The 72,089-nt window shown below is 40.1% G+C and overlaps 1 protein-coding gene and 1 pseudogene across 1 annotated transcript; one reads left to right on the top strand and one right to left on the bottom strand.

The window, feature by feature from the left end:
- Positions 1 to 4,464: 4,464 nt before the first annotated feature.
- Positions 4,465 to 5,023, bottom strand: LOC138080366 (mitochondrial carrier homolog 2-like; annotated as a pseudogene).
- Positions 5,024 to 17,896: 12,873 nt separating this feature from the next.
- Positions 17,897 to 54,455, top strand: CAV1 (caveolin 1). Its single transcript, XM_068972596.1, has 3 exons — positions 17,897 to 18,000; positions 19,434 to 19,598; positions 52,294 to 54,455. Exons 1-3 carry the CDS (start codon positions 17,971 to 17,973, stop codon positions 52,633 to 52,635), a joined length of 537 nt encoding a protein of 178 aa, XP_068828697.1. The 5' UTR covers positions 17,897 to 17,970; the 3' UTR covers positions 52,636 to 54,455.
- Positions 54,456 to 72,089: the final 17,634 nt, after the last annotated feature.

Raw genomic sequence — 72,089 nt, 5'->3', positions numbered from 1 at the left:
TGCTGGTTAGGTCTTTGAGAACCAAAATGTGACTTCATTATTGTTTTCCAGATTCTAAAATGGTGCCAAGCACTTAACAAGCTCAATCAATATTTTCTGAATGAATGGCTACATGAAAATATAATTGAAGAAAATTTGGGATGACTGCTGAGCTGGAGTGAAAATCATATGTTGACATTATAATGTTCTTCATTTGAGTGAGGAGTTTGAAAAGTACTGATCCTAATAAGATGTTCCTTCTCACCATTTTTCTCACTTATAAGTTATTAAGTTAGAAAAATTAAAATATATGTAAAGTGCATCAAGTATATTTCATCCTTCAGGGTAATGCCTGTCTACTCTCAATTCTCTTTTCTGAAATTTATTTTCACATCTTCTGGGGTAGGAAATGCTAGTATTAATACATAGAAACTGGTTAGGAACTATTCTCTTTGGCATTTTAGAAAGTTGCTAATTCTTTTACTACCCTATTTCCCATTTTGAAATCTATAATACTAAAATATTACTTTTATAGAATTTTGCATTTTAGAAAACACAGTCTCGTACACTGTCTCATTTGAATCCAGGACAAATTAAATAGCATAGTGGAGAAATCACATAAATAATAGCTTGGTTTCTGTAGCTTGCAATCTTATCATTTTTGAATGTTTACTTAAGATAACAAGAGTTTAAAGAATTTTTACATGGTTACATATTACTTTAAGATAAAAAATAGGTAGTGCTGTGATGAAAAATTTAGACTACTACTGCAACTTATCATATATCAGAATTTGGTATATTTCCTTCACTCAAGGTATATATGTATACAGAGAGGACAAGAGAAGGATTTGAAGCAGGATGGAGCAAAGGATAAGGATATACTAAATATTCAGGTTATACTTCTTAGGAATAAAAATAGTCTGGGCTTCCATATCTAATCTTCCCAATTTCTCCTCCCTGTTAACCCCCAAATAGCCAAATGAGCAAAAGAATGCACCCTGTTGTATTTTTAAATCATTTTTGTACCCGCTCTTCAGCTTCTTTCTTCAAACTATATCTGAACTGCTACCTCTGAACTTTACACCGTGATACTTGTTTAAACGAAAGGTAGCTGTGGGTGAGGTAACATTTCAGTCTATTAGTAGACACCCATTACTTCAATGTGAATGGATGATCTGAAAAAAAGAATGCTGAAAACTATGTAAGGGACCTGAGCAGGAGGGCCTTGAGTGGGGTGACACTTGAGAGCATCCAACACTGATTAAAAGACACGCCACCGAAGAGAAAATCAAGACAGAGAAGGGAAAACAGGAGGTTCCAATGACACAATCTTCACCCTTCACAGATTTGTTTCTGGAAACCTCTGTTCAAACCCCTAGTCAATGGAACTGGGTCAAAGAAAACTGAACTGAGTGGAAGGAGCTGAAGTCAGCTAAGACCATAAAGGAAAGTTACTTCTTAAATGAAAAGGGCCCTGTAGGGGGCATGAGGGCTCTCCTAGAACCCTGTGCCCTAAAGACAATGGCAAAAGTTAAAATGAAAACTGTACTACAACTTGTGACCATCTGTCTTGCTTCCACCTCACCTCTCTGTGCTTTTGACTGTTGCCATGTATCTGTGGCAAAGACCAGGCAGCAGTCAGAGAAATCAGAGGACACCACTTCAACATTTATCCAAAAATAGGACAGACACCTATCCGCCTGCACTTGGACGTGTTTGTCGTTTGGCTTGGCTGCGCAGCTGGAGAAGTTGTTTTGCCATTATAGGAAAAGGTAGGGGTGGAGAATGAAGAGAGAAAGGAAGAGACATGACTCATAGTGGGAAAGAGCACGTAACCAAGGGCAAATATTTCTCCCAGACATAAATGGACCAGGAAGAGATAGGAGCCATAGGTCATCTTTGGAGCATTCTTTTCTCTCCCTGCCTCTGAGTAACTTGTCATCAAGCACCTGCCAGTAACAAAAGGGGAGAAAAGGGCAGGAGGCAGGACCTGCGTCTAACTGAATCGCATATAAGTTCCAGCCAAGGGCTGGCTCAGCTAACTGGGACAGTGAAACAAGGAGACATTCGGAAAGCTGCAGGGATAAACACCATTTCCCAGGGAGGCAGGTGGCAAGGATAACATGTTTCTTTTACGGAGAAGGAAACTGGTTGGAATCCTTCATACATTACAACAGTGAGAGAAGTCTGATTTCTGGTACAAATAATAGTTCCATTTGTTGAGCATTTATTACCTGCTGGAAGTTATTTGGGGCTTCCCAGTGGCTTGCAGACTACAGTCCATGGGATCACAGAGTTGGACACAACTGAGCGACTTACACTTTCTCAGATGGCTCAATGGTAATGAATCCCCCTGCCAATGCAGGAGATGGAAGAGATGTGGGTTCAGTCCCTGGGTCAGAAAGATCCCCTGGGAGAGAGCATGGCAATCTCCTCCAGTATTCTTGCTTGGAGAATTTCATGGAAGTGACTGAGTATTCATTCATGGGCATTTATTTAATTTGCACAATAACTCTATAATATGAGTCTATTATCATTTTTCAGATGAGAAAACTGACGCACTTAAGTTGAACAGTTTTCCCTAGATCACACGGAAGTCAAAATTTAAACCAAGAGAATCTGACAATGGAGTTCAGTCAACTTAATCACTGATTAAGATTACACACATATTTCCTCACAAAGTCAATATCAAAATAGGCAGCAATATGGAAAATGAAACGTCATGGAATACATAAAAGTCACTGGAATATATAAGAAAAAGAAGCATAAGATACAAGCAAACCTTCCTCTCCAGTTTAGATATGACCTTGTTGAGGCAGTCACAGGAATAGCACACATTATTTAGGGGTTGGTAATATAAACTAAATTAAAATCACCTCAGAGCATCTAGCATAGTTGATCAATTTCATGGGATCCTCTGCATGAAGGGGCCATGAAGAGGACAGAAGGGGTGAGGGAGGGCCATGATCAAAGCATTGGAAATAAAACACCAAAAAACTTTTTTCATCATGTAGAAAAAACAAGTGAGAAATTAACTGAATTATTTACATATATTTTATTTAGACAAGAGGAAGATCCTATGATGATCATTCAAATTTGAAAACAGACCCCTGGAAAAGAGACAGAGTTGTTGGCATTATTAAGTCTAAAGGTGATTAAAGAGCCACCTAAAAGATGAGAAATATTGTACAAAAATTCCTTTATTAAACTATCTTTTTTCTGAGAGAAAGTCTAAGTGAAGTCATCCTAGGTGATAATTTCATTGGAGTAGACCCACACAAAAAGAATTGTGATCCTAAATATATTCAACAAGGGGAAATGGCAAAAAGAAGATCTTAAAATATTTTTCCTGAAAGAACTTAGGGAATGATGAGACAGATGAGATGCAGGCAGTCTCTATCATGCATGATGAACTAGGGATTCACATAAAAATTTCCATAATTTCATGATTCTTAGAGTTGAAGAAATATTCAGAATCGGAAAGGGAAAGTCCTCCCAGTCTTAAAATCTTCTATGAAGTTGGTCCAGCATGACACACTTCTAGTGCAGGATGGGTTTGGGCTACCTTGAAGCCTTCCCTAAGAAACTGCTCTGCCTTCTTGTAAAGTTAAAGATTGGTTTGCCTCACCTCTTGTCACAGTCAATACCTCTTGGGTCAAGCTAACGGGAGAACTTTGGCTTCCCAGGTGGTGCTAGCGGTAAAGAACCCATCTGCCAATGCAAGATTTGATAAGAGACCCAGGTTTGATCCCTGGATTGGGAAGACCCCCAGGAGGAGTGCATGGCAACCCACTCCAATATTCTGCCTGGATAATCCCATGGACAGGGGAGCCTGGTGAGCTACAGTCCATAGAGTCACAAAGAGTCGGACACGACTAAGCAACTTAGCACAAAATGAGAGAACTTAAAACAGTTCAACTCTTTTAGTAGCAAAAACCATAAACAAACAAGCAGAAAAAAAAATAAAATAAAATCAACCAACAACAACAAAAACCCTCAACTTGGCTGTTTATAATTCTTGATTTCACATTCCAAGATTTCAGTTTATAGAAATGGAAAGAACTGCCAGTTCCCTGCAAGCAACTTGGCAAATGTAGCCTGTTGGGTTCCCCCTTAAATGATGTTTCCTTCAATTTGCTTACAAATATTTCTCTAACAGTATGTCACTTCCTTTTCAGAGTTGGGATTCCCTGTTAAGTCATCCAGGATGCCTTTCTATTGCTCTTTCCATTATGATGTACAGGCTCTTCTATGTACGTATTCTTGAAGGTTTTTCTTCATTCATGGTTCTTATTCAGGAGAGGACTGTTTTTTTTTTTTTGGCTTCTTAGTTTATTTACTGCCATAATGTCTGCCATTTTTATTCATTTTCTCAAGATTGACTGATTATTAAAAAATATGCCACACTTTATAGAAATCAACACTCTCTCCCATATTTCTGTGCATCTGGGACTACAGAAATGTCACTGTCCTTGCCCCACATCTTCAAATTACCATTCTTGGATCACAACAATAAGTCTTCCCAAAGGAAAAGACAGGTTATTTCTTGGCTAATATATCCCCTTTTTTGTAGCATGCACCAGCCATATAAATAAGAAGTATATATTAGGGGGTAAGGACGACATCCATGAGCAAGTCCACAGCTGTTGACAGTCATAAGACTAGAGACAAGCATAAAGGAATATGTAAATATACTGGCAAAAAATCATGTGACAACTAGGAACCAACTCTTCATTTCATTCATGGTGGAAACTCCACTGTCCAACGCATGGACACTGGTTAGTAGACCAGTGAGTACAGAGCCACAAAGAGATGATGTCACCTAGGAGGTGAGGAACGAGATCTGCAAAAATCCTAGGATGCCCTCTTCCTGGTAGACAATTATGAGTAGACCAGTGAGTACAGAGCCACAAAGAGATGATGTCACCTAGGAGGTGAGGAACGAGATCTGCAAAAATCCTAGGATGCCCTCTTCCTGGTAGACAATTACTATGGAGTCACAAAACCCATAATACCTGGATTCTCTCCCAATGAATTGTACCATAGATCTCAGAGTAATCATGTGAAAGGGATGTGTGATGAGAGCAAAGAGCACAACGCACTCTCTCAAGTTGTCTCCTTGATAACTCTGTCAAAGGAAGATGAAACTTCTTTCTCTATGTTTCCAGATCCTGACTCCTCAACCTTGTTACACTTCTGGTAATTCTGTATAACTTTATCATGGACCACAGTTCCAAGGATTTCTGAAGAGTCTTGGAGTTAAGCCTGTGAACAACCTATGCTTCCCATAGATGTTCACAATGTGCTGAGCATAACAAAACAGACCAGGAAGCTGACACACTTGCTGCCCCAAAATATCTGTCCTATTGCTGGAGTTAGAGGCTCATATCCCACCTCGTTGAGCAGCTTCATATACATAAGCAGCTGGAACGGAAAGGTGAAATCGGAACCGATTAGCATGTGACTGGCTAAGTCCAACAATATGGCACCTGCTGACAGACAGACAGCCGCCGAGCAACAGAGCCCGCCTGATATCACGTGCCAAGGCCACCAGCTTCACTGGCCCAATCTCATACACACCCACATACTCACCAACGTGTGTCTCGCTGCCCAACTTCTGCCTTTTAAAACACATTGAGAAAATCAGCATTTTCAAGTTTCCCCTAGATTACTGCTTTTCAAAGTTTAATGTGCACATGAATACCTGGATATCTTGTTAAAAAGCAGATTCTGTCTCAGTAAATCTGGAAATTGGACCTGAGATTCAGATTTGTACCTGAATGCTGCAGGTCCTTCTGAGTAGCAAGATCCTAGTCACTAACTTGAGTAAGACATGGAGAGAGGTGAAAATAAAGTAGCTCTCAGTCAGAGTAAAGAATAATTGAAAGAGAGATTATTTGGCCCTCTGAAAAGATTCTACAGTCTGTCCCATACCTATAACCCCCCATACTATTGCAGGGAGGAAGCCAATTCTGACTCCATGTTGGAAAATGTTTGATTTGTTTTTCATTGCTTTTGTTATTATGAAAGTCACTCAGTCATGTCCAACTCTTTGTGACCCCTTTGGAATTCTCCAGGCCAGAATACTGGAGTGGGTAGCCTTTCCCTTCTCCAGAGGATCTTCCCAACCCAGGGATTGAACCCAGGTCTCTCGCACTGCAGGCAGATTCTTTACCAGCTGAGCCACAAGGAAAGCCCAAGAATACTGGAGTGGGTAACTTATCCCTTCTCTAGTGGATCTTCCCGACCCAGGAATCAAACTGGGGTCTCCTGCATTGCAGGGGGATTCTTTACCAACTGAGCTATCAGGGAAGCCCTGGAAAAAACATTCTCCAGGCCAGAATACTGGAATGGGTAGCCTTTCCCTTCTCCAGGGGATCTTCCCAACCCAGGAATCAAACCCAGGTCTCCCACATTGCAGGGGATTCTTTACCTGCTGAGTCACAAGGGACTTGATTATAATCATACTTAATAGCTTGCCTCAGAGGACCCTGCCCCTCTGCTTGACTATAAGCAAAAATGCCTTTGTTCAGTTCAGATAAATAATTTGTCCCTGCTGCTACTAAGTCGCATCAGTCGTGTCTGACTCTGTGAGACCCCATCGACGGCAGCCCACCAAGCTCCCCCATCCCTAGGATTCTCCAGGCAAGAACACTGGAGTGGGTTGCCATTTCCTCCTCCAATTCATGAAAGTGGAAAGTGAAAGTGAAGTCGCTCAGTCATGTCCAACTCTTAGCGACCCCCTGGACTGCAGCCTACCAGGCTCCTCTGTCCATGGGATTTTCCAGGCAAGAGTACTGGAGTGGGTCGCCAGTGCCTTCTGGCACTTATAATTTGTCCCTACCCACCTGCAAATAGAAGGGGTTAACACACCCTTTCCAAAGGCTGACCACTGCTTTGGGGATGTTTTGCAAGACTGAAGACCCTTGCACTCTACTTTCCCACTGCCTCTCCCCCTCTAGTCTACATTTTGACTTTAGTTCCTCATTGATTTTCCTCTAACTCTACAAAAGAATCTGGCATCCAGACTCCTACAAGATGGTTATTTTGAGGCGCTAGCCTGCCATCTTCTTGGTCTGCCAGCTCCCCAATTAAAGTCTCTTCCTTGCCTCAACACCTCATCTCTCAGATTCATTGGCCTGTCCTGTGGCAAGGAGAGTGAGCTCGCACTCGGTAACAATACCAGCTTCAAAACACATTCACATTCTCTCTGAAGTAAGGTAAATTAATCGACAGAAAAGTCAGCAGTGCAGAATTAAACCCATCCCCAGTATGTACAAAAGCTGATGTTACAGTCCCAAATTTTCTCTGGAATTGGTTAAAAAAAAAGAAAAAGAAAAAACCTCAATATGTAAGTAAAAGGAAGTTCTCTATGAAGACCAGACCACTTAATAAATGGTCGATATGAACTGATATGCACTTTTTAAGAGTGAAATATTTTAGGATTAAGCATCATTGCCTCACAGGGAGTGGCTGTAGACATAAATTTCCCCCAGGTAAAAGCAACTCCTGGTAAATAGTTTATTTACTAGGGAAAGGGCCAAAAGGAAAGAGAGTTTCCTTTGTTAAATAATGGAGCTCTGACTAAGCCAGATGGATTGGTTACAAAACAAAGGGCTTTTGTAAAGGACTCCTCCCAAATATTTACATTAACTTAAGAAAAAAACAGAAGGTCTACTGTGTATATCTCCTTATAAATTAATGGTAATATTTAGGCACTACTATCATTTTATTCTTTATCATTTCATTATAACCTAAATAAAAAATTAAATTATTTGTTAAAATAAAATATTCTCATATGCTGTTTAAGTATACCATATATAGGATAAGTATACTAGTATACTATGAAATGCCAAATATCTCAGGTATATATGACATTATATTAAATCATACTATATTACATTTTGTTGTCTTATTAGGTTTCCTGAGAGTTGGTCACACACTGAATAAGATTTATGGAGTTTCCATCTTTCTAAAGGGTGATCAGAATTTTGTTTCACTTGATTAGGAGGAAATGTAGTCATTGTCCACATATCTAAATATTCTACTTCTCTCAACTAGATATAATATAGTAATCTGGCTCACACCTTGACCAAAATTTTTCCGAAAAATTGCTATGCTTAAGCCTGCTATTAAACAATCCCAATCTTGGATTAGCTAGGATTGCTATTATCATTAATTTTATATTGATATAAATCTACCTAGATTTAAAAAAAATGAGCCAAGTACTTTTTACATTTCTTCTCACACTTTCTAACCGTATTACTCCTTAATTATGTCAGTGTTTGCACTAAGACTTTTCCTCTCTTCAATGAAAGCTAGAAGGATGATTTTAGTAGGGCTATTATAATCCAATTATTAAACAGTCAAGGTAGGTAGATTCCTCAATTTCATAGCAGTTAGTTTGATTCCTTACATGGCATCATGATGAAATGATGAGCTGAACCGGCATTTTAAATGGATTTTAAGCATTAAAAAAAAAGAGAACTCAATGTGATTTGTGTTTGCTTACATTTAGTATTGTTAGGTAGTTAGAATAGGGAAAAGGAGTCCAAAATGGTGGTGGCTAAAAGACAAAGAAAGGTAAAAACCTGGGACAATGGAACAAAAGAAAATCTGAGGACTGGAGTGAGAACCTTAGGTGAAACAAACACACCACTTCCTGGCTAGCCCAATTTGCATAGGGCAGGCTCAGCAGGGAGGAAATAAAACGTATAAAAAGAGGAAGCCAAGACAGATTGAGGCCTCTCCTTTGGGGTCAGCCAGCCCTCACTTCTCCCGGTTGTACTATCCAAGGCTATGGTTTTCCCAGTAGTCATGTATGGATGTGAGAGTTGGACTATAAAGAAAGCTGAGTGCTGAAGAATTGATGCTTAACTGTGGTGTTAGAGAAGACTCTTGAGAGTCCCTTGGACTGCAAGGAGATCCAACCAGACCATCCTAAAGGAAAGCAGTCCTGAATATTCACTGGAAGGACTGATGCTGAAGTTGAAACTCCAATAGTTTGGCCACCTGACAGGAAGAACTAACTGACTCATTTGAAAAGACCCTGATGCTGGGAAAGATTGAAGACAGGAGGAAAAAGGGATGACAGAGGATGAGATAGTTGGATGGCATCACAGACTCGATGGACATGAGTTTGAGTAAACTCCGGGAGTTGGTAATGGACAGGGAGGCCTGGCATGCTGCAGTCCATGGGGTCGCAAAGAGTGGGACACAACTGAGCGACTGAACTGAACTGAACTTGTTTTCTGAATAAAAGTCTGAGCTGTAACTGAGCTGTAACACTGGTCCACTGTTTCAAATCTTTGTTGCAGCAAGATAGAACCAAGGAAATTACACACTCTCCTGACAGTATTTGCTCAATGTTTAAATTTACCTATATGCTGACAAATCAGATTGTAGTATGATTTTGCTTTTAATGTAATTTATGGGGAAAAAATTCAAGGAAAAATTGACTGATAAAAGAAAAAACAAACCTTTAAATTTTGAATACCTACTCTTAGAGACAAAATTTTGCTGCTTTTTCAAAGAAAAATCATGTTTCATCATATTGAGTTCTAAGGCCAGAGGAAAAATAATGACAATGACAAAAAGATGGTCTAATTTTTTTAAGGTAAGGTAGACTCTTAGCTGCCTTGAAAATCATATTCTGCTTTAAGGCAAGAGAATGTGCCTTGTGACCTGCTGGGCCCCTCGATCTGAGGCCCTCTGTCAAGCATCATATTGTGAAATGAAAATATCTCTGGCCATATTAATAAATAAGAAATGTCACAGCCATCAGTAATTTCTGGCTTCCAAATGTGAGTGACGGTTCCCAAAACTTCGATCCAGGGATACTGTAACCCCCCATGCTGACTGCTGAGTTGCTGAGGGAATGCAAGAAGCAAGGTGAACAAGGATTGGCCCCAGATAGCTGAGGAGTATATGAAAGGAATGAATTCAGTGAGCCCAGAGCCTTTCATCTACCCATATACATAAGCTAAGTTCCTTAACTTGATACCTGATCTCTTTGATGTTCAGACTGCCTGCTCCCTCTGCTGCAAACTTGTATATAACCTGACTTCCCCTCCTGCCTCCTTGGAGCAGTTTTCTCAGAGCTACTGAAATGCCGTCTCCTGGGCTTGGAGTCCTAAACATTCCCACCAAATAATATAACTCTACTTCCAGGTTGTGACTATATTTTTCAGTCAACAATATTTAAGAATCTTCACATAGAAAATCTTCATTTAAGATGAAGAGATTTTGTTATTGTTGTTACAAATGGTGTAATAGATTTTTTAAATAATACATAAAGCTTTCTGAGAATGAAATAAAAGAAGCAAAGTGTATATAGAATTGATGCTTTTGAACTGTGGTGTTAGAAAAGACTCTTGAGAGTCCCTTGGACTGCAAGGAGATTCAACCAGTCCATCCTAAAGGAGATCAGTCCTGCGTGTTCATTGGAAGGACTGATGTTGAAGCTGAAACTCCAATACTTTGGGCCCCTTCTGTGAAGAGCTGACTCATTGGAAAAGACCCTGATGCTGGGAAAGATTGAAGGCAGGAGAAGAAGGGGACGACAGAGGATGAGATGGTTGGATGGCATCACCGACTCGATGGACATGAGTTTGAGCAAGCTCCAGGAGTTGGTGATGGACAGGGAAGCCTGGCATGCTGCCGTCCATGGGGTCGCAAGGAGTCAAACATGACTGAGTGACTGAACTGAACTGAACTGAGAAGGTATATCTCAGAAATTCTATTAAGACTTGAAAAACTGAAAGCCAAAATCCAGTCTCTAACACACAGTTGATGTAGATTTGGGCTCCTCACAACTTGCTGCATTCACACCCTTGCCCTGGCCTCATTTTGGGATTTATTTGCCAGTCCCTTGACTTTGGGTGACTTGCCATGGCCAACAGAACAGGATAGAAGCGTCAGCATGTCATCTCCAAGTTTAGACTTCTCGAAGTCTTGCATATTTTATCTGACTCTTGTGCCTCTGTTACTTCTTGAGCCAGAGAAGAAGCTGCCCTGACTAACTTGCTGGTCCAAGGAGGCTGAGAGGCATACAGAGCAGAGCCAGCACAGACCTGCAGTGGGAAGCAGAGGTGCCCCAGCCACCCGAACCTAGACCAGCTGGGACCCAGCCAAACCAACCCATAAATCTGTGAAAATAAATGGTTTTTCCTCCACTGAGCTTTTATATAAATTATATATTTGGAATTTAAGGATTTGCTATAATTCAAAAAGACCAGATAGATTCTCAATTCAGTTCAGTGGCTCAGTTGTGTTTGACTCCTTGTGACCCCATGGACTGCAGCATGCCAGGCTTCCCTGCTCATCACCAACTCTTGGAGCTTGCTCAATGTCATGTCTATCGAGTCTGTGATATCATCCAACGATCTCATCCTCTGTCATCCCCTTCTACTTTCACTCTTTCCCAGCATCAGGGTCTTTTCAAATGAGTCAGTTAGTTCTTCCCATCAGGTGGCCAAACTATCGGAGTTTCAACTTCAGCATCAGTCCTTCCAATGAATATTCAGGACTGATTTCCTTTAGGATGGTCTGGTTGGATCTCCTTGCAGTCCAAGGGACTCTCAAGAGTCTTCTCTAACACCACAGTTCAAAAGCATCAATTCTTCAGTGCTCAGCTTTCTTTATAGTCCAACTCTTTCATCCATACATGACTACTGGAAAACCATAGCTTTGACTAGACAGATCTAAATAAATCTTAGATGTTACTAACAATATCTCTCCAGGATTATTTTTTCTTCCAGTTTTATTGAGATATAGTTGATATACAGCACTATATAAATTTAAGGTATATAGCATAATGATTTGACTTATATAGATCATGAAATGATTATCCCAAAGTTTGAAAGTAAAAGTCACTCAGTTGTGCTGGACTCTTTGCAACCCCATGGACTATACGGTCTATGGAATTATCCGCCTTTCCCTTCTCCAGAGGATCTTCCCAACCCAGGGAATGAACCCAGGTCTCCCGAATTATAGGTACAGTCTTTACCAGCTGAGCTACAAGGGAAGCCCATCCCAAAGTTTAGTAAACATTGATCGTTTAATATAGATACAAAATTAAAGAAATGGGGGGGGTGAAAAATTTTTCTTCCTGATGAGAGCTCTTAGGATTTATTCTTTCAACAATTTTCATATATAACATATAGCAATATAAATTATATTTATCACATTGTACATCAGATTTATATTACTCTTATAACTAGGGATTTATACCTCCTGACTACTCACATCTAAATCCCAAGGGAAGGAGGAAAGCTAGTGAATGATGACACTTTTGATACATTTGTTCTTTTCTGGATGCCCACGGAGCCTTCCCCTACTCCACTACCCACCATACCTAGGAAAAGATTATTACAACAGAAAAGCGGAGATGAAGAGAGAAGGTTTCTCTTGATTCCAAAAGCCTTGGTCTTGGGGGAATTTAGGGCATGAAAAAGAACTGTTGAATGATATATGAGCAAGACTTCCTGGTCAAGGGAGAATAAGTTAGGAAAATAAGCAAAGTAATTTTTGACACACGTGCATCTCTAGCATTGACCCAGATGAAGGAGGGTCTAAAAGCAGAGGTACGTGTGCCACCTGCTTGAGTAGGGCCCTCTGAGTACTTCCTTCCCAGTAGTTCCCCTGCACAGTGGCAGGGCATTTATTCTGTTCTCCACATTCACCATATGAGGCTCCATGATGCTGTATCAGACCTGCCCACTCAGATTTATCAGACTTGCACAGAGCCCCAAGAAAAGGAAAGAAATATCAAAAGTGTCTTTAGCCCTAAGGGTCATATTGAATGAGCATGAAGGACATTGTAGCAGCATCTCCAACAAACCAGTGACTGAGGACTGACAAAATGATGTACCATCAGCAGATCCAAGATGTAAAACTAAGGAAGAGACTCTCCTCCACACACCCACCCTGATAGTCCTTGGCAATAATCCCCTGGAATTTATATGCAATACAATCTTAACAAAATGGAAGAAACTAGGAACTGATTGAGATGTTTCTGCCACCTGAAGGAATGGGGGTTTGTAAGAGAAATTAAGTTCAGTTATTTAAAAAAGAAAAAGTTTTATCTCACAAAGGACTTCAATAATCTATGTTTTCTACTTTTAAAAATCTGAATCAAACCAGACAAAACAAAATTATTTCATCAAGCTGATGGTAGGTATTCATTATACTATTTGGTAGATCTTAGATGGTTGAACTATTTTACAAAAGAAATATTGCAAAAGAAAATATATTTATTCCAATCCTGAATCTATGGACTGAAATTTGCCTCCTGAACCCTAGCATCTGTTATGATTTAGGCAATATCCTCAGTGCTTTTAAGTGCATCACCTCATTGAATGTTCATGGCACCCCTCTTGGGTAGATGCCAATTATATTTTTCATTTTACAAATAAAGAAAGGAAAGCTAATTTAAAGAAACAGTATAAAAAGAATATTTTCTTGGCCATCTTGATCAGGTTTTTAAGATGTAAAAATAGTTGTCTTTTTTTTTTTAAGAAAATAAATAGAAAAAAATCATTTAAGAGAGTCAAAATGAAAAGACTCAAACAGGAAGATTCCAGTAAGGCCTTCAAACCAGCACAGGAACAGGAAGGGATTGGGTAATGAAGCAAAAACTTCTCTAGAAAGTGATTTTTTTCCATGTTTAAAATGAAAGGTATAGAAGTTACAGCAGGTAAGGGAAGAAGGCCTCAATGGGCTCTGGTGTATGAGGGTGAACAGGGAACGGTATGAGAGGTAGTGGTGGTGAAAACAGGGTAAATACTCAATGGAAATACAGGCTGTAAAAATACTGGCATTTATGTACTTGTGTATAAATAGCCACTGCTCTAAAATGTACTCCCTCCCCTGTTGTCCTTCTCCCAAGGGCCCCAACTCCTAGTGAGCCAGCAGCTAGCCAGCAGGACACTAAGGCACAGCTCCAGAGCTGGGACCAGGCCTGGAATGACTCCTTGGTGGCTCTGCATACTGGTTATTAAATTGTTTTTATATCATACCTAGTGATAATCCTTATTATAATCCAAGCTATGTTATTTTTGAATTCATCAACAAAGGCACATTTGGGCAGTCTCAACTTTCTGTGTGTTAAGAAATCTTAGAAAGATGACTGCATTTTCAAACCTTCTTATCACTATAAGTGGTCAAACTTTAGACTCCTAATCCTGGAGTAGGAATCAGAAGAAGCCAGCTGAGAATATGAAGAGGACCCAGGCAGGTAAGGATGGGAAGAGGAAGCTGAGCTAAGGGGTTTAGGAGGCCAAGAGAAGGGGGTGAGAGAACATAAAAGGCAATGAACTTCACAGTCTTGCCATGAGCAGGCCCTCACTGCACTACTTAAGAATCCCATACGCCATAAGCTGTTAACAGGTACCATAGTTATTTACCAACTTTAAAATGTTTCATTGCCCCACAAAACTCCTTAAGATCATTTTCTTGTCTTTAAACTTCAGCTTTTCCATTTCAAAGATGGCTGGTTTGATGATCTATCCTTTAGCTCTCTATACAGTAACATTGAATGCATGAGCTGACCTTTAAGACAGCTTCTTATTAAAAAAAAAGGTGGGAGGGGGCAAATGAGTCTCCATTTACCCTTTTTTTCTTTCCCTAGTCAATGATTTAGAGAAGTCATTAACCTGCTTCTAAGCCTGAAGTTATCTGTGTGGGTAACAAAGAAAAAATATTTTTTAAACATGATTATTCATTTCAATCTTGTACTCTGCTAACAATGTCATACTTCATCTTTTCTTTATATCTCATAAAGTTGGATGCAGCCTAGTATCTAAGTCAGCTATTATAACCAGAATATGATCTGTTTCTCTTTGGTGCCAGCTTCTTGTTGGGGCAGGTTATTGAAGAATTTGTGGTTTTTCCTCTCATTAGGAATTCATTTTGGCCTTGACAACATTTCACTGATCATTATGATTCTATGTGCTATGCTGACTTTGGGGTGGAATCCCCAGGAAGGCTGCTTTCCCTTCTTTAAGTTCTAGTTAAGCATTCACTCAGGCCTCCCCACAAAGTCCATTCCTTGCTGGAATGCAGGACATGCTGTCTCCCTGTTCCTGTTGACTTTTTTTCACGGTCAAGATTACTCATCGCAGCTGAAGACTGGGTAACAATAGATGGGAAACAGCTTCCACATTTTTCCATAGAACAAAACTCAACTGCTTTCCAGCCAACATTTATGAAGGAGTGTTTTAGAGAAGCCAGTTCTGACCCTGCTGCAGAGAAGAAGCCAATTCTGACTCCATTTTGGAAACTGTTTGACTTGCTTTTCATTGCTTTTGTTATTATAATCATACATAACGGCTTGCTTCAAAGGACGCTGCCCCTCTGCCTGAAACTAAAGTGCCTTTGTTAAATTCATAGATGATCTGACCCTGCCCACTTGTGAACAGAAGAGATTAACACACCCCTTCCAAAGGCTGGCCATTCTCTGGAGTTGTTTTGCAAGACTGAAGACCCGTGAACTTTACTTCCGCACTGCCTCTCTCTCTTTTCTGCCTTTTGATTTTAGTTCCTCTTTACTTCTTTTTCTCTGACTCTGTAAAAGAACCTGGCATCCAGACCCCGGTAAGATGGTTATTTTGAGGCACTAGCCTGCCATCTTCTCTGTTAGTCGGCTCCCTGAATAAAGTCCCTTCCTTGTCTTAACCCCTGGTTTCTCAGATTTATTGGCCTACCGTGTAGGGAGCAGAATGAACTTAGACTTGGTAACAGGAAGAATTAGAGGAACGGTAATCTTTCAGCAATTATTAGAGGTAGACTAGGCACTACACAGGGTTTCCTGGGTAGCTCAGCTGGTAAAGAATCCACTTGCAATGCAGGTGACCTCTGTTCAATTCCTGGGTCAGGAAGTTCCCCTGGAGAAGGGATAGGTCACCTACTCCAGTATTCTTGTGCTTCCCTGGTGGCTCAGATGGATGTGAGAGACCTAGGTTCCATCCCTGGGTTGGGAAGATCCCCTGGAGGAGGGCATGGCAAACCACTCCAATATTCTTACCTGGAGAATCCCATGGACAGAGGAGCCTGGTGGGCTATAGCCTATGGGGTTGCAAAGAGTTGGGCACAACTGAGTGGCTAAACACACACACAGGCACTACACAACACACTGATCCTGACACAGACACACCCCTCCCCTTTGCTAGACTATCTTGTTTGTTAACATGTTCTTGCCCGGAGAATCCCAGGGACAGGGGAGCCTGGTGGGCTGCCATCTATGGGGTCACACAGAGTCGGACACAACTGAAGTGACTTAGCAGCAGCAGCAGCAGCAGCAGCAATCTGTTTAAAGCATTTAGAACCAAAATTAAAAACCCAACTTTGGGAAGATCTTTAGTATTGTAATAATGACTAGTCAGCATAATTAGTCATGCCAACATCTGTGACACTTCTCCTCCCTTATAGTTGAAATTTATCTTTTCTTAAAAAATTATATTGCCTTTCTGCCATCAACAATAACAAAAGCCTGTGCTTTGCCATTCCCTTTATGTGTTTATGTTTTCTCTCCACCTCCATAATCAACTCTAGAAGTTCCATCCTCTATTTCTCCTTCTCCTCCTTTTGTACTCATATTCCCTTTTCTAGACTGCCATGTATCCTGTGCCATTTCTGGTATAGTCCTAACTTTTTCAAGTCATAATCTGACTTTTGACAGCATGTGGAACATAATGTAAAATGTCCTTTCCATTTTTGGAGAGTGAATTTCCTAACAATAATAAGTGAACTTGTCTTAAAGTAAAATGACTGATTATTGCTCAATTCATCTTGTGCTGATTTATAATAAGGTAAAGAGAGAAGCTCCCGATTTAGGAAGTTTCTTAGATAAGATATTTTAACTTCTAAAAACTTTTTTAAATTATTAATCAATTACTTAAAAAAAAGAAAAAAAACAAGCCTCCTTTAACTCACAGTCAAGTACTTTAAAAAATGTCTGGAAAACTTGAAACTCCAATTAAATATTTGTACAACTGTAAATATTTTATGTATTTTGTAAACATGGCATAACTGGTTGGCACAGATTTCCTTTGTTCCAGAAAATAAAATTATAGAAAAGTTAAACATTTTTATTTCTTATTTCAAAGCATTTGGGAGACGTTTCAGAAGTAGTTGCTGCTGCTGCTGCTGCTGCTAAGTCGCTTCAGTCGTGTCCGACTCTGTGCGACCCCATAGACTGCAGCCCACCAGGCTTCCCCGTCCCTGGGATTCTCCAGGCAAGAACACAGTGGCGGTTGGTAAACGTTAAATTCTGCAGGCCTGTTTTTCCAAGTTTCCATTCACACAGACTAAATGTAAACCAGTGTCACCAAAAGCACACCACACACGCACCCACACGGATTCCTTCCTTGTGTTTAGATATGAAATACACCTAAAGATTCTGGGTCACTTTTCATCCCTTCCTGATAGTTGTATCTTAGGCAGCGATGGAACTTGGGCGATGGGAAGAAACGGCTTAAAACAAGGCAGAATTCTTTCTGAAGCTCGGTTGCCCATACTGGGCATCTCCGTACACGGTCTTCGTCTCCCTCCTCCCGTCCCCACCCCTGCTGGGATGATGCACTGCGAAAACATTAGCTCTCCCCAGTACGCCTCTCAGTGGCTTATAGCTGAGAAAATGTTGCCCCAGGTTTAAAATATCTGCCCAAGGAGCCCAGCGCGAGTGAAACGCTTTCTCGCTGCTCTTGACTCCCTGCGGGCTCTCCCCGCCCTCTGCTGCCATAACCTTGGGGATGTGCCTAGACCCGGCTCAGCGCACATCCCGGCCAACCGCGAGCAGAACAAACCCTTGGCGGAGAGCCAGGAGGCTCCCTCCCAGCCACCGCCCCCCCTCCCCCCCATCCCGCCGCCTCACCCTCAGCGCCTTTTTTTTTTTTTTTTTCTCCCATACAATACAAGATCTTCCTTCCTCAGTTCCCTTAAATCACAGCCCAGGGAAATCTACCCAGAGCCTTCAACCAGCCACGAGCCAGAATGTCTGGGGGCAAATACGTAGACTCAGAGGTACGCCTGGGTGGGTGCGCTCCGGAACGCGGCGCGCCAGGAGAGCTGCTTCTGCTATCTCCCACTCTAAATATTCTGACTGCTTTGCTTGCCCCAGCCCTCTCTCGACGTTGGAGCACTCCTGGACTCTGGCATTGCTGAGGAATGGGCCTTGGGCGGGAGGTGAAGAGGAGGCAGGAATGCTTCATGTTTTCCTATTAGGAAGGGGACCAAGGGAGCCTAGGGGCCTAGGTCGCGGAAAGAGGGGGTCGTCGGGGTCCTGAAATTGGGTTGGTCGTTCTGAGGGCGCGTTTCTGAATGGCTTAGGGGTTCTGCCTTATTGAGAGACCCCCATGGTCCGGCCCCTGTCTGCTGGAAAGTGGAGAGCTAGAGTGCAGGGTGGGAACTCATTCACTTGCAGTCTTGGGGACAGTCCCCACGACTCCCCACCAGGCGCCTCAACCAGCTGGCCGGGGAGGCGGCGCGCGTCATGTTTGCACTTTCCAAAGCTCTTGGGCCGCCTCTAAAACTCTTCCTGCATCTCGGCGCCTGGCAGGGGTGCTTGAATAAAGCACCCTCCTCCTAACTACCATCCCCCCACCCCCCACCTTCCTACCACCTCCCGGCGCTCAGGCTCTGCCTGGGTGTGGAAACCTAGTTTTCCCAAACGCAGCCGCCGCCGTTCAGCAACCGGCCAGGGGTCTGGGAGTGACCTAAGGGTGGGTCTGAGGAGTTGTGCAGGTGGAATATCTTTCTAGACAGTATAGGGGATCTGACACTTAGCTCGATCCAAAGATAGGGGATGCTGGCTTGTGTGCATCGGGGGGTGGGGGGTGTACGGGGAACTGTTCAGGGACAGAAACGGCAGAGGGAGGGTGGAGGACGCGGGCAGGTGCAAAGGATACTTGGCCAGAAAGGAACGAAAATGGGAACACTGCGTGGATCCGGGGTGGGGGTTCATCGTGGATCTTAAGGATGAAGTTAGAAGGAATTGTGGAGAAAAGGGAAATAGGGACCAGGGACTGGAGCAGGTGAAGAGCTGGGAGAGGGTGGCCTGGCGGAGAGAGGGGCTGGATAAAAGTCGGAAGTCGGATCCCCTCCCCTCTGGGGGTCTCCGCGGGATTCAGCCTGTTGGGAGTGAGTCGGGCTGGGGCCGGGCGGACCGCGCTGCGGGGTTTGCCCTGACCCCTGGCGGTGGCGGGCGAGGGAGGCAGGAGCTCCCAGCCTGGTACCGAGGGGTGTGGTGTCCTCTCCCCGATCCTCTTAAAAAGCTTGCGGCGCCAAGGAGTTTACTGTGCGCGGAGCCACCGCTTCGAAATCGGTTAGTTCGATTTTGAGCCTCGAGGTTTGCCTCGCTGCCAAGGCTAACTTTTCTGATTGCGGATTTTTCTTTTTGAAATCTCCTTCCCACCGCCGGTGCCACCCTCTCCCTCCGGGCCGTCCGCCCTCTGCAGGGACATCTCTACACTGTTCCCATCCGGGAACAGGGCAACATCTACAAGCCCAACAACAAGGCCATGGCAGAGGAGATGAACGAGAAGCAAGTGTACGACGCGCACACCAAGGAGATAGACCTGGTCAACCGCGACCCCAAACATCTCAACGACGACGTGGTCAAGGTAAGGTGAGGTGGCCAACAAGGAAGGGATGTGCCCCGAGGAGACGCTGACAGGGCAGGGACAGCTCTGTCTGGCTAGTAGCCTGTGTTTCTTTCCCTGACTTTGCCACACACTCACCATTTTCTGGGGCTTGATGTGCGGAACCGCGGTCGTCAGAAATGTCACATCTCCCCTACCTGCTCCTGCCAGTTAGTTCAGCTGGAATTTAGCTAACTTGAGTTTTGTAGGAGTTCATATAACTGCACCCTTCTCCTGGCGTATGAACCTCCAGATCTCAGTAACAGTCAGCCCCGCACCCCTTGAGAGCGGGAGGTATTTGCTCTGCAGGTCATCCTCTCTCCAACTTCAGGTTGAAAGTCTAAGTGAAGCGTGGTGCTCCACTGCATATAGAATTAATAAGCAGTGAGATGGTTTTGTAAGGTATTATGCCAAAGGTAGCAACCAGAGTACTAACCGGGCAGGTTCCCCCAGTTAAAATTAAGATAACCTGAAATAATTTTCTTAAAAATATGGATGGAAATGCTCCTGACTAAAGATGAAATATGTGTGTGTGCATATATATGCAGAATAGAATTGAATATTTAATATTTATAAGAAGGGTATTGGAAAAAACATGGTGTTTGTTGTACACAGCTAAGCATATTTACACAACCAAAAATAATATGTGCCTATAGATTTCTCCTATAGACCTCTAGATAGTTGTGGAGTGTTGCTTCTTGAGCTTATGGGACATTCAGGTTGGAGTTCCTTTTTATATTTCCAGGATGTGCCTGGTGAGATTAAAAACAGATTAATTGAATGGGTATTGGCTAAATTTAGATCTGACTGGGTGGTCAGTTTTTAATTATCATTGTGTTATTCAACTTTGACCCTTTTAGTAAATTTTATCAGAGGAATTTGTTGCTTGAACCCGTCTTGATTGGGAAATCATAGTCCTGAGCCATCCTTGGCAGGGTGTTTTCTTTTAGGAAAAGGGAAGGTCAAGGGAATTCCTAGCCCTTGACCAGATTAAAGTATGAAGACCCTTGAGGCAGCCAATGGGGTGGATGAGCAGTTTCCACCTACCCAGCATCCTTTCCAGGATGGGAGGAGCCATAGTTCAGAGACTGTTCACATTTATGAATAATATATTTCAAAAAGGGGAACAATTTAATCTGTAACTGGAAGGAAAATGGAACAGTCAGAATTGAGTCTCTTGGCTTGCTGGTGGAGGAAAAAGGAAAATTGGAGCTTTAGCAGATTTTTCTACTAGCCAGATTATGGAATACTTAAAAGCAGCAGCAACAACAAAAGTAGCTTATAAACTGGAAATTAGAATTGCTAAAAACTATTTATTAAAAACATTACCTTAAAGGACCAAAGGGCATTTTTGCTTGTTTCCCTTCTCACGTAGCTTTGAACAAGAAAGAAAAGTGTCAGGAAAAGAGGCAGATTTCAGAAAGGCCTAGCTTCATCTCAGCCTCCCTGTTGTTCCCCTGCAGTGGAGAGGGATTCCTGGAGCAAGAGAACCTCCCAGGATGAGTCAGAGAGGCCAGTAGTGTGGATGTGGGTCTCTACACATAGCATGACTAAGTTGAGAAAGAAAGGCCCCACTGGGAAAAGAGACTGCAACACAGATGGAAAAAAGGCATAACAGGCTTAGTCGAAATAGCAGTTTACAAAATAGCATTTCAAAGAGCAAGTGTGGGGATCTTCATATTAAAGAAATTAAAAGGAGGAGATAGAGCAAGCTTCTGATGACTTAGAGAAAGCAAATCCCACCCACTTGCTCATAGAACTCTGAGCAAAACAAGACAATCAGGCAGAAAAATCAACCTTGAGAAGAATTTCGAAGGCCTCTTGCTTAAAGAGGCCTTTCGAGAATGCCTTGCAAAGAAAGACCCAAAGAGTACCATCTGCCAGTAGGGCTGGGAAAGGAAGCCTATGCCCAGTGGAGACGCCTATCTTATATTTTTTTTCGAGTCCAATCATAAGTGTAAGGATAGAAACAGTGACCATCCTCTCTGTGTTACCATGACAGTAAATAATAAATCTCTGCAAATTTTACTTTTGACAATATATATTTCTTAAAATAATAAAGGCACTCAAAGCTTCACTCTTAATGCCTAGTAACTTAAAATTTCATAAAGAAATGGTGGTCAAATGAATGTACTGTTAGAGCTACCCAGTCAGGTAACAAAAAGTGTATTCTAAAAGCAAGCAGCTCTGTAAAAGCTGCCAATTCTGTCCAATACTATAGTCACTAGCCACTTGTGGCTATTTTGATTTAAATTACAAGTAATTACATTAAATGCAATTTAAAATACAGTTCTTCAGTCACACCAGCTACCTCTGGGGTTCTCAACACTTAAGGTTAGTAGCTACCATATTGGCTAGCACAGATATAGAATATCTCCACCTTCATGGAAATTACTACTGGACAGCACCACACTTTTCTTCTCTTTATATTAAAAATGTCCCCATACCAACGTTAGAAACTTATAGATGGAGAAGAAATAAAACATAGATATAAGTGTAAGGAGCAGCCCAGTGTGTCTCCACAGTATCTTTTAGTCTCATAAAACAGCTATTAAGGTGGAGAAGAAAACTCAAAAGCTAGAGAGAGGTGCCATGAATTTATATTCATGAAGGTGGAGTATTATTACCTATTCCACTGGTGATAATGACATGTTAGACTACAATTTAGTTCTAATAAAACTGGTTTATTCTTTCACTAAAGGTTTGTTGTAAGATGTCTGTATAGGCATTTATCCAAAAAAAGTCAGTGATAGATTATTTTAAAAATTTCCTCTAATTAAAACGGTCATAACCTCCAGACCCTCCATTCTCCATCTGCGATTTCTGTCTTCATTCATATGTTTACTGTGTACTATTTTGATTTTCTAATAAAGAAAATGGCTTCAGATTTATTACTCTGGTATCACAATAGCCATTGATCAATTTATTAAATTCCTAACATTTGTTAGAATAGACACTGTGCTACGTTCTACAAGCGTAATTCCTAAAATAAGCCCTAGCAATCACAAAGATTAGAGTTAATGCAGATGAGATGCATATAGACTAAAAATACACACACACACACATATACACTATCACAACAGTAAGTCACTGTCAAATGTTAACTAATTGGTCCTTTTTTTTTTTTTTTACTTTGACTGCCAGGAAACATATAACTAGATTTTAAGTTTCATTAATCCATGTTACTTATTCTCTCACATATGGTTTTGAATTTTCACTTTTTCAACTGGCATGTTGTTTTATGTGCCCTCTATTGTAATGCTTCTCATCATCATTTTGGAAAGAGACCAAATATATACTATAATAAGAGCTTCCCAGGTGGTTCAGTGGTAAAGAACCTGCCTGTCAATGCAGGAGACATAGAGATTTGGGTTCAATTCCTGGGTCGGGAAGATCCCCTGGAGGAGGGTGTGGCAACCCACTCCAATCTGTGGAGTGGCAGGATCCTGGCAGGCTATAGTCCACGGGGTCGCAAAGAGTCGGACACAACTGAAGCAATTTAGCATGCACTCAGATACTATAATAAATTAAAAGAAAATAGTATTGAGCATTGCATTAAAAAAAGTTTATTTAAAAGTGAATCATATCAATTATCTTGATCTTAGTAATAATTCTGCAATATGGATATATATCAAGTCATCATGTTGTATACTTTAAATGTTATATTTGTCCATTATTCCTCAGTAAAGTTTTTTTTTTTAAGTTTTTTAAAAAGTGAATAAAACTGATATTGTTAGGGAGACCCTACTTGGATAGGGCAATAAGATGAGAGAAGAAGGATATATTATAGAAAGTTTAATGGAGAAGGGCATGAAGGAGATACAATCTGAGTTGGGTAATAATGGACAGATGGAGTTCAAATAGGTGAGAAAATTATAGGAGAACATTCTTAATGAAAAAGCATGGAGATGGGAATGTCCCACACAGGACATAAAGTTTAGTAGCTAAACTAGGAGGTATAGTAGCCCATTTTTGACTGACATTAGAGTTCATGCGGCATAGTCACAGATCATAAAGATGAAAACACTGAGTGTGGCCAGATGATACAGCCCTAAGTCCAGTATTCCCAATAAGTTTGAACTGTATTATGTCAGCAGTGGGGAGCCAAGAAAACTTCAAGCTTGGGATGACATGATGAAGGTGGGGCTTTTTGGAAGATGACTGGTGGAGGTACAAGATGTAGGTAGCCAGTCTGGATGAGGAGCAGTTATGATGTAACTGCATCAGGGTCCAGACATGAAATGAGAACAGGATGTGGTAACATTGGAATAAAACTACATAAGCACAAAAGAACAGAATTTTAGAAATAGAAGAGAAGTGTAATGGTTATCAAATTAACCTCCTATTCCTTTTTTTTTAACATTAAGAGAAATTTAAGGGTTAAGAAAGGTTAAATTTTTATATACATGTTCACATGGTTACTGTACAAAAACAGATATTTTCAAATATCATAAGGGATAAATAGATAAGATTATGTGATTATTGTCATTAAAGGAGAATTCTGAGCCTAGCTCTGAGAAAAATCAAGACATCTTAGAGGAGATATTTTTGAAAATAAAAATAATGCATTTATAACTTCCTTTTCTAAAAATTTAATGTAATATTATTAAATATACACAGATACAAAGTTTTCTTTAGCAGTCAAGGAAAAAACATACAAATGGTAATCAGACCAGTTTTGGTTTCAAAATCACAGCCTCAAGCCACCATGATCCCTTTCAACTATAAAGCATTCTAGAGCCATTAGTGATTAATATCAACATAACCGATTTTAAATTTCATGTTTGCTTACTATACTTATAATCAGAGCACAAGATTTAAAAGATCAGATTGACCCAAAGCACTCAGCACCATGTTAATAGTCTCTTCTGTTGGAACTGGTATTGGTTTTGTTTATTTGTTTGTTTAGGAGATAGGCGCACAAGATGGTTATCACTACTCTGCCACATGTAAGATTACACATGGCATTCAGAATCCCCAGTTTGTAAAAGAGCACTGTGGTCATGTTTGGTGGGAAATTATTCTCACATCGCTGAGCAAATAATGATATTAAAATGGGAGACATTATTCATTCTTAACCATCTGAAATATTTTCAAGATTAGTCAACAATGATACATTTTAAATGCTTATTAAAAGAAAGTGTTATTTTTTTTCTTTCTCTACCTCATAATTTCAGTCAAAAATTATTGAAGCATTAGCTCAACTTTGGTTCAAACTGAATAAACTTTCATATCATTTATTAAAATTTAAGACAAAATACACCAAATATTCTTGAATTATTAAAAAGCTCATGATGTGGTGTTTTATTCCAATTAATAGCAGTGTTGGCTACATTTTAAAGTGTCTTGAAGTAAGAACAGCTGCAAGAGTAAGCAGCATCTGGAAAGTTCAGTAATTTGTAAAACCACCTGCTTATGCATCCTGCCCACTCAGTTCATAAAACAGCATTTTCATATTTCACATGAAACTGCTTTTTAGTTTGCCCCTCTTTTAAGCAGAAGTTATCATTCTCTATGATGAAATATTCAGAGTGAGCTGGTCCCAAGATGAAGAGGTCTCTGTGCCCTGAACTATGCTCTTTTCATATGAAGATGATTTAAACCAAGAAATACACTCTCTTCTTCCACTTTTTGGACCCTATATATATATATTAATTTAAATTACTATACTAAAGCCCTAGAGAAAAAGATTTGCATACTATACTTCTGTTAAAAGAAGTTTTTATTTTTTTAAAAAAGCCTTCATCAAAAGCTTAACCATCAACCTCTAGAAATATGCTTAACCATAGGTGCTCAGAGGCACCTTGACAGTACAAAGAGTATTGTGTCAGGAAAATACATTTTTGAGACTTTGATAACCTTATTTTTTGAAACTTGAAAGTAATGATTCTTAAATATATTAGACACAAAATTCTGTTTCTTTAAAAATCAAGAAAAGACATGCACACAATAATCAGGTCAGTTTTGGTTTTAACCTAAGGACCAAATGCTTTTGTGGTCTCTATCAACTGGAAAGTGTCTATCCCGTTAGTGTGGGACTGAACACCAAGGAAGAGGGAAAGTTATGTCAGGACAACAGGTTTCTCAGCCTCAGCAGTACTCAAGAGTAGAACTTAGAAACAAAGAGCAAACTTGTTTGACTAATGAAAGCCAGTTAACCCCAGCCCTAAAAATACTTTAGCAAAGCTGTTTTATGTATCTGCGCTTCAGTTTCTCTAACTATAAAGAAAAGAATGAGAGTCATTCTCATATAACAGCATTCCTCCCTCAAACCTATTTATCTTTCAATAAATGACTATTATATACCTACTATTATGTGCTGCACATTACAGTTGGAACAAAAGCAGACAGGAGCACGGCCCACAGAGGTTTTGACTATCTCCTTTGCCTCTCTTCACACAGTTTCCTTTGAAAACTTTTGCTGAAATTCCTTTACCAAATTCCACTCTCTGTTAGATATGCAGATGATACCACCCTTATGGCAGAAAGTGAAGAGGAACTAAAAAGCCTCTTGATGAAAGTGAAAGAGGAGAGTGAAAAAGTTGGCTTAAAGCTCAACATTCAGAAAACGAAGATCATGGTATCTGGTCCCATCACTTCATGGGAAATAGATGGGGAAACAGTGGAAACAGTGTCAGACTTTATTTTTCTGGCCTCCAAAAATCACTGCAGATGGTGATTGCAGCCATGAAATTAAAAGATGCGTGTTCCTTGGAAGGAAAGTTATGACCAACCTAGATAGCATATTGAAAACCAGAGACATTACTTTGCCAACAAAGGTCCGTCTGGTCAAGACTATGGTTTTTCCAGTGGTCATGTATGGATGTGAGAGTTGGACTGCGAAGAAAGCTGAGCGCTGAAGAATTGATGCTTTTGAACTGTGGTGTTGGAGAAGACTCTTGCGAGTCCCTTGGACTGCAAGGAGATCCAACCAGTCCATTCTAAAGAAGATCAGCCCTGGGTGTTCATTGGAAGGACTGATGTTAAAGCTGAAATTCCAATACTTTGGCCACCTCATGTGAAGAGTTGACTCATTGGAAAAGACTCTGATGCTGGGAGGGATTGGGGACGGGAGGAGGAGAAGGGGACGACAGAGGTTGAGATGGCTGAATGGCATCACCAACTCGATGGACATGAGTTTGAGTGAACTCCGGGAGTTGGTGATGGATAGGGAGGCCTGGCATGCTGCGATTCATGGAGTCGAAAAGAGTTGGACACAACTGAGCGACTGAACTGAACTGAACTATCTGTTAAAATCTTAAAACCTTCAGGACTGTCTTTTTAAAATGCCTCATCAATAATGCTTCAAATTATTCCTGAGCCAGTAAATAAGACTAGCAGAAAATAAGGAGCATATATTTTTTAAAACAATTTGCCCTTGCTTTGGTCCTAAAAAAATTGTAACTAACTTATTATAGAAAATATTTCAGTTCTCTAATATTGTCTCTTCCTATATTAGTGCTGAACCTTTAATCTTTCTATTGAAAATTTAAAATTTTCAACCTTTTAAAAACTTCATTGCCTCTTTGCAAACTCAAGAGGGCTTTCATATTCACCTGGGCATCAGAGTCATCACAGGAGTTTTTAAAAATACAGATATCTGGACCCACTACAGAGCTACTAAATTAAGAGTATATAGGAATGAGGCCTAAACTAGGGGCTCTTGGCTCCCTAGATTATGAAGTCAAGTTTAGAAATGATTGTATCCAAGGTCAGCTTAAAGATATACACCTGGATGTTACTATCCTAGGAGAACAGTCACACTGTTCTAGTGTGACTAGATGTGTGTAGTCTAGATGTTCTCCCTGCCAGAATACTTGAAGGTTGCGTGCATGCAAGCTAAGTAGCTCAGTTGTGTCTGACTCTGTGACCCCTGCTAGGCTCCTCTGTCCATTGGGTTCTCCAGGCAAGAATACTGGAGTGGGTTGCCATGCCCTCCTCCAGGGGATCTTCCCAACCCAGGGATTGATTCTCAGCCCCTGTGTCTCTTATGTCTCCTGCACTGGCAGGTGCGTTCTTTACCTCTAATGCCACCTGGAAGCCCCACTTGAAGGTTCAGTTCAGTTCAGTCGCTCAGTCATGTCCGACTCTTTGTGACCCCATGAATCACAGCACACCAGGCCTCCCTGTCCATCACCAATTCCCGGAGTTCACTCAAACTCACGTCCATCGAGTCAGTGATGCCATCCAGCCATCTCATCCTCTGTCGTCCCCTTTTCCTCCTGTCCCCAATCCCTCCCAGCATCAGAGTCTTTTCCAATGAGTCAACTCTTCGCATGAGGTGGCCAAAGTACTAGAGTTTCAGCTTTAGCATCATTCTTTCCAAAGAACACCCAGGGCTGATCTCCTTTAGAATGGACTGGTTGCAGTCCAGGGGACTCTCAGGAGTCTTCTCCAACACCACAGTTCAAAAGCATCCCAGGGAGTTTTGAAACACCATAGACAGTTTCCAAATCAGCCTTGCTCAATGGCCCTTCATCCCGTGAGGCCACTTGGGCTTACAACCAGCTGCAGGCTTAGAGCCTCAGGATGACCTAGGGTTGGGGTCATACGTTCTAGGTTGTCCCACACCCCTGAGAAACTATTAATAGTACCCTTTTCACGCTCAGAAGTGTCCCAGTTTGGAAGAAAAAGTATATGCTCATGAATGAATTGGCAATGACCTGTAACTGATTCTTATACCTGGAATTCACTAGAAGTCCCTGTTCACATTATTTGTTTTAGCAAATGGGCAAAATTTCCACGTTCTAGGAATGTCATGCTTTTCGTTCCTCTCCAGTCTCCAGCGTCACCTTTCTCGTATCCCTCACTGGGCCATCAAGCTGCACTCTAACTTGGAGGACATGCTCTTAAGTACCAATCTACTCGACCCTCAGACCTTAGGTTTCTTTCCCTGCAACACAGGGTTAATGAAACCAACATCCTTCCATCACATATTTTGTCAGCTACTCAATCAAAGAGTAGAAGCAGCAGCAGCAGCAATCAAAGATTAAAATGTTTAAAATAGTTTTGATTTTTTTCATTCAGTCCAGGAAACATAAAATGGCGTGCTTTCATATGAGCCATTGTTTAGTGTGGGGGAAGTGCTTTTAATTTTGTCCTAAAGGAAATCTGCATGATCCATGTACTGTGCAACTACCAAGGGAATTTAATTGGTAGAACAAATTTACACCTGCACATAATACATATTTCCTGCCTCTCCTATGTTGATGTTTTAGATATAAAATACATTTTGTTTTCTTTATTGAGCCTTGAGAAGACGTCTCTTGTCAGTCATTATTTCATAGCAGGGGAAGTACATGTTCCTAAATAACCGAGCTTCCCCTTAGTCATTGTTAGCTATTTAGGTAATGAAGAGCAAGTCATTTTTAATTTTTATAAGACTTAAGTGTTGATAGTATATATATGTGCTTAATATATTATAGCAATTTAAAAGTGAAATTTTTAAAAGTGCATTCAGTATATAAACCTTTCTTGAGCCCAGCAAGGGCATTATAATACAAATAGACATTGATATATTCTATGTAAAAAGATAAACTACATCCAGAGACTACACTAGGTCATCTCACTGATGCAGGCATCAAACACAATTTCTCATTTATAGTGAAGAACTAAAAAAAATGCTGACTTCTGAACCCAATTAGTGAGAAACTAGGAAACTGGGAGGGAAATAAATAAAGATAAAGAAAGGACAACAAGGCCCCTTCTCCCTGCCCTGCCACTCACTCTCTGCTGGACTAGGTTTTAGGTATGCCAACTCCAGGACCAGCCACATCCATTGCTTTGCATAGTGCTGGCATATCTAATGACATGATCAGGTCCAGGCACTGACTATTAATTCTCAGCCCTGCCCCCAAGGGGTTTAGAGGTTATCAGGAAAGTACACGTGCAAACAAATAGTGTGGTCACCGTAACTCGGGGATGGCCTATAGCTGAGCACAAAGCAGAGAGTTCGCAACAGTCTCTAAAGCTGAACACCAGGCACACGTGGCAGGAAATGGGCGCCACCAGAGGGAGCAGCAGGAGCAAAGGTATGGAGGCCTGAGGGCACCTAGCATGTTTTGGGCACCAGTGGCAGGTCAGTGTAGCTAGAGCAAGGGATCCAAGCAGGAGCCAGATCAGCAAGGCCTTCTGTGCCCAGGCAGAGCATTTGTCTCTTTGCAGTCCACAGCAGGTGTTTTTAGGCCAGGAAGTGGCCTGATGAGATAAGACCTCTGTTAATAGAAAGGGCTCTGTTAATAGATAGGGAAAGGGGTGCCAGATGTACAGGTGGTAGTGAAATAGGCATGGAGCGCTTTCTCCAGTACTTTCTAAAAGCTAGCTTGTTGGCAAAGATTATTTTACTTACTCTTCCAATGGCCCTTTGAGGAAGTAGTATTATTTTCAGTTGTATTCACCTGGTAGATAAGCAAATTCAGGTCTAACCATTTGCTCAGGATTTCATGTAGGAAATGGTACACTCAGAATTTGAACCCAGACCTCAGGACCAGGGTTCTCAATCACTGTGCTCCAGTGCCTCTCTGTAATAGATCACAATCTAAGCAGACAATGGTGTCTCCATAGCGAGGAAAGACATGACCGTGTTCTCATAGCAGCTGAGCAGCATTTGACAGGGGGGTTCCAGACATGGTCTATTTGTGAAGTGACAGGCCTACAGTTCTAAGGCCAAACTTTAGATCCTGGTAGGTGAGTTGGAGGAGGAGGAGAAAGGACCAATGTAAAGACCAAGATAAAACCTCACATTACAAGAAAATATGCAAAGTAGGTGAGCAAGCTCCCAACAAGGCAGCAAAGGTCAAATCCCAAAGACAGATGTGGGGTACAAAATAGGGATGTGTCCCAGTGATTAGAAGTGGAATACACGTTTGGGATGAGACAAGCTGCAACGCTAGCTTGTGTTGAATTACCTGAACCTTTAAAGCACCCTGACTGCCCAGGTTGGCCATAGCTCCTGGGCTGTAACTGATCCTGCCTGGATGTGCAGGGAGGGGTAGGTATGAGTAAATGAAGCAGGTCCTGACATGCACTTTGCATTTAACAGCTTCATTTAAGGTTCTCAGTTTGTCTGCTCAGATATTCATGCCATTACAGAAATACATTGTAAAAATAGGAAACAGTTGAGAAAACCCCTAGTTTTATGCTGGTGGGAGAAATGCCTATTTAATCCTGGAAAAAAGTTTCTCTGAGATTTCCTCCCTGTAATTACATAATTGTTCTCAAAAACAAATGCCAGAAGTAAGGAACAGACTTAATAGTGCATTTTACAAGGCACCATTAATCTCTCAGAAAAACAATTAAAATGTTCTGTCAATCATAGCTCAGTTTGCCTTTTCTATATTATTAGCAATAATATATAGCTGGAAATGGGCATACCAAGACGTGTTCAGGAAACGGAACTGCATTCATTGGATTTCATTGCCAGTTATTTTGGAAGGTCAACAGATCCCTATTTCTCACTTGTTCTTCGTGTCAGGTTTATTACTCATATGTAGGGAGAAATTGTCTAAAACAGTTAACAACCACCAGTTCACCAAAATATTTTGGGTAAACCTTTCTCTTATTCTAGCTATAAAGGTAAGAATGAGAGTCATTCTCAGATAAAGTGCTCCCCAGAAAGCCCATTCAGCAAATATTTAGGAAGCACTTACTCTGCACCATGCGTGGAGCCTGCCATGCATCCTACTACACCAGAACCTGCCTGACAGAACCACAGCCACCTGCTAACCCTCACCTCAGATGTCTGGGCCTCTGTCAGCCCTCCCTGATGGCCCTCATCAGAACTGATCGTCTCTTCTCTTGGCTCCCACCACACTGTGGTTTTGTGAGTCCTTCAGAACAGAATAGTGGCTCCCTGTGGTCTCAGGACTGTGGCTGCCTGGTGCTTACCCAGGGCCCCCACTGAGTCTGCTATCAGAAAACAGATACCGAACTGAACCTGCTGAAAATAATCTGAAATTTCTTTTTTAACTGAATATTTTAAGTGAGTGAAAAGACAGTAGGATTATGTCACTGTCTTCCTTTGTTCCTTTTCTCTGCGGTGGCCACATTTAAAGCCTTACAAGGAAAAACATTTCCAAATAATTAAGAAATAAATCTAAAAACATTCACTCTATCTCAGGTAAAGAGAAAACTCATTCTAACATGTATATATATTTATTATTAAAAATTCTTTTTAATCCTGTTTGAAGAGGACACAAATATGCCTCTCCTGAGCCTTCCTATAAGCAGCTAAGACACCTGGACAATCTCCCAGGGCCTGCAGGATAAGGCGAAACTCCTAAGTAGATGGCAAACAGGGCAGGCATTCCCAGAATGCCAAGAGATACCACTGCTGCCACTTGGCACTTGTCTCCTACAGCCAGAAGTATGAAGGCTGAGAGTTGGGTCTTAGGCTACGTGAGAACTCCCCTGCCAAGAGAGAGGTAGGAGGACTTCCTGTCAGGCTCTCCATATACCTTTAGACAATTACAGGGGTCAACATCAGAGGAATGACTAGGTCAGGAGAGAGCCCTGAAGAAAAATCCAAAACCTGATGAAAAAAACAAAGCCTAAAGAAGACAACAGCTTCAAAAATCCCAAGCCTCGTCTTCCTGCTCTTTCATTTTATTACTTCTATATATTAATTATACAGAGCTCTGAGATTTTACTAGCTGGGAGGTGGTGGCTGTTAATCTACCATTTCAACAGCATAGAAGTTTCTTTGTACCTCATAGGTGGTCTCTCAGAGATTTCAGATCTCTTCTCAGGAGCAAAACAGAACAAAACAAAAATAAGCAAAACACTTGAATATTTCTAGGAGTCAGACAGTATTTGTTTCATTATTGATATCTGGGCCAAGTGAATGTTAGCTCCTTTTCCAGACACACTTCTTTCTCTCATCTCTTGTGATACAAAGTGGATTTACTATAATAAGGATAAGAGTAAGACATGTCAGTGGTAGTCGCTCAGTTGTGTCCAACTCTTTGCGACCCCATAGATTGTAGCCCACCAGGTTCCTCTGTCCATGGAATTCTCCAGGCAAGAACACTGGAGTGGGTAGCCATTCCCTTCTCCAGGGGATCTTCCCAACCCAGGTAACAAACCTGTTTGCCCACATTATAGGCAGATTCTTTGCCATCTGAGCCATCAGGGAAGCCCCAAGACATGTCAATTTGATTCCAAATAGTTTCCCTATCAAGAAAGTATAGGAAATCAGGATAATTTAATATAAAGTAATAATAATTTAATATAAATTAAATAATAATATAAACCATTATTCAGTTAAGCATAGGTAGAACTAGAAAGCTGCCATTAAAAAAGGATGTGTAATGTGGATTTTAGATGTGACTGGTATCTAATACACAACCAGGAACACAGTTTTAGCACATTTACCATTTTATCAATGAGTGGCATGAGCAAGTTAAGAGGACCCTCAACTTACAAATGACACTAATTATAGCAACCTTGTTAACATCTATGATAAAAATAATATCAAAGTGATTTTTGGCAAGTTACAAATATTCTATACAAATAAGATTAAAAACCAATACAAAGTGAGATAATGTTAAAAGACTAGGAATACAACATATAGCTATTAACTGGGAAACAACTAGGCAAAAATATGAAGAATAAGAAAATACCAGGAGAGGGTTTCTCTTGGTATTTCTGTGGGAGCTTGTGATGTGGAAAATCAAGATGCTTGGTGAACACAATGGATATGAAAACCCTTTGTAATAATTCTCTAGCCGCTAAGGGACCAAGATCTCCTGGGTGAAAATCACTATTGTAAACATACCCTTGAATGAACATCAAGTCCCATACCCCTCGGGTAATAGGGGACCCAAACTAAGTCTTATCAATTGTTCCCGAACATTAAACATCTCAATAATTTAATGATATTTTAAAGGAAATATAATAAATAGACTCAAAAGGAGAATGCAATCCAAAAAAAAAAAAGTCATAGACAAGATTCTGTACTTTATTTGCTATGAATCAGACTTACTAAATATGGGTTCTGTTTTGAGCTTATGAGGGAGGTGGAGATGCTAGAAAGTTCCTATAGAAGAGCAAAAGGAAAGAGACAGGGATGAAGAGAAACACCCAGGTATGGCTGGGGAGGCACTGTCCTATCTGGCAATTTGTTAGAAGAGGTGAAAGGGAACATAAAATGTCAGCTGCTTTTAGTTATTGCTAGGATCTTATGAGACTTACAAGGGAATTATTGCTCAGATGCAATCACCACTCAGGACAAGGAAAAAAGGAGGAAGGAGTTAGTTTAAAAAAAAAAAAAGTTATATTACGTGGGAGAAGAAATTCCAAGTAATGAGTGGTTAATCCCAGGAATGTGTCACAAGAGGTCGTTTTGTAACAGTTGTGTGTTAAATTCCTAATTTGTCTATGTAGCTTCTCAAATCCTTCTATCTCTACAATTACAATTTGGTGTGTAAGAATACTGACACAGAGTCTCATAACTAAGCACAGGCATATGTATGAACACTTTCCTCTATTCCTGCAGGATACCTGGTTTGTTTGGGGGCAAAGAGGAGTTGATGTGGCATTGTGTTAACAGTGGTTGAGAATGCAAGTGGTAAACATCTGAAAGTAGAACACTGAAAAATGCATGCATTGTATGTTCCAAAAGGTCAGTATGAAACATTATCTTTATGGCAAGCCTGCCCATCCACTCCCTCCTACACATTGCATATTCACACAATTTTGTAGCTTGTATAAACCCCTATTGTGATTTAAACTCATGAGACAGTGTGGCTTCTGCAGAGGGTGGCTGTTTTGTGACTTTAGACTAGTGGTTCTTTATACTAGTTGCAAATCATCTGGGGAACATTTAAAAATACTGTTGTGCATGCCCCATCCCTAGAAATTCTGATTGAATTGGTCTAGGATGGGGCCTAGGCCTATGTATTATTAATTTTATTTTTTGGAAAGCTCCCCAGGTGATGCTGATGTACAGCTGGAATTGAGTCTGGTTTCAACTCAGAATTTCTATATAATAAAACCATGCATCATGACAAAACTGTAAGCACTGCAGTGGGAAAATTATTGCTTCTCTAGGTCTTCATCCGGCAGAGTCCTTAGAATTTTTATTGGAGTATGATGTTTGTCACTCAAATTCCTATTTAAAAAATGCTTTCTGGAACTCTGCTCTAGCAGCTATATAAGATAGACTTTGTACGTAGGATAAATCTCGTGTTACTTACGTAATTTAGTCCTGATGTTTTTACCTTTCCTTTGCTCATTCTTTCTATTCTTCCCAAGAGGAAGGTCAGCTGTTTAAGAGTATCAGAACATCATCCTTGTTATCCCTTTTTTAACTTGGGTTCATGGTTCAGGCATATACTAGGAATGGAGCTGACAACATGCACTGGTTTCTCTCCTAATGGTGTAGAGGCCACAGGAAGTTTCACTGGACCTAGGGATGGCAGTGTCCTACATTTCTCCAGACCTGGCACAGAGAAGAGACCCCAAGTCACTGAGAAGTACTTTACTGATGCCAATCATTCCTCAGAACAGATGGGGAAACTGAGTCTCAGAGGAAATCTGAATTGCAGCCCTCTCTTGGACACTGACCTCAAGTATTACCTTGGGCCTTGGAAAAGTCACTTGGATCCTTTGGACAGCAGTTTCATCATCTACAGCAATCAAGAAGTTGAACTGGAAGATTGCTAAGTCACTTTTTATTTCTAAAATTCAGTGATTCCAGTTAACCAGTATTTATAAAAGTGTGGAACATTATAAAAGCACATAAAAGTCAGGAACACTATAAAAGCACATAAAAGTCCATCCAGAGAGAAGGGTGGAGGACCCCTCATCAATACTATTTTTATTACCTTCTTCCTAGATTTTACCAGTTGTCATTTTTACTTTTAATATTAAGGCTGTGGGACTTAATTAATCATTTTTTAAATACTGAGCTATCAACAGATGGCATGCTGAATACAAATATACCACAAACAAACATTTGGTCCTGAAGAAAATCAAGAACTGGAGTTCATTTCCCCTTCTCATTTGGGTTCAATACTCTGTGGTCTTTCTTTTTATTGCCCATGCCTCCAAATTGGCTGTTTGTGTTCCAAGATAGATCAGTTCCAAAGTTGGTTACAAACTTTCCGTACTTTTTTTTTTTTTTAACCAGCCAATTCCTCTTGGTTCACATAACAGAAGAGTGTATCATCACGAGCAACTTTAGTTAAAGCAATGGTGTTAATAAGGTCTAGCTAAATAGAAAATGCTCAGACTTTCTGAGTGCTGACAGTTGTCAAATTCACCTAGTTCATATGGCCACATTTCTGAAGTTCTTTTTAACAGCCCATCTGTGAGCAATAGGATCAGATGACTAAGAACTACAGGGCAGAAGCACTATGACTTTGAATCAGATTTTCCCATTACCCAGCTATAGAGTCTGTTTCTCTCTGACCCATATAAAGTTCAGCATTTAAGACCCTATGTGATTTTAATCCCATCACTTAGCACCCTGGCTGTATGAATATGAAGGAAAACATGAATTTGTTCGAATTCCAGACGCCCTGAACATTCTCTGGGAACTCATCAGCTCCCTAAGCTAAAGCTATGGGTTTAAACCTAAATCTAACTCTGTAGGTTTCAACCTAAATTTCATGATAAACAAAAACTGAATAGATCTGTCTTCCCTGTCTTTGATCATTCTTTTTCCAAAATTACTATGACTGCATTAGAACGATAGAATGCAGTCAACAAATGCAATCACTAGCCCTTGGCCAGATAACACATTCCAAACTTTATTTCCTAAAGGAGATTTTATCAAGTTTGTGTTCTTATAAATAGGAGAAAGAGAGAAATATAACTTCGCAAATGGAAGCGTTCATTAATTTATCCATTTATTCAACAAACATTAATTTAGTATCTACTATATTCCAGGGAGCTTATAGCCTAGCAGCAGAAATAACCTCACACACACAATCAAACCATTAAATAAGTGTAGGGTATGTTGGATGAAAAAAATGGTCCGGTCTAAATTCAAGAGGTTAGTGATTTGGGGAGGGGCAAAAAAGTGATTCTTCTGTTACCTTAAAAGTAAGGAAGTGTACCACAGATCACTCCTCCTTAATAATGATTGTTGAGCAAGCTTGAGCAGCCAGAAGCCATCCCTATTTCATTTGCACTGTCCCCTTTTCAAAAACACTCATACCCAAATCATAGATCCTATCCTGGTTCTGTTATTCCATCCTTAAAAAGTAGGTACTTCATAACTACTGAATAAACTCACAAAGCCACAGTACTGTAAACCAAAAGTGCCTGAAATAAATATGCAAGCATTCTAGGCTATAAATGTTTCTAAAGTTTAGGTTACAGCCTTATCAAATTGTATTCTGATTTTTCTAGAGCAGCAGATTACAACCAGGGATAATTTTTTGCTCCCCTCACAGGGAACATTTGGCAATGTCTGGAGACATTTTTAGTTGTAACAGTTTAGGAGGTGCTACTGGCATCTGGTCGGAGAAGGCAATGGCACCCCACTCCAGTACTCTTGCCTGGAAAATCCCATGGACAGAGGAGGCTGCAGTCCATGGGGTCACTGAGGGTCGGACACGACTGAGCAACTTCACTTTCACTTTCACGCATTGGAGAAGGAAATGGCAACCCACTCCAGTGTTCTTGCCTGGAGAATCCCAGGGATGGGGGAGCCTAGTGGGGCTGCTGTCTCTGGGGTCGCACAGAGTCAGACATGACTGAAGCACCTTAGCAGCAGCAACTGGCATCTGGTGGTTAGAAGACAGGAATGTTGACAGTCACACTACAGTGCCCAGGACAACCCCCCAACCCTCACCCTAACAACAAAGAACTAGCTGACCCAAAATGCCAACAGTGCCCAGATGAAGAAATCCTGTAAGAGAGATTGGAAGTTGTGTCTTGGGAGCCACATAATGGGCAATGATTATCCTTGCTTAGGCCCTACAAGGACCCTAGTGTAAATCCTTTTCCTCACTAGCCATGCAATATTCAAACCTGCAGAGATTTATTTCATTCATTTTCTATTTGTTTAATAAACAGACGAAGCACTGGAGGGAAAAATATTCCAGCAGTGAAGTAAGATGAAAGCTATTAGTAACCCTAGTTTGACTTAAGTGAATAGTAGGAAACAACATCTGCCATCAGGAAGTGAGTTGTAGAAACTGAAAAAAAGAGTTAAGAGTGTTTAAAAAGCTCTGGTTCAAACAAATGTCTATGTGAACCAATGGGTAGCTTGAAAACAGTGAAGACATTTCCGTTTCTTATGTCTTTGATAGAATGGAAAGAGCTTTTATTTTCTTTAGCGTGGTAATCATTCATATTTATCCTATGACATGCCCTAAAAGCTTAAAGAATAACAAACTCCCAAGGGTAAACACAGAATTTTGTGAGCGAGTGAGACCTCTGGATGAATCCTTATCATTGTATGCTTGGATAAAACAAGATTTCCATGCATTAAACAGCACAAGACTTTCTATTTGGGAAGTAAGCTTCCACCACTTTGAAGGGCTCTAGCTACTTCTCAAGGATAACAAACATAAACTCCCCCAAGGTATGATTCCTTCCCCATTCAAGTTCAGCGCTCTAGTCTTAGTGCTCCTATCACCAGCCCTTGCTTGGCTTATTTGTACACTGTTGGCTGTTTCATGTCATTTATTTGGTAATACTTGACATCAACAAGTGCCACCAAATACATCAATACCAGAAGCCTGAAAATTTAAAAAGAATCAAAACACATGCAGCCTGCTTTGTACCAAGCCATCTGAAGCTAGGTACTTTTTGTAATAATGAAAATGTGAGGTCATGTGGATGGGAGAGATGGTTCCAGATTCCTGAAAAAGGCTCATGGTCAACTGGTCTCAGGTACACCAAATGTGGTTTTAGGTTCCTGCCTGTGATCCCAAGAAGAAAGAGTACTCAGCTTATTCAAGGAGGTATAAAAATGCTATGGAACCCCCAAATCATCATCATCAAGGACAGTTTTTAACAATTTCAGAAGGATGTATATTCATTTCAAAGGAATGCCTTAAAAAGTATCACAAACTAGGGGCTTAAAGCAATAGAAATTTACTGTCTCATGGTTCTAGAGGCTAGATGCCCAAAATCAACATCTCAGCAAGACCATGTGCCCTTTGAAACCTGCAGGGGAATCCATTCTTATCTCTTCCTAACTTCTCTTGGTTTTCTGGCCATCTTTGGCATTCCTTGGTGTGCAGCTGCATAACTTCAATCAATAACATGGCCTTCTTGTGTCTTCACATTACACCATCTTCTTAGAAGGATGCCTGCCATCTCAGATGGGGAGTCCACTCTACACCAGAGTGACCTCATCCTAATTACATCTACAAGATCCTGTCTCCAAATAAGGTCACTTTCCAAGGTACTGGGGATTCAGACTTCAATATATTTTTTGACAGGGAACACAGTTCCAGACACAACAGGATGTAAACTATGAATGTATATTTTTTTTTACCAAAATAGGGAAATTTAACTTTAATACAAACTCAAGGATCATTTATACTCCCTCCTACAAAGAGCAAAAGATGGAGACACCTGGTGGCTCTCTTCAGCCTAAAGGTGAAAAGAAAGGAAGAATAAGGCAAAAAGGAATTAATCTAAAGCAAAGTCGTGTCTATCTGGTGTGCTGCCACTTTCAGACACATCCATGGACTCAGTCAGCTGGAGTACATTCTCCCCCAGGTCAGGTATGCTTCAAGTTTATAATAAACTCCAGAAGGCTAATGCACATGCAAGAGATGAACTAATTCTTATTTGCTCAATGGCAGAATGCAGAATAAGCACCCACCTGCACAAAATGATTTCAGGAATGCCAGGAGGGTCTATCGTTCCAAAAGAGCTCCTCCATCCTCCCAGCACTGTTACTGAAATCCCTGACACTTCCCCACTTTTCCTGGTTTGGGTGCCTGGGCCAGAAGCTCCCAATGTAGTACTGACCACTGCCCTTGACACTGTTCCAACTATTTTGCCTAAGTTATTTAATACACAGAATAATCCTATGAAGTAGATACTGTTATACCTACAATTTACAGGTAAGAAAGTAAGGCACAGGGAGATTTAATAATCTTAGCAAAGCTGAGATCCAAAGTGGCCCCCAAGCTAGCAACCATGTTACCATATTGCCTTTCAACAGTTGGGAGAAACACAGTAACTAACTTACTATCATGCCCACTTAGATCAGAGTGTTAGGATATTTAATCTTCTCAGTAGAGAACTAAGACAGCAGTTTTTTTGTTTTTCAAACTGTCTTTCCTGTACCACTTGTATCAAAATGAGGAAAAGGTACACACACCTGGACTCTACCCTCAGACACAACTGATTCAGAATCTCAGCGGCCAAAAATCTGCATTTTGACAGACAAATGAGTGGATTAATGTTTGAGAACCACTGGTCCTACAGGAACGGAATAGGGAAAAGTCCAATGTTAAGGTTAACTAGAAAAAGCCACAGAGAGGTGACAAGGCAATGGGGACCCTGTAATCAATGGTCGAATGACTCAGGGGGTCCTGAGCAGAGAAGAACTTGGTTGCTGGAGAGGAAGGTAATGCTGAACATGGAGGTTTGATAGCAGAAGTAGGCCAGCCACAGCCTCTGACTTGGATGCACATGCCCTGTCCTGTTAGAAATGGTTATTTGCTGAGTCAGGACAGCATTTTCTGTTCATTTGGATGAAAAGCATGGTTGCAGGCAAGGGAGAGCAACCAGAGCACATAGATTCAGAAATTCTTACTCTGACTCTATTTGAATGAGCGGGTTTCATAAACAGAATGAGTACTGGTGTGAGATTAAAGCAAGTGATATGATGGAGGATTCAAGAGACTTAAGTCCTGTGTTTGGTTCAGTCACTGATTATAGCCTCCCTGAGGCTCAGGCTCTTGATCTGTAAAATGGGGGAAATAACACCTGCTTTGAAGGTCCTCACATACAGGATGTGAACTCATTGAGACATAGTACTCTATTATTGCTATTCCAAGGCCCCTAAAAATCTCTTGACTCAGAATATATATGCCACACTCATTCCCTAAGACCATTAATAACACAACAATGGGCAACTGGAAATGATGCTCTGCCTTACTCTGCCAGGAAAGACAACAGAGTCACCTAAATTCATTCTAAAGTACAAATTGCATTGTAGGCCTCCTGCACTGGAGAAACACACACACACACACACACACACACACACACACACACACACACACACACGAGGAAAAGTGGAGGCTAAAGACACCAAAAGACAAATTCACTCTTCTTCCCCTATCTCATCCACACTGGTGTGCTCTACTACTTCTCTGAAGAGCTGGACTGCTATTTCTGCATCTACCTCTGCTTCCCCTCCTCAGCATACTCCAGTACACACCCCTTGCTTTTGCGCCAGATCGGTGCAATTATAGTTACTCAGATCATTGCAGCAAAACTCAACCAAGCAACAACATAATCAGTATTTTCTTAAATCTGAAAACTTCTGAATCCACATTGCCTCCTCCTCTGTAGGAGGAGGCTTTCCTCTGTAGGCTTTCCATGCCTTTCAAGTAACTTGCCCTCCACTTCATTTTGATCAAATCGTGGTATTACAGAGGTATGGTAAAAAAGAATATAATTTTGAATAAAATAAGATACCCAAAAAATCGATAAATAAAAATGTGCTTGTGAAATCAGGATTAGAATTCATAGTAGATAACATGATGGTTAATGTATGCCTACACCCTTTCAATAGCTATTTATATCACCTTTAAAATATATATATTGATGTAATATCTGCTAATTAATGTATGCATAATACTATTAGGAATTGTGGAGGATACCAAGATGGGTGCAGTGGACACCAACTTGCCCTAGATCCTGGTTTGCTCCATTCATTCTTTAGTTAAGTGACCTTTTCTTGTCAGGGAAATAAAAGACTATTTTCTATTCTTATTATGAAAATAACCTAGAACTTTACAAGTTTGTGAAGAGAAGAAGATGAGTGAAATAGGACACTAAATGTGTATAATATCTATTCTGAGGTCTCTGTGATGTCCAAGAAGCAATCCAGAGGGAGAGACTCAAGGATTCCAGCAAGAAGCCCAGGTCAAGGACTACAGGTCCCCTTTGCACTCTTCCCTGTACACCCAGCCCTTTCCTGTCACTCACAGAAGTATGCAAATACCCACCTTTCTGTTCTCCAGTTTGAAACTCTGATTACTAATGCAGCCCTCTCCCTTTAGGTCCAAAGGCAACCCAGTGCTCTCCCACAGGGTGAAGTTGCCAGCACCTGTTATCCCAAGGCAATCCAAGAACACTTCAATGTTCCCACCCTTGGTTTAAATTCTTCCTAGTTCTCTGTGTAGATTCTCTGGAAGTCCAAACAATCACAAGCATTAAGGATACAATATAGGCCTCCTCTTTTCAGTCGAGGCTGCAAGAACACTGCAGCTTTCACTGCCGCTTTTTCTCCTCAATGATGCCAGTTCAGTTCAATAAACAAATGCATATTTGCCCTTGCCCCTGAGAAAACACATAGGCATTAGGGCAGAGTTCCTGTGTTCTGATAACATTTAATTGTGCTAGTTCTCAACCCTCTCTACACCCACACACTCATGGACCACATTTATTCCACTGACTTCACAGGCCATTCAACATGTTGGAAATATGTGTGAGAACACTGAGGGGAGTTTGAAAGTAGTTTCAACCCTCTTTCTGTATGTGTGGGCTTGGTTCATGTAGTAGGTAGGATTTTAGAAGTACATATTTGATTTTTAAAACGTTCATTTGTTTATACTGGGTTTAAAATAATAAAAAATAAATCAGGATTTCTATTGCCAGTCTTTGTGTTTTTCATAATAAATAACAGCCATTCATCCTTGTCCAATAAATATTTATAGGTTAAATTAGGGAAAGCTTTTCAAGAGAATTTCCATTCATTCTTTATCCACCAACTTCCATATGCCAGCCAGCACAGGAGGAGTTTCAGGAAAGAAGCCGGAGGCAGACTAGGGCTTCCAGGCACAGAGGGAAGAGAGTATTGACAACAGAAAGAAGCTGTCATTAGATCCATACAGATGCTGTCATTCACTAGTTCACTTTTTTGTATAAGATTCACCAGGCCCATCCCAGAGAGTGTGATCTAAGTCTGAAAGGAGCCTAAGAATCTGCATTTTAACACATCCCTTCCTCCCTCCCATTAACCTTAGCCACACTACCCCTGCGCTGGTGCATTCAACACATATGCGAAAGTCCAGATTCAGTGGCATGTCTTCAAGGTGGAGCTGACTCTTAGTCTTTGGTGCATATATGGGTAGAAATCCAAGCACATTAGCAATATGGGGTGTACAGTTTTTCTAATATTCAGTTTAATATGAATTGTTGAAAGTTTAAAATGCTCTATTTCTTTCTCATATATTTCTGGACTTTGCTCCAGGACCAAATTGCAGTATATTTATATACACTCAGTTCTGAAAGAGATGGGAATACCAGACCACCTGACCTGCCTCTTGAGAAACCTATATGCAGGTCAGGAAGCAACAGTTAGAACTGGACGTGGAACAGACTGGTTCCAAGTAGGAAAAGGAGTATGTCAAGGCTGTATATTGTTACCCTGCTTATTTAACTTATATGCAGAGTACATCATGAGAAACGCTGGACTGGAAGAAGCACAAGCTGGAATCAAGATTGCTGGGAGGAATACCGATAACCTCAGATATGCAGATGACACCACCCTTATGGCAGAAAGTGAAGAGGAACTCAAAAGCCTCTTGTTGAAAGAGGAGAGTGAAAAAGTTAGCTTAAAGCTCAACATTCAGAAAATGAAGATCATGGTATCTGGTCCCATCACTTCATGGGAAGTAGATGGGGAAACAGTGGAAACAGTGTCAGACTTTATTTTGGGGGGCTCCAAAATCACTGCAGATGGTGACTGCAGCCATGAAATTAAAAGATGCTTACTCCTTGAAAGGAAAGTTATGACCAACCTAGATAGCTTATTCAAAAGCAGAGACATTACTTTGCCAACAAAGGTCCGTCTAGTCAAGGCTATGGTTTTTCCAGTGGTCACGTATGGATGTGAGAGTTGGACTGTGAAGAAAGCTGAGCGCTGAAGAATTGATGCTTTTGAACTGTGGTGTTGGAGAAGACTCTTGAGAGTCCCTTGGACTGCAAGGAGATCTAGCCAGTCCATTCTAAAGGGGATCAGTCCTGGGTGTTCATTGGAAGGACTGATGCTGAAGCTGAAACTCCAATACTTTAGCCACCTCATGCGAAGAGCTGCCTCATTGGAGAAGACCCTGATGCTGGAAGCGATTTGGGGCAGGAGGAGAAGGGGACGACAGAGGAGGAGATGGCTGGATGGCATCACCAACTCGATGGACATGAGTTTGAGTGAACTCCGGGAGTTGATGATGGACAGGGAGGCCTGGCGTGCTGCGATTCATGGGGTCGCAAAGAGTCAGACACGACTGAGTGACTGAACTGAACTGACTGACTGTGTATATTTTTCTATAAGCATGAAAATGGAATTATATATAAAAAAAGAATAATATAATGAAAAATAAAACATGATCATCAAAATAAAGGTGGTTTGTTTTAGAATTATATTAGTCATCTATAGCTGCATAACCAATGGCCTCAAAATTCAGTGGCTTAGTATAGCAAATATTTAAATCATCTAACAGTGTATTTGAAATCCAAATGTGACTTAGCTGAATGGTTCTGTACAGGGCCTTTCACAGGCTTTAATCCACGTGGCAGGGCTGGAGTTTGTCTCAAAGTCCAAATGGGGAAAGCCCCACTTCCAAGCTCACTCACATGGCCACTGGTAGGATTCAGTTCCTCCCAGGCTTCTGGTTTGAGGACTTAGTTCCTCAATGGCTATTGGCTAAAGTTCTGCCTCAGTTAACTTCCTCACACATCTCTCCAACTCAGCACCTTGCTTTCCGCAGAGCAAGCAAGCAAGAGAGCAAGAAAGGAAGGAAGATGATACCATGGTCTTTTGTAACCTGATCATGGAAGTGACTACTCCATCATTTTTGCCACATTTTATTATTTAGAAGCAAATCAACAAATCCAGCCCACTCTAAAGTGTGGGGAACGTTACACAAAGGCATAAACACCAAGAAGTAGAGGAGGAGAAATCACTGGGAGCCATCTCAGATGATGTCTATCACAGAACACATGAATTTGCTTTTTTTATTGTCAATTTATCATCCTACTTATGGTTTGCTAAAACTAAATGTAAATGTAAAACAAACTTTTCTGATACAGGTTAGGGAGTGTATTCTGGGGTAGAGTATAGTAGTACTGAAAAGATTCTGAAGTTACTAATTGAATTTAGGCTTCTAAATGAGGAGTTGTACACCTACAATGCTAACCAAAAGGGAAGAGTGTTAGTTACTATATCACTTCAGAATGCTTTCTGATATAGGTAACTAAAAATCTGAATAGCTGTGGCTTAAAAATAAAAGCATAAGGAGATGTCTAGAGGCAGATAGCTATTGAATTGTTTCAGTAGATTGGTAGCACAAAAGCAGCATCTTCCTCTATTCTCTTGGTCTTTTAATTATATATGTCAGCTCATGGTCAAAAGATGACTTCTCTACATTAAGGCGATACATCATTTTGTAAGTAGGAAGAAAAGGGCAAAGGGCCATACCAAATGCCTCTGTTTCTTTTCATAAGACAGATAAAGCTTTCCGGAAGTCTAGCCCAGCAGACTTCCACTTAATCTCGTTGGCTAGAACAGGGTCACATGTCTACTCTAAACTGACCACTTGACAAGGAGACTAAGATTACCATGGCAAGTCTAAACCATCTATAACTTATCTCTAAGATAAAAGAATTATTTCCACGACCTGAACAAATGAAGGTTCACTGGCAGAAAAGTGGGACTGTGGGTGTCAGGCAGACAACACACATCTTCTATAAACATCTTGTTTGTTATTATTTATGTGTTCCATATATCCAGTATAATCACAGTTTCATAATTTTATCACAATTTTCACAAAAATCTAAAATGATATTTTCTCATGGAAACAGAATAGACAAGCATCTTTGCTTATTAAATCCCAAATGTACTTAAAGTTTCCTTCTTGGAAATTCTTTATCCAGAAATAAAATGTCCAAATTTTGAGACAAAAAATATGAGCCCGTGTTTTTTAATCCTGTGTACACGGAAAACTCTTTTTTAATATTTCCATCACATACACTTAACAAAATGACTTACTGCACTAGCCAACAACTATTATTAAAACACAACGAGACAGATTGCTTTTCTTGATGTCTGCTGCTAGATTTTTGCTAACTTATGTTTCAAAAATTATAGCATCATAAGTCAATGTTGTACAAAAGTATTTAATGTCATTTATAATAATCTAATAACGTAAACTCTTGACTCCTTATAAAGCATCTATTAAGACATACAAATACTGAAGTTTATTTATGCCTTTGATTTTGAAGTCTGATTCTTGCCAGAAGGGCAACTTGTTCCATAGTTTACAGAACAGAAAATCAGCTCATGGAGGAGCAGCTCAACCTCATCTGAAGCATCCCCATTCTAAGAAACTAAATGGCACCTGCATGTCTTGGTTTTTGTGTTTGTCCAAAAGGAAACCTCTAATTCTTACTCTGCTCCAAATTTATGTGAGCAAATACAGTTCTATCTGAGGAACACCTGCTCTGAGACTTCCTCTAGAGGGGTAAGAAGGTCATGTCCCTGAGGAATGGGACTCCAGAGTGACAGTTTTGATGAGGGATAAATCAAACCAATGATTCATATGAACAATGAGCACACTAGAGATAATCAGAAAAAGGCACCACTTTTCATTCAATGATGTTCAAATTCACATTCAAGCCTAGTTGCCTTTTTCATTGGCTATGGAATGTAGCATCCAGATGATGAAGGGTGTGTGGTGATAGCAGACAGTATTGGAAAAGCCCAGGAAAGTTTCTAAGCCTGAATTCCAAGCCTGTGCCTGCCATTAAGTGGAAAAGTATTCTTGATTTGGTCATCTGACAGCTTTGTCCATCAATTTCTCTCTCTCAAATGGATCTCTTTTTCTTTAAGAATCCCTTCAGATTTAAGATTTATGAATTTGAATTTAAATTTAAAGATTTATGAATTTAAGAATCTATGAATCTGCTAACGCAACTATGCTTGGATGGAATAGTGAACTTCCTTTAAATGGAATGACTGATTACTAACAGAATTTTGTTGGGTTCAATCAATTATGAATGCTTCAAAATGTATAATGAATATATTTTTCAAAATATTCCCTCTGGTTTTCACCTATTCACTCTAAATAGGTATACAGAAATGTCTATATTCATGCTGAGAAAAGGACATTTCTCCTAACCTCACACAGTGATATATTTCAAGTCTATGTCTTAGAAGACAATGAGAGACTTACAGGAGACCTAGAGATAGGAATGGGGTAGGCAGAGAAGGGACATAAGGAGAAAGATGTACATTCATAGGGAAATAGTGTGGAGGGCAGGGGTGAATCTAGGCCTGGGAATCAGGAAATTAGAGTTCTAATTTCAGCTTTTCCACTGATTTACTTGGGACCTTGAGAAATCTGGTCCATTTAAATTGTGCCTCAGTTTCCTTATCTGCCAATTAGAGAGAGAGTTCTTGGCTAGGTGCCCAGGATTGTGAGAACATGATGTGCAGGGCCATGGAAATTCAGTCAGTACCAAAAAGGCAAAACATCCTAGTTACTAGATGTCCTAACTTAAAATAGAAACATTAACAAGAGTAATTTCTTTAATAATCAAAATGTGAATGTTTTAGGAAGCATATCATTCTGGGTGAAAATTAAGCAAACAGGTCTAATTAGAAGAGCTTATAGTCCCAGGGATACGAAAGCAAAAGGAAGTTAGACTTGAAGAAGGACAAGTTCCAGTTTTGCCCCTTATCATCCATGTGACCTTGGGTAATTTCTTAACCTCCAACAGTAGCCTCATTATGTAAAATGAGAATAATGGCACGTACCTCAGAGGTTGTGGTAAAGATGATTACAGATGGAAGTTAGTTCTTTTGAAGCGCTGATGAGGTTTGAATTTACATCCACCATGTACTTTGCAACTGACAGTTTCTCTTATTTCCATTGCCTATTTAAAAATGTAGTCACCCAGAACAAGTAATTTTTAATGATGTTTATTGAGTATTTACTATATTGCAATGCTCTATCCCCATGCCAAGCACTTTGCATAAATTTTCTCATGTCCTCCTCACAAATGCCTATCAATATTACTATTACTGTTGCAGAAATGGAAGTAGAGAGAAACTAAAGATTATTTCTGGCTTCACTGTGTTTCTTTAACCTGCCTTTTCACTTTTCAACTGCCTTTTCTCTCTTCAACTGACTTTACTTTTATTTTAAGCCACGTTACATTCTTAAGACTAAAGCAGCAACTAACTAAGGAATATATTTATATAACATGTTATTTTTGTCATGTTGCTTTCCACCCCTGGAGACTTGCTCTAAATTCACTTGGATATTTGAAGATAAATCATACTCACTGCAGTTTTGGAAAGCATTAAAAAAGTAGCCACTCAAATTTTCTAAGCAACTTAAAACTTAAGAATTTCCAAAATGTTCACTGAAAAAAGCATTTATATTTATGTTTAGAAAAATTAAATTATCAGTAAGAAATCTTACATATATGGCACATGTTTATAGATCTTCACTAAGGACCAATTGTGTATATATGTGTATGACCGCATCCTAACACTGTTCTCAGAGACTAGGCTGTGGGAATTCTTACAGTTACCAGAGGGTTAAACTCAATAATCTCTCTCTCTCATTTTTTTTTTCTTTTGGTCAATGTGCCTTTTAATTATGAAATACTAATTGCCTTAGAGAAAATTTGAAAAATATTTTTTAAGCAATGTGGTATTAAAGAATCAATATCTTTCCAATCAGATTGGAAATTCAAATCTACCTCTTATTTACCTGGACAATTTATTAAACTTCACATTTTTCTATTAAATGGCAATAATAAATTACAGAGTTGCTGTGAGTTAAATGAGAACAGCATTTGATCATGATAGCCAGTCAACAAATGTTAGTAACTACTATCCATTCCCTTGGAAAAGAATCTGTAGGCAAACATGCTTAAATTCTGTTCTGTAAAGAGATAGGAATCCTTGGTTCCTGTAAAGTCCTTACCAGCCTCCTTTGGCAATAGACTATTTTCTATAAAAGTGATGGCCCTCTTCTATTAAGTGCCCCCTTCAGGGCATTCATGGACCACCATTGCCCAACCTTTGATTCAGATTAAGAATACCTTGCTCTAGTGCATTCATTTTGACTTCACCAAATCCTCTTACAAAATAGGGTCATCTTTAAAAATAAAATTCTTTGGGGACCTTTCAAAGGAAAAGCACAGACCTTTATTTTTAACAGCTTTGGGAAAATCCAGTACCAGAGCAAAACCCTATAGTAAACAAGTATTTGCACAGAAACTTCATTGAAAGATTGATCTGACTTGCCACACATTTAGAACAATCTTTTAAAACACACAAATGTTTATTTCTGAGTCTAGATCTAAACAGGGAAAGAGAACAACAATAAATTTATTTAACTTCCTTTAGATAACTATGGACATAGCTTTTTTTAAGTGTTACATATTCTTAGGACATTGGACAACAGATCAAGAAACAGAATGTTTTAGAAAATAAATATTAACTATTGGTAAGAATCATGTATTTTTTCCAAAAGAAGTTTATTGTGTTTAACCAAAAGTGGCTCCTTGGCACTGAGAGGCTCCATGGAGTCACATAAACCCTCAGTCCTTAATCCTGAGTTTGCCTGGACTGCTGCTGCTGCTGCTAAGTCGTGTCAGTCATGTCCAACTCTGTGCGACCCCATAGACGGCAGCCCACCAGGCTTCCCCATCCCTGGGATTCTCCAGGCAAGAACACTAGAGTGGGTTGCCATTTCCTTCTCCAGTGCATGAAAGTGAAAAGTGAAAGTGAAGTCGCTCAGTCATGTCCGACTCTTCGCAACCCCATGGACTGCAGCCTTCCAGGCTCCTCCGTCCACAGGATTTTCCAGGCAAGAGTACTGGAGTGGGGTGCCATTGGATTGCTGCTGGCAGTCATCAATGTGTTTATATTTCAAACGACATAAGAGTCCTTCATATAGCTGCCACCACTCTGCAGTTAAACTGGCTCTGTCCTATACTTCTGGTGGTAATTTTTTTACCTCAGGCTTTAGTCTATATAATTCTTCCAGATGGATAAAAGCTCCTGAAAATTAATTCTGTGGGAAGAAATGCTATTGGGAAAGCGGCCAGGCTTGCATCCTGTCTCCACCTCTGCTGTGTTTGACTTTAGCAAGCCACCATTATGACTCCAAATCTATGTATCTTCTTTGGTAAAATGACAACCTACCTTCCCAGATTGGTTTGAAACCCTACATCACATGGAGACAATACATGTAGAAGCACTTAATAACAGTTAACTGCTACATGACTACAAACTAATTTGATTATTTTCTGCTGCTGCTACTGCTAAGTTGCTTCAGTCGTGTCCGACTGTGTGTGACCCCATAGACGGCAGCCCACCAGACTCCGCTGTCCTTGGCATTCTCCAGGCAAGAACACTGGAGTGGGTTGCCATTTCCTTCTCCAATGCATGAAAGTGAAAAGTGAAAGTGAAGTCACTGAGTCGTGTCCAACTCTCAGCGACTCCATGGACTGCAGCACACCAGGCTCCTCCGTCCATGGGATTTTCCAGGCAAGAGTAGTAGAGTGGGGTGCCATTGCCTTCTCCTGATTATTTTCTAGTGGCTACCAAAAGGGACTAGTACAGGTGTTGCGTCTACTGCTAAGTTGCCTAAGTGGTGTCTGACTCCTTGCAACCCTATGGACCATTGCCTGCCAGGCTCTTCTGTCTATGAGATTCTCCAGGCAAGAATATTGAAGTGGGTTGCCATGATTTCCTTCAGTGGATCTTCCTGACCCAGGGATTGAACCCACATCTCTTTATGTCTTCTACACTGGCAAATGGTTCTTTACCATTAGCACCACCTGGGAAGCCCCTAGAGAGAGCAGAGGTGACATTAACAGCAAGAAGAAAATTAGGAAGGCAGTTAAGAAAATGTTAAGATAGAACTGTTTTTGAGTTGAAGAAACAGTAAAGTTTTGAATAAAGACAAATTCAACCTGTACTGGGCCACACACATGGTGCTAGTGGTAAAGAATCTGCTTACCAATGCAGGAGATATAAGAGACTCAGATTCGATCCCTGGGTCAGGAAGATCCCCTGGAAGAGAGCATGGCTTTCATCCTTAAAGCTCAAGATTAAGCAGCAATCCAGACAAGCTCCAGTATTCTTGCCTGGAGAATCCCATGGACAGAAGAGCCTGGTGGGCTATGATCCATAGGGTTGCCAAGAGTCGGACTCAACTGAAGCAACTTGGCATGCATGCACAACTCTCTCTAGCAGGCAAACCTGAAGCTCAAAGTTCATCTTAGGCTTTTCTCTCTCCTTATCCTTGAAGTAACCAAGTCCTGGGGACTCTTCCTTTAACATCCCTGAAATTCATTCTTTTCTTTTTTCATGGTCACTATTACAGTTTTGGCCCTGCCATCTCTAACTTGGGATACTGCAAGAATCTTTCTGCCTTGAGTCTCTTTTCCTTTTCCCCCACCCTAGACACTGCTATCAAATTCATGCTGGTAAATAACTGAATTGGATTGTGCCTGCATTCCTCTGCTCCAACATCTTCAACAGACACCGCCCCCCCACCCCTCACCACCTCCATCACCACTGTATATAAAGTAAAACTGAGTCTGGCCTCAACCTTTCTTTTCAGCCATGGCCACACAGGTCTATCTGCCTGTGACACTCACTGCATCATCCTTCCTTGTCCTGGGGCCTTGATCACAGCGTTTTCCAGATCCCTTCTTCCTTCGTTTCCAAGTCATACCCCATTTTCCAATCCCTGCTCAAATCCCATCACACAATGAAGATTTCTTGAATCCTCAGAGCCCACAATGATCTAATTTCCTGAAGATATTCTACCAGCTGAGTGTTGGAGAGTTGATAATCAGTCATGAACTGCTTCCCAGGTGGGGCTAGTGGTAAAGACCCCACACCAATGCAGAAGATGTAAAATGTAGGTTCAATCCCTGGGTCAGGAAGATCCCCTGGAGGAGGTCATGGCAACCCACTCATCTTCTTGACTGGAGAAACCCATGGACAGAGGAGCCTGGTGGGCTACAGCCCATAGGGTTGAAAGAGTCGGATACAACTGAAGTGATTTAGCACATATGAACTAACTACCTCTTAACATTGTTTGTGTAGTTGTCTTGGAATGCAGTTAACTTAGGTCATGTTATTTACATTTTACTGAATGCCTAGTATACTTATCCATATTACTGGGCTTTACTTGAAGGCAAGAATTTTATCATATACCTTTAGTTTTTTCTAGAGCAGCAGTTCTCAACCTTTCACATAGCAAAGAAACACCCAGAGAACATGTTAGAAATCCACCTTGACACTACCCCTAGAGGTTTGGGTGGAGCCCAAATCTGCATTTCCCACAAATTCCGAGTGAGGCTGATGCCGCTGGGTGCCTTTAAGCATTTTACACAGAACCTGTACATAAAAGCTAATATATATTTATGCATACTCAGAAATGGGTTTTTTCTTTTTTCTTCTATTTCAAGCTCATGTTCTGTCACTTCTTCTTTTCAGATTGATTTTGAAGATGTGATTGCAGAACCAGAAGGAACACACAGTTTCGACGGCATCTGGAAGGCCAGCTTCACCACCTTCACTGTGACAAAGTACTGGTTTTACCGTTTGCTGTCTGCCCTCTTTGGCATCCCAATGGCACTCATCTGGGGCATTTACTTTGCCATTCTCTCTTTCCTGCACATCTGGGCAGTTGTACCATGCATTAAGAGTTTCCTGATTGAGATTCAGTGCATCAGCCGTGTCTATTCCATCTACGTCCACACCTTCTGTGACCCACTGTTTGAGGCTATTGGCAAAATATTCAGCAATATCCGCATCAACATGCAGAAAGAAATATAAATGACATTTCAAGGATAGAAGTATATATGATTCCTTTTCCCTTTTAATTTTCTCAGTGCCAATTTCAAGTTGCTAGTACAGCAACAACATATGAATGAATTTCCTGGTTCAGAACAAAGATATCAGTCTCTCAGTCTTCATAACTATTATTTTTCTCCTCTGAGCTATTGGGTTGTCTGTGTTGGGGGTTGTCTGAACTTTTAAAATCCATTTAAAATATTTTTCTTTCATTTGGATCATTGTTCTATTGGCTGGGATATGAACCTATTGTTAAAAGATAACTTCAGAGAAATACAAAGAACTGAGGAGGAAAAAAAGAACTAACAACCTCAACTGCCTGTTCTAAAATGTTGATCATTTTATGGTAAGGGAAGTATTCAAGTATTCCAGGCTATTGTCACTGAGTGTACAGATATGTGGGCAGTTTTAAGCAAACTCTTCCCTCTGAAGTGTTTAGTGAATTGCTGCCATTCACTGTAATGATTCAATGGGATCTAGTGATCTTCATCAAGTTAGAAAACATAATCTGCACATGATCTATTGCCTTACTTTCTTGAAATTTTAACCTGTGATAAATACTTCTATGCCTGGATATTTGTTACATACATGATGACACCTAAGTGCCTTCCTGTTCCCCAGGTTTTCCTTTTAAAATAGGGTCCACCTCATCAACTTTCATTAGGTCAGCAGCCTTCCTGAAGACCAAAATTAGAAAATTCCATTACCTAATTCTTCACACTTATTTTTGACTCCAAGATATGGGATCAGATGAAGTTCATGTCTGTACTTGATCACACAACATCTTTATCCATATTGAGTATGGTCCACATCAGCCCCATTAAATGAATTAAGGTGAATAAATGGGGCCAAGCCCTCTGGGCTGGCAGAAGTGGAAGCCAACTTTCCCTGCCTCTCACTAGCTGAATGAGGTCAGCATGTCTATTCAGCTTCGTTTATTTTCAAGAATAATCACGCTTTCCTGACTCCAAACTAATCCATCACCGGGGTGGTTTAGTGGCTGAACATTGTGTTCCCTTTTCAGCTGATCAGTGGGCCTCCGGGGAAGGGCTCATAAAATGGAGGCCATTGTGTGAGACTGTCAGAGTTGTTGCAAATGTGACCCCTTCAAATTAAAGCACTTGCAACTGTCTGTTATGCTGTGACACATGGCCCCTCCCTCTGCCACGAGCTTTGGACTTTAGCCAAGCATCACTTTGCTCAGAGAGAAGATGGGGGAGGAGGCAGTAATAAAATATGGAGGTAATTTTGCTGGAATAAATTCAAATTCTTCTGAATTCAAACTGAGGAATTTTACCTGTAAACCTGAGTCATACAGAAAGCTGCCTGGTACATCCAAAAGCTTTTTATTCCTCCTGCTCATAGTAAGATTCTTCCCTGGGGGACTTTATCTTTAACCTTCAGTTATGCTTTTATTTCCATACACCTGTTGGAATTCTGCTTGGTTTCTTTTTTTGCCTCTTCCAGTTTTCCTGGCACTTTACTCGCCAACCTGTTACCGATTTAGGTTTTTTGCATTAAAACAGACACTGGCATGGACATAGTTTTACTTTTAAACTGTGTACATAACTGAAAATGTACTATACTGAATAATTTTTAAGTGCAAAGATTTTTTTATCTTTATATGAGGAAAATCACTTGGGAAATTGTTTCGTGATTCAATCTGTAAACTGTGTATCCCAAGACATGTCTGTTCTATATAGATGCTTAGTCCCTTGTGCAAATCAAGTGCTGGTCCAAAAGACTGCTGAAATTTTTATATGCTTACTGATATTTTACACTTTTTTTATCTTGCATGTCCTGTAATAAGTCTACACAATAAAAATGTTTAACAATTAAATAGTCAGATTTATTATTTTTCCCCAAAACAGGCCTGCATGTATTGATTTCTGTAGTGTGGTGTGTGTGTGTGTAAAGTGCATGTACATAGAGTCTGTACATATTTGTAGTATGTTTTGAGGGGTGGTGGTCTTCCACTTTTCAGCTATTAAAAAGTCACTTAGTTGGGATGTTTCTTCTAAGGTCATCACCATTCATGAGTTACTTCAGATAAAAGCTATAATTAATAAATATTTGTTTAGCAGTTTAATCAATATTTTGTTACTTGTCACCTAATTTGAGCCACTAACAACTTTATGTGATTAGTAACTTTCTCCATTGGTATTTGACACCTTCAGGGAGCAGTTATGCTCTGACTCTCTGCCATTTCTTAACTGGAATTTTTTAAGATGTGCATTTCAGAAGTAATTTATTTTGGCCTTGGCTAAGTTTACATTAACATATTCTGTATTAGTCAGGGTTCTCCAGAGAAGCCAATATATATACACACATACATATATATACACACACACATATATATATATATATGAAATATACCCATGTGAATATATAAGGAAAGTACAGGGAAAGAGAGGAGTAAGAAATTGGTCCACACCAAGTTAAGGAGGCTAAAAAGTCTCAAGGTCTGCAGGTGAGTCAACAAGCTACAGGAAAACTGATGGGATAGTTCCAGTCCAAAAGCTGGCAGGTTGAAACCCATGAAAAGCCTATGTTTCAGTTTGAGTTCAACGGCAGGACAAATCCAGTGTTCCAGTTCAAAGGAAGTCAGGCAGGAGCAATTCTGTCCTACTCAGAAAAAGATCAGCTTTTTGGTTCTGTTTGGTCCTTCAACTGATTGGCTGAGGCCCACCCATGTTAGAGAGGGCAATCTGCTTTACTCAGTCTACCAGTTTAAATGTTAATCCCATCCAAGAATTATCCTCATGAAAACATCAAGAATAAAGTTTGACCAAATATCTGGACACTCCAGTCAATTTGACACATAAAATTAACCATTACAACTTGCAAATAAAATTTTGCAAAGGAATCTTCTAACTTCTTTGCCCTGAAACTCCTTTCATGTGGTTTACAGAGTCCCTCTTGCTTGGTTCTCAAGCATGCACTGAAGCTCATTATTTGGTAATGCAGCCGGGTATTTGTGTTTATCCAGCAAATCCATTTCTAGTATGCAGTGTGAAGACCTGCTTTTGACCATTGCAAGATGTCATGTCTTGGCCAAAGTTATTCCACCAGTTCAAGCAAAATCAATGAAGTGACTTTAAAGAAAAGCTTTTGCACAACAAAGGAACCATCGACAAAATAAAAAGACAGCCAACTGAAGGGAAGAAAATATTTGTAAATGATATGACTGATAAGAAGTTAATATTCAAAATATACAACTGAACATCAAAAAATAACTCAATTGAAAAATACATAGAAGATTTGAATAAATATTTTTCTGAAGAGGAAATGCAGATGGCCAACAGACATATGAAGATGCTCGACATCACTAATCATTAGGGAAATGCAAATCAAAACCATAATGAGATATCACCTCCTAGCTGTCAGAATGGCTATTATCAAAATGTACACAAATAACAAATGTTGGAGAAGATATGGAGAAAAGGGAACCCGCCTTTACTGTTGGTGGGAAATTGGTACAACCACTGTGGAAAGTAGTATGGGGGTTTCACAAAAAATTAAAAAGAGAACTATCATATGATCCAGCAATTCCACTATTGGGTAAACATCCAAGAAAAACAAAAACACTAACTTGGAAAGATACACACATCCCAGTGTTCATAGCAACATTATTTACAATTGCCGAGATGTGAAAGCTACCTAAATGTCCATCAACAGAAAAAAATGGATAAAGGAAAAAAGAAGACATATACATACACACAATGAAAGCCATACTGATCTATACACCTTGTTATGTTTAAAACAGATAGCCAACAATTCCCTGTATATCACAGGGAATTATGCTCAATATTCTTTAAAAATCTAAATGGGAAAAAGATTTGAAAAAGAACAGATACTGGTATATGTATAACTGTGCTTCCCTGGTGGCTCAGACAGTAAAGAATCTGCCTGGCATGCAAAAGACCCAAGTTTGACCCCTGGATTGGGAAGATTCCCCTGGAGAAGGGAATGGTTACCCACTCCATTATTCATGCCTGGAGATTTCTACGGACTGGAGAACCCGGCTGGCTACAGTCCATGGGGTCCCAAAGAGTTGTACATGACTGAGTGACTAACACACACACACATGTGTATAACTGAATCACTTTGCTGTACACTTGAAACTAATAAAACATTGTTAATCAACTATACTCCCATATAAAATAAAATTTCTTTAAATAAATTAATTTACTGCTGTGTCTGAAAAAAAAAGAGAGAATGAAATAATTCCATTTGCAGAAACACAGGTGGACCTAGAGAATATCATACTAAGTGAGCTAAGTCAGACAGAGAAAGACAAATATCATATGATATCACTTATATATCATGGGCAATTTTTTCTTTAGGATGGTTTCCCTTTTATCATTAATTCATTGGATTCTGTCAGTTCCATCTTCACTATTATCTTGCTTTTGAACCCTTGCTTCGTTTTCACTGTCACTACCTCAGTGTAAGCAACCATTATTTAAATCCTGAACTATCCTAGCTAGTTTTTCTGTTTTTACTCTTGCCCCCTAATCTAACTCATTTGGTCATTTTATGATACAGAAATACAACTGTCATACACACACACATACATACACACAGCTTAAAAACCTCCAGTAGCTTACTGTATTCAGTGTAAAGTCTAAGACCCACAAAGTCTTACATGACCTAGACCCTAATTATATCTTCTATCTTAGCTCATACCACCACCTCCTCTTACTATCTGTGCTCTAGATACACTGATCTTCCATTCCCAAGGGCTAGGGAAGTCCTATCTGGTCACAGGACTTTGCACAGATGTTCACTCTGACTGGAATGCTCTTACACCTTCCTCTCTACTTTGCTACCTGCTCATCCTTTAAGTCTCAGCCTCAATATTACTGCTCAGAGTGGTCTTCCATATCTGAAGCAAGTCCTCCTGTCTTAGTCACTATCTTAGCCTCTTGCCTATTTTCTTCACTGCATGTGGCATATTAAGAAATTATTTTGTCTGTTTACAATATTTTGTCTTTATCTTCCTTAGGATATAAACTCCATGAAGCAGAGATTTTATCATAATAGACATTTAATTAGTATTTTTTAAATGAATGGATTGATGGATGGATGGGTAGAAAGGGTGGTCTATAGAAAGGGAGACTATGAAGGCATGAAGTGCCATGTTTCTGCTTTACCATTAATAGTGTCTTAAAGATGGTCTTCTAATCCATTCTGAAGTAAAGTACAGCATTATCAAAACATACTTGCCATTTGTTTTTATTCATCAACTTCATTTTTTTTCTCCATGATTTTCTTCCATTGAAACTTTCTCTATTGTACCATTTGAACACTTTGATATGTCAAAACATGTTTCCCAAATGAAAATTCTAATGAGGACTACCATGGATATTTGATATACATTTTTTTCTTACTTGAATAATGGAAAACACATGTTGATACAGTTATTAAGAAAAAAGATGATTTGCCAGCAGCTGTTGACTTCATCAATTCCACTATGTGATGAGTCACTCAAACTTCCATAGAGCTAGAAAGTTACATGCAAGAAAGAGGATTTCTTATTGTGATCAGAGAGGAGTGGGAAGAGTTAGACATGGGGAAAGTAAACAAAATCAACAAAAATGAAGGATTTGATGCTATAAAAAAGTAATTAGGGGACATATGTATACCTATGACTGAGTGATGATATTTGGCAGAAAACAGAAAAATTCTGTAAAGCTATTATCCTTCAATTAAAAAATAAATTTTAAAAGAAAATTAAGTACTTTTTAAAAAAATTTTTATTTTTACTTTATTTTACTTTACAATACTGTATTGGTTTTGCCATACATTGACATAAATCCACCACGGGTGTACATGCGTTCCCAAACATGAACCCCCCTCCCACCTCCCTCCCCATTACATCTCTCTGGGTGAAAATTAAGTAATTTATATGTCAAAAGGAAAAAACCATAATCTACCCAGTACTTTAACAGAACAACTGAAAACATGTGGAAACTAGCATAAAAGGTAGGAAGAGTACCTTCAGCAGGAAGAAGGTAGCCATTTAAAAAGGCACCTGCTGCCAGTCTGAGCCACTCTATGAATGGGCAGCAAAGAAGTCTACTCCTCTACTTCATTTGTATTATTATCATGCCAAATATTAACAAAATAATAACTGTCCCAGGTATCAGTCAAAGTCCTTGAGAGGATATTTCTTAAACTCTTTATCACATTACACAACCTCTTGGAAAAGGAAAGATTTAGTTACCTGTCTAACTCTAAAATAAATTTCTATCAACTGCATAACACAAGTCAGCACTCTGTGAAATGCACAACACAATATTCATACTGATGGATATAATTTGGCTTGAGACTGACTTTGCATTTTCACTGTGATTTTGTCCTTTTGCTCATTGCCTTTCCTTTATTGAGCATATACCACACATGATGGAGAAAGAAATGGCAACCCACTCCAGTATTTGGTCTGGAAAACTCGATGGACAGAGGAGCCTGGTGGGCTGCAGTTCATGGGGTCACAAAGAGTCAGACATCACTGAGTGATTAAACCATTACCACACACAAAACAGTATGCTAAGCATTTTATAAATATTCCTAACAACATCCCTATGGCTTATGTGACCTTCTTTAGGTCAAGGGGTTGCCACTGCTGTTTTTGAAATCAGAAAACAGAAGCTCAGATGGATTAAATAGTTAAATGCTCAAGGTTACCCAAACACTTTAACACCCATAACTATTAGTCCCAAAGCTTTTCTTTATAGAGAAACTCACTATGATCTTGGGAGAAAATGCTAAAGTGGAGCAGCATTTGGCAGTATTAAAATAGCATTTTGTGTTCTCGAAGGTTAAAAAAAGACAGTAAATGGTTAAAAGCCATGCAGATAATATACTCTGTAATCCAAGTATCTGTTCACACAGTTATTTATTTTATTCCTTCAGCAGGAAGCAACTCTTTGGTGTAGTAGGGAATAGAAAAATAAGTAAGACAAAGATGGGTAGGACAAAGGCCTTTGTCTTCAAGGAAGCTCAGTGAAGCACCAAATGAAGTCATCTCTAAGATACAACAGAATTGATATTTTGCTATTTTTCTCCAAGAAAATAAGCTTTTTGTAAAATAAAAGTTACTGACAATAAATTTTATGGTTCAATACAATGGCCTTAAAACTGTAGAACACAGAACTATAGAATCCAGAAGTACTGATAGCTTTCCTAAGAGAACAAGTTTGGGTTAGAAGCAGAGACAAGAGGAACAGTATCAAACACTTTCTCTCAAACAAACAGGTTCCATTTTAATTTTTTTCTCATTAATTTTCAGCATAATATTTTGCTTGATTAAACAGTCCCATCACTGAGAAAATTTGAAAACCTCTGCCTTGGTGAAATAAATACATCTTTTATACCAACTTAGATCTTATGAAAGACTGGTGCTTGCTTTTGTGATTTATTACTCAAATATGTCCTAACCATATTCTTTGAAAATCCAGGCTCAACTGAAAAGACAAACCTCAGACAAGATCTATCAAAACCATGAATAAATATATAATAGCCTTGTAAAATCTCATACTCCAGATCTAACAGAAATGAATAATAATTTGAGAATTTGAGTGGGATGAGTAGGAAAAAACTGGGAGTGTCATTTATATTCCTGAGGAGGAAACACATTTAATAGTGAGATTATTAGGACAAATATCTGAGATGATGTCAAATATTGCTCAAGCAACTTATTAAAAAAATCAGCCTTCAGTATCTACACTGAGTTAGAACAACTTCTTTAGTCCTTGTTTTTTCACCATCAACCTTAAATAATAATGAATGTGAATAATAAGCCATACCGTAGCAGAAAAAACCTTTAACAGAAGTGGGGAACTGTAACCAAATCCACAACCAAACAGCTATGAGACCTTGGATAAGTCACATAACTACAGTCTCTTAAACCAGCAGTCATAATGTCTCCAATCTCATGAGATTGTGCTTCAAATAAAAATGTGGAAAATGACTAAAATAGAGCCAGGCCTCATGGGAAATAGGTATCAGTCTCTCAATCCACCACTCAATTTCATTCTTTCCAGTGCCTCTGGGTCACTTGATTTTCTTAACACATCCAAACCATTCTCTTGCCTGTCTTCATGAACCATATTTCTTCTAGTACTTATCAAATGGACTGAGTCAAAATGCCCCAAATATACCTGACATTTTATTTCAAGAACCTATCATTGTCTGACTTCCATTTCTTGTCTCTATATTCATACATCTGATTGGCTCAGACCAGATCATAATAGGCTTCTCCTACATTAGTTGTCCACTCTGAACCTATCAGTGGTCTCTACAGCATCAGTGTCAGCTGGTTTGAAAAGTTATCCATTTAAGGTGTAATGGAAGGAAGGGGAAGCTAATTAGAAATAGGGATATGACCAGTAAACTAGCCAAATGCCTCATAACCTAAATATCTGTAAAATTATAATCTTCCAAACTCTTCCACATCTTTGTCCTCCATGTTCCCATGAGATAGGAAGGGAAGTAGCCTCATAGTCTCATTTTACATATGGGAAGAATAAAACACCAAGGACCAAAGACTTACCTAGGGTCACTTAATGAGTGACTGATGGAGCAGGAAATAAATCCAGATTTTCTGAGAGCTTAGGGAGCCTGGTCTCTTTTTAACAGTTAAGATTGCAAAGATTTCTAAATACAGCAAGGGCAACAAGTACAGTGCCAATTGCATCAGTACCAATTGTACAGGCAGAAATACAGGCACAACTAGAAGGAACTACCCCAAGTCACTAAAGTAAGGGAAAAAATCACCTTGACATGGACTTGTGTCTTGACAGTGCTGTGCTTTTACTCCTGGGCAACTTCTTTCTGTAGAGGAATATCCATGCCAGTCAGAAAGAACCTAAGGGTTAAATCCTTGGCACTAACCCTAGAGGGCAATGGAGAACTTCCCCCATGCCATCCAATAATTCAGCCAGTGAATAGATGTCTCTTTCATAAATCTCAGCAAACACAGTTAATATTCAGCTACTACCCTCAAATTAAATGAGGATTTATCTTACTCTAAAAGACATAACGATTTCATTATTTGTGCAAATTTAAACAACACATGATAAAAGGAGAAGAGACACAAAATAGCAGCTCTCAGAAATTTCAATAAAAAATCACCGCTGGCCACTCTTAGAACACTGGGACCATATTAAACATAAATGCCTTCTGCACCTGACTCATAGTAGGAAGAGAAGATGGGAGGAAGGTTCTCTCAGCTTTAAACAGCAGAGTACAAAGAGAAGCGTCACTGGCATGAGATCTAATTGCCTGGCTTATGAATAATGTCGCCAGGCGAATTTGGGAGTTGTCACGGTTCCCACCCTATAGTCCAGGATTATTTGTAAAATAAAGCAAAGGGAGCCCAGTGCTTTGAGAATGCCAATGCAAAATTATAATAATTGCTTATTACATAATATAGTTATTAAAGTACTTTCTGTGTTGCTCAGAAAATGGGGCATGTACATGGATAGAGAAGCCGAAAGAAAATGGACATAATTGTTTTCCTCTTGTAACTTTCCCAGGCAGAGAAAGTTGCTCTGCCCTCAAGGCTTTGGGACATTTTATTCGTATCTCCACTGAACTTTAAGCTACTATGGGGCAGAGACCAATGTTTAGCCACCAGTATGGTCATAAAGCTCAGCATAAATACTGATAATAAATATCTGCTAAACTGACACTCTGTGATTGAACTTACCACAATGTACTCTGTTCAGCCATAGGCAAACAATAATAATACGTTTTTTAAATGGTAGGCCGCAGTCTGATCCCTTTACATCTCTGTCACTTTGGAGCAGTGCTATCCAATGAACTTTATTCGAGTAGAGAAATGCTTTATTTCCAGTATAAAAATGGAAAGCACTAAAAGGAACGTTTTTCCTCTAAAAAGCTTTATTTGCAGTGTCCAATAGTAACCACTAGCCACATGTGGCTCTTGAGCTTTTGAAATGTGACTAGTGTGACTAGAAACTGAATTTTTAAATTATAACTAATTTAAATTGTAATTAATTAATTTTAATTTAAGTCGCCAGTTGTGATTCACAGCTATTATGTTGGACACAGCAGCACTGGAGTCTAGTATGATGCATTGCACATAGTAGTTACTATACAAATGTTCCTGAATGAATGAATGACATACCTGTCCTTCCAAAGACCACATCCCTCCACACAGCTGGCAGCTACAGAGTAGTGGAAGCATTCAAATACATAAACATTAGCCTGGCTCAGTTGGGATTTTTTTTCTTTTGAATTTATTTTTTTAATTAAAGGATAATTGCTTTACAGAATTTTGTTGTTTTCTGTCAAACCTCAACATGAATCAGCCATAGGTATACATATATCCCCTCCCTTTTGAACCTCCCTCCCATCTGCCACCCCATCCCACCCCACTAGGTTGATACAGAGCCCCTGTTTGAGTTTCCTGAGCCATACAGCAAATTCCCATTGGCTATCTATTTTACATATGGTAATGTAAGTTTCTATGTTACTCTTTCTATACAACTCACCCTCTCCTCCCCTCTCCCCAGGTCCATAAGTCTGTTCTCTATGTCTGTTTCTCCATTGCTGACCTGTAAATAGATTCTTCAGTACCATTTTTCTAGATTCCGTATATATATGTTATAATACAAAATTCATATTTCTTTTTCTGACTCCATTCACTCTGTATAATAGGTTCTAGGTTCATCCACCACATTAGAACTGACTCAAATGTGTTCCTTTTTATGGCTGAGTAATATGCCATTGTGTATATGTACCACAACTTCTTTATCCCTTCATCTGTCAATGGGCATCTAGGTTGCTTCCATGTTCTAGCTGTTGTAAATAGTGCTGCAATGAACAATGGGATACATGTGTCTTTTTCAATTTTGGTTTCCTCAGGGTATATACCTAGGAGTGGGATTTCTGGGTCATAGGTGGCTTTATTCCTAGTTTTTAAAGGAATCTCCATACCATCTTCCATAGTGGCTGTATCAGTTTACATTTCCACCAACAGTGCAAAAGCATTCCTTTTTCTCCACACCCTCTCCAGCATTATTGATTGTAGACCTTTGATGATGGCCATTCTGACTGGTGTGAGGTGATATCTCAATGTAGTTTTGATTTGCATTTCTCTAATAATGAGTGATGTTGAGCATCTTTTCATGTGTTTGTTAGCCATCTGTATGTCTTCTTTGGAAAAATGTCTGTTTAGGTCTTTTTCCCACTTTTGATTGGGTTGTTTGCTTTTCTGGCATTGGGTTGTATGAGCTGCTTATATATTTTGGAAATTAATCCTTTGTCAGTTGTTTCATTTGCTATTATTTTCTCCCATTCAGCGTGTTGTCTTTTCACCTTGCTTATCATTTCCTTTACTGTGCAAAAGCTTTTAAGCTTAATCAGGTCCCACTTACTTACTTTTGTTTTTATTTCCATTACTCTAGGAGGTGGATCATAGAGGATCTTGCTTTGATTTATGTGATCAAGTGTTCTGCCTGTTTTCCTCTAAGAGTTTTATAGTTTCTGGTCTTCCATTTAATGCATTTTGAGTTTATCTTTGTGTATGGTGTTAGGAATTGTTCTAATTTCATTCTTTTACATGTAGCTGTCCAGTTTTCCCAGTACCACTTATTGAAGAGGCTGTCTTTGAGCCATTGTATATTCTTGCCTCTTTTGTCAAAAATAAAGTACCCATAAGTGCATGGGTTTATTTCTGGGCTTTCTATCTTGTTCCATTGGTCTATATTTCTGTTTTTGTGCTAGTACCATACTGGCTTGATGACTGTAGCTTTGTAGTATAATCTGAAGTCAGAAAGGTTGATTTCTCCAGCTCCATTCTTCTTTCTCAAGACTGCTTTGGCTATTTGGGGTCTTTTGTGTTTCCATATGAATTGTGAAATTTTTTTGTTCTAGTTCTGTGAAAAATGCCAATGGTAATTTGCTAAGGATCGCATTGACTCTGTAGATTGCATTTGTAGTATAGCCATTTTCACAATATTGATTCTTCCTACCCAAGAACATGGAATATCTCTCCATCTGTTTATGTCATCTTTGATTTCTTTCATTTGTGTCTTGTAATTTTCTGTGTACAGTTCTCTTGTCTCAGTTGGGATTAAGTGTGTGATCTAAAGGAAGAGCAAATTTGATCATTCACTGGATATTGTGAGGAAAGTCTTTTATGGTTAATTTGAAAAACAGACTTAAAAGTAACTGATTTGTGTAAGAATAAGTTATTTACAAACCATATTTTCACTTCCAGTCTTATAGCTTTGTGCAGAGTGGTCAAGTGGAAAAACAATCTACTTGGGTTCTAATCCCACTAAACTGTCTATTGGCTGAAAGATTTTTGGAGCTCAGTTACCCACTCCAGTACTCTTGCCTAGAAAATCCCATGGACAGAGGAGCCTGGTGCAGGCCACTCTCCATGAGGTCGCAAAGAGTCAGACATGACTGAGCAACTTCACTTCATGAACATAAAAAGCACTTTACTTGTTTTTTTACCAGCAAAATGAGGGAATTCTATCTGCCTTGCCTGCTTCCCAGGATGTGGTCAACAACAAATAAGATTACATGTGTGAAAATATATAATGCTAAGCAAAGGTAGATTCAGTTCAGTTCAGTCTCTCAGTCGTGTCCGACTCTTTGCAACCCCATGAACTGCAGCACGCCAGGCCTCCCTGTCCATCACCAACTCCCAAAGTTCACTCAGACTCACGTCTATCGAGTCCGTGATGCCATCCAGCCGTCTCATCCTCTGTCGTCCCCTTCTCCTCCTGCCTCCAATCCCTTCCAGCATCAGAGTCTTTTCCAATGAGTCAACTCTTCATATGAGGTGGCCAAAGTATTGGAGTTTCAGCTTTAGCATCAGTCCTTCCAATGAACACCCAGGATTGTCTCCTTTAGAATGGACTGGTTGGATCTTCTTGCAGTCCAAGGGACTCTCAAGAGTCTTTTCCAACACCACAGTTCAAAAGCATCAATTCTTTGGCGCTCAGCTTTCTTTTCTTTCCTTTTTTTAATTTAAATTTATTTATTTTATTTGGAGGCTAATTACTTTACAATATTATATTGGTTTTGCCATACATCAACATGGATCCACCATAGGTGTACACGTGTTCCCCATCCTGAAACCCCCTCCCACCTCCCTCCCTGTACCATCCCTCTGGGTCATCCCAGTGCACCAGCCTCAAGCATCCTGTATCCTGCATCAAACCTGGACTGGCAATTCATTTCTTATATGATAATATACATGTTTCAGTGCCATTCTCCCAAATCATCCCACCATCTCCCTCTCCCACAGCATCCAAAAGACTGTTCTATACATCTGTGTCAGCTTTCTTCACAGTCCAACTCTCACATCCATACATGACCACTGGAAAAACCATAGCCTTGACTAGACGGACCTTTGTTGGCAAAGTAATGCCTCTGGTTTTGAATAAGCTGTCTAGGTTGGTCATAACTTTCCTTCCAAGGAGTAAGTGTCTTTTAATTTCATGGCTGCAATCACCATCTGCAGTGATTTTTGGAGCCCAAAAAATAAAGTCTGACACTGTTTCCATTGTTTCCCCATCCATTTCCCATGAAGTGATGGGACCAGATGCCATGATCTTCGTTTTCTGAATGTTGAGCTTTAAGCCAACTTTTTCATTCTCTTCTTTTACTTTCATCAAGAGGCTTTTTAGTTCCCCTTCACTTTCTGCCATAAGGGTGGTGTCATCTGCATATCTGTGGTTATTGATATTTTGTTAATGGAGGGCACATGTAGGTTTTTTCCTGTGTAAGAAAGTACATATAATCATTTGCTAATAACACAAGATCATTACTATAATAATCATTTTTAAATGTTACTTATAGTAGTGATCTTGTGCTATTAGCAAATGATTATATGTACTTTCTTACACAGGAAAAACCTACATGTGCCCCCCAAAAAAAGGTCAAATTACTTTCTTCCACTTTGATTTCCACTTTTTTATCTGCCACTTTCTATCTCATGAGGTCACATCCTGCTTGCTGGGTAACTTCAAGTGAAAATTCTGCAGCTATTCCTCTCACTCATCGCTCAGCATTGTTGGGTGTGGCTAGGGTTGCATTATAGGATCTGTGTTTGTAGGGGGAAAAAATTGCATTGGCATATCATTTTCCCAGCAACTCCCCTAAGGAGGCTTCCCCAATGGCTCAGTGGTAAAGAATCCATCTGCCAATGCAGGAGACCCAAGTTTGATCCCTGGGTTGGGAAGATCCCCTGGAGGAGGAAATGGCAACCAACTCCAGTATTCTTGCCTGGGAAATTCCATGGACAGAGGAGCCTGGCAGGCTACAGTCCATGGAATTGCAAAGGAGCTGAACACTATTTAGTGACTAACACACACTAGCGACTAAGCAACAACTCCCTCAAGGAGGAAATTTCATATTGTGTTTTTGAAAGTGAAGCGAAAGTGAAAGTCACTCAGTCATGCGCGACTCTTTGCAACCCTATGGACTATACAACCCATGGAATTCTCCAGGCCAGAATACTGGAGTCGGTAGCCTTTCCCTTCTCCAGGGGATCTTCCCAACCCAGGGATCGAAACCAGGTCTCCCACATTGCAAGTGGATTCTTTACCAGCTGAGGGACAAGGGAAGCCCAAGAATACTGGAGTGGGTAGCCTATCTCTTCTCCAGGGGAACTTCCTGACCCAGGAATCAAACAGGGGTCTCCTGCATTGCAGGCAGGTTCTTTACCAACTGAGCTATCAGGGAAGTTTCTGAAGGACGTCATGCAAAGTAACTATATGAACTTCTCTCAGAAATGAAAGAAATGGAGAAAGAAACACTGGAAGGCAATTTGGAGAGAATCCTTCAAGATTAGGGAGATAGCAGAGGTGTGTGGACTCCACAAGCACTGGGAGTTCCTCCTCTGAAGTCTTACAGTGCTTCAACATGAGGTAGGACCTCCTCAGAAAGGATCAACTACCTATAGATTCTAAGGAAGCAGGACACTGAGCACTTGGCTCCTGGCCTTGGCTAATTATCCTAGTTCCCCAGAAGAATCCCCAACATTGAGGAACAGTACATATTTGAACATTGACTATTGCCATCAGCTCTAATCTTTAGAGAGCAAATACAAGAGACCCGCGGGGTATTCGCATGGAACCAAAAAGGTCTCTATCATGACAAGGTTTGATATTTCTATTAGTCAAGCTAAATGGGAGGTTGGAGCATATTAAATTTATTTCGAGAAAGGAAAAAATGTAATATTACTCACATCCTGTGTTCTGAAGAAAAATCATGCTGCTATCAACTTTATTTCTATGTCTCAAAGCAGGGCTTCCTTCCACTACATATTTTTTATAGAGGCCATAGTTAGGTGGCTTTTTGACTCATCCTTTGTCAAAGCCTCTATTTCCACAAAACAATGAGGGCTGAGCTAGAGACAAGCCCAGTTATACTCATTAGGCTGTGTTCAAAAACCACCATTTCTCTTCATGCATGCTCAGTCACGTCAGTTGTGTCTGTCTCTTTGAGACCCTATTGACTATAGCCTGCCAGGTTCTCTGTCCATGGGAATCTCCAGGCAAGAATACTGGGGTGGGTTGCCATGTTCTTCTCCAGGGGAATCTTCACAACCCAGGGACTGAAGCTTAGTCTCCTGCAGCTCCTGCATTGCAGGTGGAATCTTTATCACTGAGACACCAGGGAAGCCTGTTTCTCTTCAACCCTCAAACAATTTCCTTAGACCAAAAGAGTATATTGATAAGCAAACTGTTTTGCTCATGAGTTTTAAATTATTCTGGCAGATATCAGTTACCACCTGTAGCTATGGGTGAGAATTGTAATTATCCTCCCCCACAATCTCAGTACCAAGTGATATATTAAACTGAAAACATTTCAATCAAAAAAGCCACATGTTCAAATACTCAATACAAGAAGGCCCCAAAACATCTAGATAAACTAAGACATGTGCAAAATCCCAGGAAATATTATATATGTATAAAATGGTCACTCATGGCAGTGTCCTAGTAAAGAATTCAGCTAAATTTCCAGTCAGAAGTCAAGTCATAGGATCCTATGCTAAGCTGTTGAATAAAGCCTCAATGAAGGTCTGTCCAGGAAGGTTCCTATGAAGCTCTCTCTAGATTCTTACTCCCCGAGGTTCATACAAAGGCATGTATAATATTTCCAGCTAGTCTATATAACTTATTCATCATTCTTTCACTAGTGAACAATTATTCTTGTATCCCTTATACAAACTAGCAAATCTTCTTGTCCTTATTGGATTGCAAGTGATGGTTTTTTCAATGCTAACTGACTACCCCAGGGTGTAAATTCCTTAGTCCAGTATTTCAGAAGTTAACTATCCCCCACAATCCACTCTAAACACACATACATACACACACATATCCCTCTGTTAGTACTAAATAATAACAAAGTAACTCAGATAATACAATAGTACTGCTCTCTCTTCTGAAGAATTCTCTCCTGGATAGTTGAGAGGTTTGAACTCTTGCTTCTTCCCAGTCATAGGGCTTCACCTTAGAGTTCAATGTTTCCCTTCCCTTCAATGTCTTTCCATTAAGACTCCCATACAAATAAGCCTCTGGTGAATCACAGAGCTGGCTATTGATAACCACATCTGTGTGAGAAAATTATGATTACACAGCTTGTGTATGCCCTGTTCCTGGTTCTTCCAGTCAAAACACTGGAGCCATTCTTAAAAGCAAGGGAAAGCCCTGCAAGTGCCGTTCCAAAGCTTCAAGAGTCTCCCAATTTAATACCACAGTGCTTGTTCTCATTGGAATGTGGACACCTGAAAAAATTCTCACAGGGGAATGCCTGCCATGTATTGATTTTTTTCTTTCTTCCAGGAACAGAGGATGTTAATAAATTTTGGATTGTATTGACAAAGGTCACTGCACAGCTATCCTGAGGGACACAGAATAACAGTTTTGCAAATCCTCTTGAACATTCATCCTTTAAGAATCCTGTTACACCAGTATCTGCTTTGGAATGTGTCTCTTTCAGCTAGTGCTTCTTAAACTGTGGATGCAGACCTATCACAGCATTTTAAAATTGATTTAATGGTTAATGGTTTTCATTTTTAAATAAAAATAAGACAGAATAGAATGGGATGGGATAGGATGGCATAGGAAGAAGTGGGATGAAATGGGATGGCATGAGATGGCATGGGATGGGATAAGACAGGACAGAATAGAAATAACAAAGCAGATCACAGATAGCAAAGGTAATATAATGACTTTAATATTACTTGTTTCAGTTTTATGAGTGTGGGTGTATGTTTGTGTGTGTAGTGAGTTGCAAATTAGAACATATCTCTTACTGAGGATAGTACCAAAAAAGTGTTTTAAGCCACTATCAAAATTTACATGGAGATAAATTTTCTTTGGGTCTCAAATAAAATAAAAGATAGTTATAATGGGAAGCTTCCATGTACCAGGGGCTTCCCTGGTGGCTCAGATGGTAAAGCGTCTGCCTGTAACATGGGAGACCCAGGTTTGATCCCTGGGTTGGGAAGATCCCCTGGAGAAGGAAATGGCAATCCACTCCAGTATTCCTGCCTGGAGAATTCCGTGGATTGAGGAGCCTGGTAGGCTACAGTCCACGGGGTCGCAAAGAGTCGGACATGACTGAGTGACTTCACTTCACTTCCATGTACCTACTGAAATTAGCTAGGAAGGAAGGTTAGGGGTAAATACCATCATGATCCCAAAATATGTGCCTGGGGAAAAAATGTTATTTTTAAAGTGTCAGAATAAACCCTTCATGCAGCCCAGGCTATTTTCTGGAATAGTAGAGTTTTAGTTTGCTCTCTCCCAGAGGCAGACACTGAGATAAAAATCCACACAGTTTATTTGAGAAGAGCAGGAACCATCATCAGTTGGGAGCTATGAGTGATCAATCATGGTCAGTTTAATGCACATGGGAAAACTCAGGGAAATGGTCCACTAGACACCAGAGAATTATCCCACCCAAGGAGCAAGAGAGTAGGCATTTATATTTAATTTCCAATTCTGCTGAAGCCTGCTTCTGGGGCTGGGAGGTGGAAGTGGCAGGTGTTAATTCCCTGGCACTTCCAGTCTGCCCTACTCCTGGGCAGAGCAAGCCAGAGAAGTTTCCACTTTTCCCACCAAAAAAAAAAGAAAAAAGCTTATGCTCTGGACCAAAAAAAAAAAAAAAAATGCAGATACTGGGACTCTACCACCATGAAGGGAAGGGGAATTTGCTGAAGTTCCATAGTCACCTGGATTCCCCTGGGTTAAGATGGACCCAGTCAAGGCATCTCCAAATTCTGTGCAGGGGAAGGCCTCACCTGCAGGGGGTGTTACTCACAGGTGTGGAACAGTTCCTCAGGGCTATCCAGGTGACTGGTAATTTCATACTTTCTCATCAATCATTCAGCTGTAGATTCACAAGGTGGTTCCTGGCTCTGCCAAGTTGTCTGGCCAGATAAATAAATGGAAACCAAGATGGGTTTAGATCTGTAGTAAAATAAACCTTGGAGACTCAACCACAATGTCAACTAGATTCGGAGAGAAACTCTATATTCTTCAACTCCAACTAACTGAAGAAACTCAACACCTTTGCCCTAGTCAGCTCCAGGGTTAATTCTATCGAATCTGATAAAGCAGCAGAGGCTCCTCTCCATCAAGTGGTGTATGTGAGTCTGGACTAGTTTGTGCAGGAGACTCTTAACTTTCCTCCTGGACCCACAGCGAGACCAGATTCCCAACCTTTCTTGCGGTGGCCATGAGACTCAGATCTGGCATTGAAATGTGGGAAGAAATTATGTGCTCTGTTTCCTGGTCTGAGCTATAAATACTCCTCCATTTTTTAGCTGGATGTCTGTATACTAAGGGCATCTATGAAAACCACATGTTGAAATAAGCGTATCTCTCAGCTTGGGTCCTCCAAAGACTGCAGAGGAAAGCACCATCCCCTACCTCCATCCCACTCTCCAGCACTAGTGGGCATTTACATGAGTAAAATCTGAGTTACCAAAATTTCAGGGTTTATCTGTTATAGCAGCTGCACTTGGATTAAACACAGCCACCCATGACAGAGGCTAGGCTCACAGCCAGACTGGTTACTCAGCTGTTGGCTGCCTGTTCCTCTCTCCCTCACAGCTGTGGGGGTCCCAGTATTCTTTTCCTGCCCAAGGAGGTAGTTTTAGACATACAGGGTGAGTAAGATGGCTAGGAGACACTGTCTTGGAGATGTGTCTCAAGGCAAAATCTTTCATTTTTGCATGTTTTGTGACAAGAATTTTCCATGGCCATGCAGTGAGTCAGAAGCAAAGCAAAGATTCATGTTCTCGTCTGCTAGGGCATCTCCCCACCTCCAGGATGGGGTCTAGGCTCTGTGCTGTGAGATGTGGGGAATCAATCACAATAAGGGTCGGGAAATTAGGATTCTACCTTCTGTCGTAGACCACTGAGAAGACTTTG

This window comes from Capricornis sumatraensis, chromosome 5 (genome assembly GCF_032405125.1).
Source record: "Capricornis sumatraensis isolate serow.1 chromosome 5, serow.2, whole genome shotgun sequence".
NCBI classification, from domain to species: Eukaryota; Metazoa; Chordata; class Mammalia; order Artiodactyla; family Bovidae; genus Capricornis; species Capricornis sumatraensis.
Note: the sequence above shows the minus strand (reverse complement) of the source record. Positions and strands in the feature narration are given on the sequence as shown.

Excerpts from the sequence above, each read along its gene's own strand:
- CAV1 (XM_068972596.1), top strand. The coding sequence starts at position 17,971 with ATGTCTGGGGGCAAATACGTAGACTCAGAG. Across the intron at positions 18,001-19,433 it reads GCAAATACGTAGACTCAGAG|GGACATCTCTACACTGTTCC; the intron begins GTACGCCTGGGT and ends CGCCCTCTGCAG. Across the intron at positions 19,599-52,293 it reads TCAACGACGACGTGGTCAAG|ATTGATTTTGAAGATGTGAT; the intron begins GTAAGGTGAGGT and ends TCTTCTTTTCAG.